The following is a 72,089-nucleotide window of genomic DNA, read 5'->3' as shown; positions in this document are numbered from 1 at the left end:
AGGTGTAGAGAAAGATACAGGAAGTGAAGTAGGAGGGTTGGTGAAATAAGTAGGTAGGGGAGGAAAAGGAGAAATGGAGGGATGATGATAAGGAAAAATATATTCATGAAAGGACACATCTCTCGAAAAGGAAATAGAATGGGAAGATAAATTAAGTCACTTATAGCCTTTTATACTATAGGGGAATCCCAAAAGGACACTAAGAATATTTCTGGACTGGAATTTGTACCTCCTAGGTCTTGGACTAGCAGCATAACAAAGACACCAAAGGACCTTAAGTAATCATAGGAGGGAGCAGAGCCATGTAACTTCTCAAAAGGAGAAAGGTTATTTAGGACAGAAGCAAGGATTCTATTGAGGAGATAAGTGGTTGTGAGAACAAAGTTACCCCAATCCTTAAGGGGAAGTTTAAACTAAAATAAAAGGGCCCTAGAGACCTCCAAAAGGTTTTTGTTTTTCTTTCTACCACTCCATTCTGTTGAGGGGCATGAGGAATAATTGTTTGATGAAGAATGTCATTTGCAGAAAAAAATTATTGTGCCTCAGAACTGCTATCTAGTTCATAGGCATTATCTGATCTGAAACACTGTATATTAGTTTTGAAATGAACTTGAACCATGGCTAAGAAAGCTTTAAGCTCAGAAAGTGCATTGCTCTTATAGGAAACCAAATGATTCCAGGTGACTCTGAAAAAATTATCAACCAAAGTTAAAAGTATCTAAAATCATTATAAGTCTTAGTATTATAGGGACCCAAGACATCAATATGTACTAGTTGAAAAGGAGTGGAAGAATGAATATTACTATTAGAAAAGGAAGCCTTTGTTGCTTTGCCATAGAACAAACATCAAAAAGAAAATATTGCTTAGAAGATATTTTATCAGACAAGAAAGGAATGCACTTCATCCTATTGAAAGGCATATGACCCAATCTTTGGTGCCAAAATAATTTTATTTTGCATTAACAATAGAATTACAAGTTGAACAATGACTTACAACAGATGCAACATTACAAAGAAAATAACTAGAGATATCAGAACAGAATTAGAAACAGGAACATGAAATGAAGGAATAGATTGCGAAGCATCTAAGCGGAAGAAATATAAATCATTGGCAACTCTACTAATTTTCTGTGGCCTCATCAGAGAAGGGATCTGTAAAATACAAACACCAGTAAAAGCTGCAATGCCTTTATATTGACTAAGAAGCTTGTGTATAAAAATTAGATTAAAATAGAAGTAGAAAACTAATAGAACATTATGTAAAGTCATATCTTGCCTGAGATGCAAAGAACCAGTGGATATGACTTTCACTCTATATTCATTAGGTAGAGTAATTAAAAAAGGTATGGTAAGTGGTGTGAGATTGTCGAGAAGGTGTTTATGTGGTGTCATATGATTGATGACCCTAAATCTATGATCCAAGGATTTGTACCTAATTGGGACACGCCTGCAAAATGTGCAAAGCTTGTGTTGTCATTGTGTGCAGCCTCTGAGTTAATAGTTGGTAATAACTGAACTTGTTGAAATAAGGTCATGAGGTGTTAATATTATTCCCTGCTGAAACCATGACCATGTGCTCAAGAGGTTATTTACTAGAGACCCCAGAATCCTGAATGAAACCCTCATATTGAACACAAGTAGCAACCCTTTTATTCTTAGTGAACTTAAAATCTGGAGGAAAACCATGAACTTTGAAACACTTCTCAATGGTGTGGCCAGGCGTTTTATAATACTTGCAGGACAATTGGAAACCTGATGTAGAACCCCTTTTAGATCAAATTGGACTCTTTGGGTGAAATTCTTAGTATTGGTATTAATAGGACCAGAAGAAGTAGTGAATAAAACTGACTCATTTTAAAAACTTAGCATAGGAGCAGAAGTTTCTTTCTATTTTTCGTCATGTTGGAGCATGGAGTATGCTTTGCTCAAAGAAGGCGGAGAAGGTATCATCAGGATGTTACTTTTGCAAGTTGAATAAGACTCATTCAATCCACTAACAATTAGAAAATATTTTGTTCTTCTATGAATTTTGATAAGGCTCCACAAGAGCTCACTAGACCAACATAGGTTGTAGATAGTTCATCCTATAGACTTCTTAGCCTCGTGAAGTAAGCAACAATGTATGATGACCCTTGGGAAGTACTACAAATATCCCTTTGTATCTAGATATTTTTGGATCCATTGGATTGACCAAACCTTTCATTAATGTCTGTCCAGATATCCCTAGTAGTATCATATCCCATCACACGTGTAGCTATCTCTCTAGATATTGAGTTGGTTATCCAGGCAATAGCCATGTCATTACAACGTTGCCAGAAAGTATAATAAGGCGAGCCAAATTGTGGCTTAAGAATTCTACTAGTAATAAGATCCAATTTAATCTTAGCAGAGAGAGCAACTAGCATGTTCCTTCTCCAAATAAAAGATTTAGTCCCGTCAAATTACGGAGAAACTAGGTGAGTTCCTGGGCTATTCGTGGAATGAATAATAAAAAGATGAGACCCATATGATGTTTGTAAGCACGTGATTTTTGCCCTATATGAGAATTACTCCCAAAAAATTCAAAAATAAAATAATTTTTTTTGGTGTGCAATTTTTGTGATATTTTGTGTAACTATTTGTATGTTTGTCTATGCATGTTTATTTGTTAAATTATTAAAAATACAAAAATATGTCACATTTCGCATGTAGGATTTAATTATACAATTGTTAGTAACTAAGTTTGTTTTACAAAAAAGTAAAAATTACAAAAATAGGCATCGTTTGCATTTTTAGCATTTAATGTCCAAATATACAATTTTATGCTTAATTATTACTTAATTGTGCGTTAATTGTTATTGGGAGTTAATTTGCGCTTTTATAACTTAATTTAGTTCTTAATAATAGTTTAAGTATTTTTATAATTTAGTTTTATAAAAAATAAAAGAAGAAAAGAGAACGAAAAAATAAAGAAAGTCGGAATTGGGCCTCTTCTTCGATTTCAAGCCACAGGCCCAAAAAATGGCTCAATCTTCCCAAACGACCCAGTCCATTTCAAACTGGGTCGACCCAGTCCATAACCCAACACCCCTATTATCTTACAAACAACACAAAATAAAAAATAAATAAAAAAAAAACCCTAAAAAATACACTAACTCATCCCCCCCCCCCACTTTGGTTTCTTCTTCTCCAAACCTTCCAAACCTCCCATGGCTGCCCTTTGCAGTTTCTCCAAGCATCATCGATGGCCGCCCTGCCTATCCCCTCGACACACACACACGCACGTCACCCTCACGACCCCGGCTCGATTAAAACGACCCTCCACCGTCCGCTATTGACGAGCAACGTTGTTGCTGTGCTTTGCTCATCGACCAGCTGCTTTTGCTTTCTCCTTCCTCAACCTTACGTCCAAACACACCTTACGCTGCTGCTTAACGTCCAGAAACTCTCCAGCTCGTGAAGTTTTACAGCCCGCCATGGACGAGCACGCACAGCTGCGTCGACCAGCTCCTCCGTTGCCGCAACGTTGCTGCCCGCGCTCCAGTGTTGCTGCTTCTCTTCCTCCTTTCTTCTCCTCCGAGCTGCTGCTTATCCGCCATGGACGAGCACGCACAGCTGCTCACGTTTCAGCCCATGTCGCTGTTGCTTCCCTTCCACCTTCCAGCTGCGTCGACCAGCTGCTGCAGCTTCGTTTCTGCTTTTGATGGCGCGTCATCTTCTTCGTTTTCGTCAAGGATTCGTTTGGTTTTCGCTTGAGTCTGTTGTGTGTTGTTTTGAGTTCAAGAGGAAGGGGAGTTTATCGTTGAAGGCAAGATCTACGATAATCATTTTTTGGACAGATTTGTTTACAATCGAGTTCGTCGTTGATTCATCTCCGGTTAGTTGGTTTTGAGTTTATTTCGTTTTTATATTTTTTTTTCGAAGTAAAAATCGATAAATGTTCGATCCTTGCTTTGTTCATGTCTATCGTTTGAATTAATTTTTAGTTTGTTCCTGTGTTTTGATTGAATTAATTTTCAGATTTCAAATGGATATTTAATTAGTGGTTTTTCATGTTTGTTTTATTGTTTAGGTAAAAGTTTGTTAGTTTAATGTTTGTTAGATTCAAATTGAAGTTTAAATTAATTGTTTCTTCAATATTGTTTCATGTGTTTTATGTATTTTCAGAAATTGTTAACATTGTTTAAATCATGTGAATCCGTCATGTTTTGTTATTTTTATTGAATATTTTCATTCATGTTTGTACTTTGTTTGGTTGATCTTGAATCCGAAATTTGTATAGTTTGATTTCTTGTTTTATTGTTTATCATTTATGATTATTTCTTGAATTTGTCTCATAATCTTGTTTAAGTTTAATATAGGAATTGTTGGTTGTAATGTTGTTAGAGTTGATTTTAAGTTCAATATTATTGAATTTAGAAATCTAAATATACTTGTTTGTTGTTATTATTGTTGAATCTGAAAATAGGTTTGTTTGTTGCTAAAAATATTGTTCAATCAAATTTTAGTTGTTCTTTGTTGTTCATTTTGTGTTCATGTGATTTGTTGTGTGAATTTGTGTAGAAATTGGTCATATTGGCTATATTTTGGTTGAGTGTGATTAGTTGATTTGTTATAGCTGATGGGGGTAGTTTGGTAATTTGCAGTACGTTCAGGAGTAGTTTGGTAATTTCAGTAAGGTCGGAGGGGTAGTTTAGGAATTGTACATTTTTGTAATTTTTTATGTAAAGCATGGGGGACAAAATGTAATGGGGTGAGTTGTGATAATGTTGTTTAATATAAAGGGGGGACAAGACAAATTTTAGTGTGGGGGAATCTTGTATTTGTTTATGTTAGGCATGGGGGACAAAATATAATGGGGTGGGGTGATATATTTATTTAATGTAATGGGGGTAAGTGGGAAGATAATGAGTTTGGTAGGAGAAAGTGATTGATTTTAATTAAAGGGTTTGGGAATGTGTTATAAAGAGGAAGTCTTGAAGAAGATAAGGGAGAAAAATAAGAATAAGAACAGAATAAGAGGGACAGAGAACACAGAAGAACAAGAAAAAAAGGAGAACGAATCTGAAATAAGAGAATAAAAAGAGACAGAACAGAAAAACACAAAGGCAGAGAAAAAAAAGAAGCTGAATATTTAAGAGAGAGAAAAATTCCGAAAAATATTCAAACTTTCAAAAAAAAAACTAAAAAATCTTCTGCTTTCTTTCATTGTTTGAAATCAGCATTAATTGTTGTTGTTTCATAAAAGTTGGAAGCATTTGTTTTGGGATTACTACTCCACCGGTCTGTTACTGGGTTGTTACTGTTGCTGGGTTGTTGTTGCTGTGTTGTACTGTTATTACTGCTGCTGATTCTCATCTTCATTTTCTTTTGCTTCCAATATCAGGTACACATCTGACACGCTGGTTATTGTAATCCGAATATGAAGCATGAATACGAAAAATGAAGAGTTGAAATTCTGAATTAGCTTTAATTATATTCTGAATTTTATTTGTATGTATAATTTATTTAGTTTGCAAAAAATCAGAATCGTGTAGCTATTTAATACATATAGTGGAACATCCGACGATAGCTTAACGATTGAACTATCTATATATTGCCAAAAAATAAATAAATGGTGTAGTAACTCCGTCAAGTAAAAATCAAACGAATAGGCTATCTAGTAGGAACTTGGTAGAAATATTGTTTAGTTAAATAATATTGGTTAATTTCAGCATGTAAATGGTCTAGGATTAAAATTAGATTGCTAAGTTTTTTTTTTTAATTTGACAAACTGAGAACATGCCTAGTATAATGTAACTTGGTAATAACATGTGAATAAGACAGCCCAGGTTTAGTTTTATGTCATACACGTTGGGCCTGGGCCTGCAGTGACAACGGACTGTCATGTTTGCATCATTTTCAGATTTTATGAATCATATTCAAAATTCATCTATAACAACTCAAGCATGTAAATAAATTAAGATATTTTTTCTTTTATTTTGTAGAGACAGATTTCAATAAAAAAAATGTAGGTATTTTAGGACTGTCCTTTTAAAAATAAAATGAGACGAGTCTCGCTTAATAAAATGTATAGATTGCGGGGCCCTCATAAAATGTTTACATTTAATTGCTTAGAATTAAGGAGGAGTCGTTTTAGCAAATTTCACGGCCCTACCCCAAAGTAATAAATCGCTAATTGCTTTAGGCGCGATATAATAATAATACATTCTTAAACACGGGTATGCATTTATGCGACCCAAATCCAAATCCCAAAACATTGAATAAAAATACGTTCCGGATCGTGGATGCATTTTATGTGACCCAATCCAAAGACATGTTTTTAAACGATGTTCACATTCTTTAAAAAATATAATAATGAAAGCGGTAAAAAGATAAAACTTGCACATGAGTCCATATTTGTATAAAATCAGATAATCAAGCCAAATATAACAGTTGAGCGACCGTGCTAGAACCACGGAACTCGGGAATGCCTAACACCTTCTCCCGGGTTAACAGAATTCCTTATCCGGATTTCTGGTGCGCAGACTGTAATACAGAGTCATTCTTTTCCTCGATTCGGGATTAAAATTGGTGACTTGGGACACCCTAAATCTCCCAAGTGGCGACTCTAAAATAAATAAATAAATCTCGTTTCGACTGTCCTTCAATTAGAAAAACTCCCCTGTACCCCCGCGGGGCGGAAAGAGGAAGTGTGACAATGTTGAAGGAGAATTAGCTTTAGGACTACTCATTACTGAAATAGCTAAGTACAACTAGAACATACTGAAAACATATAAAAAGGAGAACTTGCAATACAGTGCTAGTAGAAGCGAAGAGAATCGTTGTTGTCCTCCTTCATTTCCTGAAGAAGATAAGACATTGGAAATAAATGTGAAACCCTAGAATAAAGAGTATTGACAAAATTCTTCAGAACTTAACGTGAAAACCACAAGCTAACAAGAAGACCACAAAAGGGCCTAAACCACTGCCACTTACACACCACAAAATGATAAATTTTTCCATAAAATTGAAATCAGAATCGAAATCAGCATCAAATTCTGGCTTCGTCTATTATCGATATTATTCCAGATCAATTCATTTTCTTCGTTGATTTTTGATATATTAATTGATTAACGAATCGAAATTAATTTATCTTAGTTTAGTGTTTCGTTTTCCGTGTTAAGATGAGATATATTCTATATTCACCTTTAGGAAAAAAGAGCAATGGAACTCATGTGAGAAGTAGTAAATTTTCTCAAGAAAGAAATTGCCAAGGAATAAATAACATGAGGCAAAAAGAAATCCTAATAAAGTTAAATATTTGTAAAATTATTAGTATTTTCCCAATAATGTTAGTTAAAGTATTTATTTACCTCAAAATATTTACATATCTTAGTGTAGTGTTTTTTGGGTTAAGATGATATTTTTAATTTCTATATTCGCCTTTCAAAAATTGAGAGAGATGGAAAATCCTTATGAGAAAAGCAATAAGCTTTCTCATGAGAAAAATTGAGCAGAAATAGATAATTGAGGCAACAAAAGAAAAAGCTTTTACCAACATTGAACGTTTGTAAAATTATTACGTAATTTTTCTGATAATTTTAGTGCAAAACTATATACCTCAAATTATTTACATATCTTGGCCATGATTTGGAACACTGTTTTTGAAATTAGTATGTTTTAGATAAGAAGGAAAATGATGGTGCGGGGTAGGGGGTGCATTATTCGGATTAAATGAAAAAATCAAACTGAACCAAGTCGAATTTTTAATTTTGATTATTTTTTGGTTTTGGTTTCGAATTGAGAAATTAAAATTTTAATTTTTTGGTTTCATTTCATATTTAAGTATTGTGTATGTGTGTGTTTGTCTGTGTACATTCCATTTATGGGAGTTGGTGTTTGAGTCTTTTATTACTTTTAACTTTGCTTACCTACTTGTCTATTTGTACTAGAGCGTGTAATGCCTCGTTATTCATCTTTAGAATATAACTCCTTATTTCTCGTCTTTACTAAGTAGTACTTTGATTGCGAAGATTTCGTCGAAAATTTCATTGTTTCTTCTGGTTTTAATATTTGCGAGCAAGAATTAATCCCATTTAAACTTGGATTATGATTTAAAGTTTATGCTTAGACATGTTACTTTAAATATTGTGTTTTACAAAAAATACTCGTGACTAATATTAGAAAATATATTTGTGAGATTTAATATTATTACTTCTCATTCTATATAATATTTATTTTTTTGCCATAAAATTTTAATATTCGATTATGTTAATTATCTTAAGTGACATAATCGAACAATCGAATAACCAAGCCGCAAAAAATTGACCTAAAAAGGGAAAAGTCGTACCAAACTAAACTTATTTTGGTTCGGATTGGATCGCACTTTTTCAAAACCAAAAATTGAATATTGCAAAACGGAACCTAAAAATTAAATGCACACCCCTAGTGTGAGGCTTGGTTTCCTTACATGATTTATAGTTATTTATAAAAAAAAATTAATAAATTTCATTACTATAAACTTTTTAAATTATAAAATACACACATAAGTTTCCATCAAACATAATTTCGACGGTATATTCCTCTGTGTATGTTGGCTTTATATTTGAGAACCTTATGGAAATGTTCAAAATAATGTCACGCCCTGAACTTGGGCTTGGACGTAACACGGCACTCGGTGCTTGACTATATGTGACCGAGCGAATCAACTGGCTGGTTAAATCAACATGTGGTATCATAACATACTGAATGACACATGCTGATATACTGAAAGTCTGAATGATATAAATCAAAGTGTGGAAACACTAATACAATTCTGAAACATATTTGCAGCCAACATAGCTTAGCATGAAAAGCCTGAGACTCTATCTAACTGTTACTCTAGTCTATGAAGCCTCTAATGAAACACTGAAAAATACTAACTGTCTAAAAATACTGAAGACTGTAAGGTAATGATAATGCCCCAAAAGAACTGGTGATCACCAAATAGCTGGTACGAGAATCCTAGTATTTTGAATCGTCAATCGGTAAATCATTACCTGCATCGTGAGATACAGGCCCCAGGCAAAAGGGACATCAGTACATTTGAATTGCACTGGTATGTAAAGCAACTGAAAGAAAGAATTATAAATGCTGAAATTGAAACTAAGCTGATAACTGAGAATTGATAATTGATAACTGAAATGATAACTATTGAAACTGAAACTGAAACTGAACTGATAACTGATAAATGATAACTGGTAACTGAACTGATAACTGATAACTAAATTGATAACTGATAACTGACAACTGAACTAATAACTAACAACTAAACTGATAACTAATAACTGAACTGATAATTGAAATGAACAAAGGAAGTAAGGATATAAATACTCCCTCTTCTGAATGATGAACAACCTGTTTATCTGAATAAGCTACGGCCTCGGGCCCAATATACATGTGCACAAGGTACGACCTCGGGCCCAAGTATACGTATACATAACTACGACCTCAGGCCCAAAAATGCATAAAGCATAAACTACGGCCTCAGGACCAAACATGCATACAGCATAAACTACGACCTCATGCCCAAACATGCATAAAGCATATAAACTACGGCCTCAGACCCAAATACAAGTGTTCAACATTCAGGAATTAAAATCAGGAACTAAGAATCATATTGTAATACATGATAGTGAAATACTGAATCACACTGAGTTACATGATATTGGAATACTGGAGCACACTGAGTTACATAATACTGGAATACTGAATTGGACTAGCTGAGATATGTATTCTTGAACTTATTATGAACACTGAAACTCCAATTGTTTATGGTATACTAAGTAATCTATACTAAGACTCGGTGGAATCAAAACCAAGTCTATATTGAATACGCACTAAGCTCACAACGTTCAGAATGAAAGTCATGAACAAGTTATGAAGCTAATGAATAGAAGTTCTAAACTATTCAAGGAACTAGGCTAAACTATATTTCTGAGGCAATTAGTAATGTCATAAAAGAAACGTAGTGCAGGGAGAATCATTAACGTTCCCAAAGGGATTCCAAATTAGCAACATTCGCCAACCCTTTCAACTTTAATCTATATCAATACAAGTCAAAGGGATTCCAAATTAGCAAAAATAGTCATGTTTTGGTCACTTAGGCATTTTATCAAACACTTGGTGGCATAAAGCTTCATAGCCCTTATTAATGTCTCCACACCCAATAACTCATTCTCTTGCTCCTAGATAAATTCTAAAGTCTCAAATGGTTATAATCAACATTATTCTTTATCACCCATAAGGTAATCAACACCCATAACCAATAATAACCAATCAACAACCCAAACTTATCACCGTTCATGTTTTTCTATCAAACACATCAACTCATATCTCATGAACTAGAGTCTATAATCATTAATTCAATGATAGAATCAATCAGAGGGTGAAGATATTACCTTTTTGACGTTCAATCTTCTTGAATTCGAGTTCTAGGGTTTCTTCTCTCAATAATGATGCCCAAATCGAATATCTAATAATATGGAGGGTTTACCCATGTTAATAAGGTGTTGGAGAATTAAAATTAACTTATAATCACCATTAGAACTTACCTTGGGTGGTGGAGGGACTCTTAAGGAGTTAGGTTTCTGAGAGCTTTCCTTTCTAGAGCAAGTTTTTATGTTTTGGGGTTGTGGGGGACGAAATAGGGCTAAAAAAATAACTTTCCAAGTTGGACACCGTGTCACAGTAGGCCTTACCGCGGTCCCGACTGCGGTAAATAGCTGGAGCGCTGCCTCATGACCGCGGTCGTGGTCAAACATGGCCGAACGCGGTGGTTACGCACTATTCTGTAAAATGGGCATAACGTTTTGCACAGAGCTCTGTTTGGGCTCCATAATATATCGTTAGAAAGCTATTTCAAGGATATACAACTTTTATGCTTTGAGTTTTCCCAAATTCCTTATATATTTAAACTAAACCTTGCTGGAAAACCGACCTTCTGTAAACTTAGTCGATTTTGTCAAATCTTATGCACCTCACTTTCCATCTTGATTTTGAAACAACTATTTTCACCCATACTTATCCTGATAGGACTTCATATGTCTAAAATATCAAATTAATACCCATTTAACATATCCATATCTAGTCCAAATGTACATGGTGTTACATTATCTCTCTCTTGGGATCATTCGTCCTCGAATGATTATCCTGATTGTAACTTCTGCTAACTCCAGCCTTAAACGGGTCTAGTGAAAATATGAACTTTCATAAACACTTGCATACTAAACTGTATGAATACATTATTACTGAACTGTTGAGATACTGAACTGAATGACTATTGTATTGATGGAATATTGGTTTGCCATGGATACGTGAATACTGAACTAACATGGATATATGAATATTGAACTGACATGAATATTTGAGTAATCTGAGTACTAAACTGGCATGAATGTCTATGTATTGGACTAACATGAGTAGCTGAGTATGAACTGACATGAGTATCTTAGTATTGAAGTGACATGAGTATCTGAATACTGAACTGACTTGAGTATCTGAGTATTGAACTGACATGAGTATCTGAGTACTGGAAACTTGAATGTTATAATATGACACGTGAAATACTGGTTGTACCACCACTAATTATGGTGGCAACTCCAACTTATAAGCTAATTGACCGATCCTTCGTAAGAATCTATATGGACCAACATAGCAGGGACTATATTCCCCCTTCTTCCCAAATCTCATAATGCTTTTCATAAGCGAAACTTTCAGAAATACCCAATCATCAACTTGAAACTCTAGGTATCTATGTCGCACGCTCGAATAGGACTTTTGGCAACTTTGAGTTTTCTTCAAACGCTCTTGAATCAACTTCACTTTCTCTATAGTCTGATAGACCAAATCGGGTCCTACAACTCCATTTCACCAACTTTGAACCGACCAATTGGTGATCTACACCTTCGCCCATACAGAGTCTCGTGCGGTGCCATTTTTATACTAGAATGGTAGGTGTTATTATTAGAAAACTCAATGAGAGGTATGTGATCATCCCAATTGCCTAAAAAAATCAAGGATATCCTCAACTGTTTGAATAATGCGCTCTGACTGGACATCTTTCTGAGGATGAAAAACTTGTGCCTAATCCTTTCTGAAAGGACTTCTAAAAGTTCATTTTAAATTGAGCACCACAGTCCGAAATGACGGACAACGGAGTCCCATGCAATCAGACGATTTTATGAATGTATAACTTGGTATAATCTTCTGTTGAATCTGTAGTCTTTACTGGCAAGAAATGTGCTGACTTGGTAAGTCGATTTACAATCACCCAATCAAATGATGCTTTCATTATGAGCATGATAATCCTGTTATAAATTCCATATTTACCATCTCCACTCAAAAGTATGTGTAAACTATGGTAAAAGACTGGGCTTTCTGTTGATCGACTTTCATTTGTTGATACTTCGGACACTTGGCCATAAGGTCTGCAACGTTCTCTCTCTCTACCTGGAATTATGGGCTTCTAACATCTTCCTCCCTCACTAAGTCCATCTATGGTTGCAACACACAATCTATCGTGGTACCTCAAAGTACCATTATCTCCCCCTTATTCAAAAGCCACTTTCTCATACTTGTGAATATCCTCTTTCAACTACAACACGTAGGGATCATCACATTATTTCTCCTTCTCTTCGGCTACTAAGGGGGAACAAGTCTTGTTCTAGACAACAACTCCATCATCTTCAAAGTCCGAAGTCAAACTCCTATCTTGGCTGGTAAACTCCTTTCACTAGAGTTTTCTTATCTACCTAAATCATAAGTTATACTTCCCACACTTTATCTTCTTAAGCACTCCCTGAAAACACTTATAGAATTGTTTTGAGCTAAGTCTTTGACCAGTACTCCGAAGACTAGAGTCTCGTGCAATGGCACAACCCTCGTGATACATAATTGGGCATGATTTTATAGCTTTTCTATGATCACTTTATCATCAATAACTAAACCCAGTGATCATTATACTCACTTTGTGTTTCTTACACATGCTAGACATATTCCTTGTGGTAATTATTCAATTTTCCCTCATTTCCGAACTGATTTTCCTTTTTATATCCTAGGATAACTATTCGGATTTCAAATCTCTAACTGGACTTACTGAAAATTTTCATATCACCCCTTAGACCAAAGGTCTTATACTTGCGGATCCTTCCATTTTTTTGTGGGGATCCTAACAACTTTCTTTATCTTCTGCAACTCTTTGCACTTTATGTCAATGACCACTCATCTTCCGACTTACTTCTGAGCAACATTCCTTACTAAGAAGAACTAATTTACTTACATAAATGGAAAGCTAATATATTCACAACCATCATACACAAACTTAATGATTTAACTCTACTCACACTGTCAATCTTGGGGAAATCTCTTTTCGATAACTCTTAAAGGCTATTCTTCTGTAGTTTGCTCTCTTACTGCTAGCTGGGTGTTTTTTCACTATCACTGTACTTCAGATTTAACTTAAACTCTTTGGGTTTTAACACATCCTCAGTGTTCGAACGGTTACCCACTCACTGGTGTTAACCTAGCTATGTAAATCAAATCGTACCTCTACTAGATCTGCTGAAATTGCTAATTCACTATATCAACTCAAAACTTACTTACTATTCTTTTTCCAACCACCTTCTAGAATCACGTTTTTTTGTTCTACTTTGGATAACTAAAGTGAAGCATAAGGTTATTCCTAACTTCCATCACCATACAACCTTATTCTACGGTCGCATACTTACCGTTTTTTTTTACCATGTACATGGATCACACTTAGGTAAAGTTCATCTGTCTTAAACAAAATTGGAATATCTAACCCCCAAACTTTCTATACAATACAAAATCATATCATACTATAAACATCTGGAGTTAATACTTAGTCACATAATCTATGGGAGAACTGTCATATCTTTTATCTTACATCAATCATCGCTTCTTATAGTAGCTTATTAACGTGGTACTTCTAGTTCTGATTTGAATAAATATGAACAACTTAAAATCGTTTCCTGAAATTCACTATTGGCTACTCTTGGTTCTCATTGGATACATCTTATCTTCTAGTCATTTGCATGAATTGTACGAAATCACATCTTTGGTAATAACAACCGTTTCTGACCCCTAGGTATTTTACCCCTTAGGCTCGTTTCTGTCCAAAACTATAGTGACCAATATTAGGGTCTGACATCTGAACTATCATCATCCAACTTGTGGCTCCATTTCCAAGAATTAAATGAAGTTGTTCTAGGAGGCAAAACACATACGAATACATTACCATGCACAAACTTATCCTTCAAAGTATACCATCATATGATAAATCACTTCCTGCGTCATCCGGTGAGTCTTGGGACCTAATCCCTAGAACATGCAAAGATTTTGCTATAATCACTGTTACTTACATTTTCTTTGAGCATCCATATGCATCACCATATACTCACAAGTCTCCAGAAATTTTGATACACTGAAAATTGGAGATATGGTAACTGAACAACAAATAACTCGCATACTGAATAACCATAAACCTACTAACTAAAAGACTGTATAACTGGTAACTGAGCTAAACTGATAACCATAAAACATACTGACTACTTTGTATTTTCTGATAAGGTTATGCTCCAATTTGTACTACTATCCATTGCATCCCACTTTTAACATCCTTTTAAGTCTCATATTTACCAACCTGTACTCCATAATTACACCCCAATAGGCAATTATCCTCTCTAGGACCTTAGGTTTCTCCTGCGCGTCTCTTGGGCATCCAATACGTTTGGAATTCGATAGGAAGAGAAGGTTTATTGCTCTAAGCTTAATGACATGATCTAGAGTAGAAAGAAATGAGACAATCCTGAATGTCTTGGTAGTTAACCATTTATATGAGTGGCCGACACACACATATAAAGGAAACTCCACTGGACACAGCTTCATAGGCTCCCTAGGACTCTTGAACCTAGTGCTCTGATACCAAGCTTTGTCACGCCCCAAACTTGGGCCTGGATGTAACACGACACTCGGTGTCTGACTACATGTGACCGAGCGAACCAACTGGCTGGCCGAATCAACATGTGGTATCATAACATACTGAATACGGAAGATAAACTAACATATGCTGATATACTGAAAGTCTGAATGATATAAATCAAAGTGCGGAAATACTAATACAATTCTGAATCATATTTGTAGCCAGCATAGCTTAACATGAAAAGCCTGAGACTTTGTCTAACTGTTACTCTAGTCTATGAAGCCTCTAATGAAGCACTGAAAAAATACAGACTATCTGAAAATACTGAAGATTGTAAGGTAATGATAATGCCCCGAAAGAACTAGGGATTACCAAAGAGCTGGTACGAGAATCCTATTGCTTTGAATCGTCAACCTGTAAATCATTACCTGCATCGTGAGATACATGCCCCAGGCAAAAAGGACATCAGTACATTTGAATTGCACTGGTATGTAAAGCAAATGAAAGAAAGAATTATAAATGCTGAAACTGAAACTAAGCTGATAACTGAGAATTGATAATTGATAACTGAAATGATAACTATTGAAACTGAAACTGAAATGATAACTGATAACTGATAACTGAATTGATAACTGATAACTGATAACTAAATTGATAATTGATAGATGAACTGATAACTGATAACTGATAATTGAACTAATAACTAATAACTGATAACTGATAATTGAACTGCACAAAGGAAGTAAGGATATGAATACTCCCTCTTCTGAATAATGAACAACCTGTTTATTTGAATAAGCTACGGCCTCGGGCCTAATATATATGTGCAAAAGCTACGGCCTCAGGCCCAAGTATACGTATACATAACTACGGCCTCAGACCCAAAAATGCATAAAGCATAAACTACGGCCTCAGGCCCAAACATGCATAAAGCATATAAATTACGGCCTTAGGCCCAAATGCAGGTGTTCAACATTCAGGAATTAAAATAAGGAACTGAGAATCATACTACAATACATGATAGTAAAATACTGAATCACACTGAGTTATATGATATTGGAATACTGGATCACATTGAGTTACATAATACTGGAATATTGAATAGGACTAGACTGAGACATGTATTCTTGAACTGAGTATGAACACTGAAACTCCAACTGTTTATGGTATGCTGAGTAATTTATACTAAGACTCGGGGGAATCAAACCCAAGTCTATATTGAATACGCACTAAGCTCACAACGTTCAGAATGAAAGTCATGAACGAGTTATGAAGCTAAAGAATAGAAGCTCTACAACTATTCAAGGAACTAGGCTAAACTATATTTCTGAGACAATTAGTAACGTCGTAAAAGAAACGTAGTGTAGGGAGAATCATTAACGTTTCCAAACATAGAGAGTTAGCCTCACATACCTTAACTTCCTGCTCTTGACCATAATACAACATTAGCCAACCCTTTCAACTTTAATCTATATCAATAAAAGTCAAAGGGATTCCAAATTAGCAACAATAGTCATGTTTTGGTCACTTAGGCATTTTATCAAACACTTGGTGGCATAAAGTTTCATAGCCCTTATTAATGGTGTCTCTACACCCAATAACCCATTATCTTGCTCCTAGATAAATTCTAAAGACTCAAATGGTTATAATCAACATTATTCTTTATCACCCATAAGGTAATCAACACCCATAACCCATAATAACCAATCAACAACCTAAACCTATCACCGTTCATGTTTTTCTATCAAACCCATCAACTTATATCTCATGAACTATAGTCTATAATCATTAATTCAATAATAGAATCAATTAGAGGGTGAAGATATTACCTTTTTGACGTTCAATCTTCTTGAATTCGAGTTCTATGGTTTCTTCTCTCAACGATGATGTCCCAATCGAATATCTAATGATATGGAGGGTTTAACCATATTAATAAGGTGTTGGGGAATTGAAATTAACTTAGAATCACCATTAGAACTTACCTTAGATGGTGGATGGACCCTTAAGGAGTTAGGTTTCTGAGAGCTTTCCTTTCTAGAGCAAGTTTTTATGTTTTGGGGCTGTGGGGGACGAAATAGGAAAAAACGACTTCTCAAGTCGGCCATCATTTCCCAGTAGGCCTGACTGCGGTCCCAACCACGGTAAATAGCTGTAGCACTGCCTCACGACCGCGGTCGGGGTCAAACGCGGCCGAACGCGGTGGTTACACACTGTTCTATAAAGCGGGCATAACTTTTTGTACAGAGCTCTTTTTGGGCTCCACAATATATCGTTGGAAAGCTATTTCATAGGTCTACAACTTTCATGCTTTGAGTTTTCCCCAATTGTTACACATTTAAACAAAACCCTGCTGGAATACAGACCTTCTGCAAACTTAGCCGATTTTGTCAAATCTTATGCACCTCGCTTTCCATCTTGATTTTGAAACAACTATTTTCACCCATACTCATCTCGATAGGAATTCGTATGTCTAAAATATCAAATTAATATCCATTTAACATATCCACATCTAGTCCGAATGTACAGGGTGTTACAAATAAGCCCAAACTTACTAATCTCTAGCCAAAATTAGCCAAGTGCATACAAAAATTAAAAACGCAAATAAATATAAATTTTTTCTCTCCAAGAATCATACACAAAGATCTCCTTCCATATTTTTAAGCGTGATTAGCAATATTAGACACAAGACGAACAAAAAAATTCATGGATAAGGTAGCAAACAAGTTGATGAAACACAAATAAAAAAAATATACAAAATTTAAAAAATCTAAGAAAAAAGGGACTTTTTTCAATGAATATGGTTGAAATTTATTGACAACATACATATGAGTCAATATACAAAATTTGAGGAATATTGAAAGTGATTTGATATCAAATTTCATAGATAAAATCGAGTTTAAATTTTTTTTTCTATAACACATGTATCAAACATGTATCACACATATATATCACACACATATACACGTGGATATGAATGTGAAACATATCTGATACACATACGATACATATGTGATACACTCATCATTTTTTTCATGTTCATCTTCTACTCCTAATTTTTAATTCAAACCACCTCAAAACTCTACCAAATCATTCCAAAACTGAGTACAAACTTCTTAAGATATACCCAACTTATTCCAACAACATTCACTCAAAAGAAAGCAAAAAATTGATTTTTTTTGCTCCAAATAGCTAAATTGGCTAATATTTGTAGCATTTGGTTAATATTAGTAATATTTTATGAATTAGTTAGTTTTTGTACTAATTTGCTTATGGCCCGACATAACTAGTGTGAGCACGTGATTTTTGTTTACACGACAATTACTCCAAAAGAAATCGAAAAATAAAACAAATTGTCTTGTTGTACAATTTTTAGAATTTGCGTGGCATTTTTTGGTAGTTATTTGTAGTTTTTGTCTGTGATTGTTTAGTTTTATCAATTAAAAAAATACAAAAAATATATGTTACGTGTAAATTTAGGATTTTGTTCTACTATTAAGAATTAATTAAATCGTATTTGGTTTTGAATGAATAAAAAATCACAAAAATATTATCTTTGGTAATTTTGTCATTCTATCGTTTAAAGGTTGATTTTTGTTTAATTAGTATATGATATTGTGTGTTAATTATTACTAAAAATCAATTAATGTCTTGTGATATAATTTTAATTTTTATATTTTTTTTATAATTTATTTTTTTAGGATTTTTTGTAAATTCGGATTTTTAATTAAAAATAGAAAAAAAAGAAGAGTTTGAAAGTGGAATAAATCAGAATTGGGCCGTTCAAATTGGACCCAAATCAGTCCCAAAGCATTGTCTTGCCTGGTCCAGATCAGCTGACCTCAGGGATGTCCAAACGACGTCGTTTTTGATCATGCTTGATCTGGGTCGTTGATCTCAGATTGATCAACGGCCAAGATCACGTCTCTATACCCACGTTTTAACCCGACCCGTCTCACCTAGAGACCCATCGGTCTCATTTAACCCATACAGCGTCGTTTTCACTGAGCTGATCAATCCAGGCCATTGATTTTTGATGATCTAACGACCTAGATCAAGTTTCTCCCTAACTATATAAACCCAATCCCTTACCCCCCACGCCCCCTAAGCCAGACCCCCTCCCCCACCATCGTCTCTTTCCCCAAACACCCTCAAGAACCCTAACGCCGCCCTTCCGTTCCCTCACCATAAACCCGGCGGTAACAATGTCGGTGACCACCAGATTAACACCCCTAGTGCACCTCGACCCCCTGGACACGGATCTGCAAACCGATCGTCTCGAATCTTCCCCCATCATCTCGAATCTTCATTTGAAGATTCGAGCCGAACCCCAACCTATGCCAAACCACCCCAAATCCATACCAGTTACTCCCCTGACCTCCTCGTGACCAAACCAAGCTTGGTTTGGTTCGAATCTAACCAGAAAACTCCAAATCCCAAATCAAACCCAAGAACCCTAGAAATCCAGAATCTGAGGGTTTTGTCCAATTAAACGAAAGGGTTGGGGTTTCAATAGACCTTAATCGAGGTGTTCTTAGTTGAGAACACTTCGATTAAAGTCCGTTCAATCTCAAAAGAGGTCCGATTCAGAGTCCAAGACCGGGTCGTCTAACCTTCAATTTCTTAAGGTAATTTCTTCTCCTTGTCAGTTCCATGTTGTTGTCTGTTGATGTTTGTTTATATGTTTAAATGTCAATTTGAGTTGTTTTCATTCTTGTGTCGACTATTCTGTCCACCTCGCCCAGACCTTTTATTTGGTCGAATTTTCTCTATTCACTGATGAGTGTATGTGTTTAAACTGTATAATCGATTGGAATGAGTTTGATCGATTAATTAGTTTCCAGGGTAATTCTTTGTTTTTGACAGTACAATTTGAATCCCATGTTAATACTGTTCAATTCTGATCATTAGCTATTGATTGTATGTGTTGTAATTCGCGTAGTCGATTCGATATATGTCGTCAATTAGTTTCAGTTTGGAATGGTAGTAATCTGACTCATGCTGTTTAATTTTGTTTACTGAGGCATTGTTTGAATCAGCTGAGAATTGATTATAACTATTTGTAGTTTGTTAGTTGAATCAAAATCATCTAAGGATTGATTATAGCTGCAGTTTTAATATAGGTTCCAGAGTTTAGTTTGATATAAAATTGCTGGCATGTTTACTCATTTTAGATCTTGGACAGCATGTGCATTGTAGTTTTAATGAATTAAAGTAGAATGGACAGCATGTGCTGTCAGGACATACTCATGCTGCCCATACTTGCTTAAATTAATAAAGGATAAACTGTTATAATAAGGAAGAGGGCTGTCAGGGGGAATCTCATGGGGAATGCTTTTCTTTTAAATTGTGAGTGGAAAGACAGAAAAGAGAACATGGGGGGGGGGGGGGTCAGTTTTAATGGGTTTTAACAGGCTGTGGAATGAAATCAGTTTGGGCTATAAAAATGGAAGGGTTCCAGGGGATTAAGGGGGGAGAGCAAGACCTTAAAACCAGAAAAAAGGTCAGAACCCAGAAAAGATAGAAGAAAGAAAGAGCATAGTTAGAACTAAAAGGATTTGGAGAACAAAGGAGTCCGGATTTTAAAAAGGTTCCAAGAGCCTTAAAAGCAAAATATAGGCTATGTAGTTGAGAGAAATTTTCCAGAATGTTGCTACTCTAAGGTTAGGTTTCACAACAAAGAGCTTCAGTTGGTTTTCTGCTCAAATGTTCAAAAATCAGAAATTACTGTTTTATTGCCTCTGCCTGTGATCTTTTTGCACTGCTGGGCTTCATTTAGCAGCCTGTTTTGTCTGCTGATTTTGCGAGTACTGTTCTTCAAGCTACTGCTTTTTCCTCTTGGTTTTAATCTGCTCCTGAAATTCTTGCTACTGTCGTTCCTGGTTGTGCTGGTTTTGCTGTGTTGCCAAACCTATTGTTGTTGTTGTGTATGCTACTACTGTTCCTGCTGACCCCATTTCCTTCTTGTGTCCAACATCCAGGTACACACTGATGTAATAGTAGAGTTGAGCATGAAATAAAAGGCGCGAAGGAGTTTAATCACTTGGTTTTGTACTTGTAGTTTTATAAAATGTTAGTGGATTTATGTAGTTTTTTTTTGGTTTATGACTCAATGAAAAATGCATTAGGTAGTTTGTACTTAATTAAAACTTAGTTTGTTTAATACTGTTATCTATAGTTGTTTAGTTGTATACATGATATAGTTATGTAATTTGTGGAATGCACAAGTAATTAGTATATCGATAATTAGACTTCATCTCTAGTCATATTTTGTACATATAGGGCAGACTGCTTCTAACCTTGCCAAATGCAACATAGCTTTAATCATTTGAGTTTTAACTCTATCGGATTCCATTAGGCAGTTTATAGGACAATGTTTGGACCCCATTAATAACATCCTATAGTAGTTAATTCCATTAATCTCATTAAAAACGAGTTAGTTTAAGTTCAACTTGGAGAACGTTTAGCGTGAATTAACATTTATCAATCTTGTATGCATATTTTTTAAAAGGCACGTTCGCTCATGGAATAAGGTATGAAATAATTCCCCGCCTAACAAATTCGAGTGCAATTTTCCATTAACATCTTTTATAATCTAATAATTAATAAGAGGCCGGAGCTGGCCAAGCATGTAATTTAATTAGCGTATATTTTCTTCTTTCATTTTTAGAGACAAACATAATAGAAAAAATGTAGTCACTGTAGGTTTATCCTTTAAAAAAAAATGAGACGAGCCTCGCCAAATACAAATGCAAATTGCGGGACCCTCAATAATTGGTCGTAATAAATATTTAGATTTCTCGGGACGGACTGTTTAGCGAATTTCACTAACTTCCCCAAAGATAATAACGCGTTAGACTCTTTAGGCGCGATTTAATTAAATTACATTCTTAAATTCGGGTTCGCATTTATGTGACCCAAATCCAAATCTCAACGGAGTCGGAATGTATTAACAACCACGGGCGCATTGATTGTGACGTGGTTCGGAATGCATTTTCACGACGTTGCAATTCCATAAAAAATAATAATAATAAAAGCGGTTCAAACTTAATAAAAGCACACAAGTTATAACATGTATTAAAATCAGATATTTAGCCATTATAACAATTTAAGCGACCGTGCTAGAACCACGGGATCCGTGGGTGCCTAACACCTTCCCTCGGGTCAACAGAATTCCTTACTTAGAATTTCTGGTTCGCAGACTTCATTTGGAAAGTCGAAAATTTCCTCGATTTGGGATTCAAGATAAACCGGTGACTTGGGACACCAAAAGCCAAACCTTTCCCAAGTGGTGACTCTGAATTAAATAAATAATCTCATTTCGAATATTGTCACTTAAAATAAAAAAACTCCCTCGCGCATTTTACCCTTCGGGGCGAGCGCGCAAAAAGGAGGTGTGACAACTAGTAGTTTTTTCTTAAAGTAACAACACATATAATAGGTAACAACCATCCAAACAAGCCGCGAGCGAAGGAAAATTATTGTACTTTTCTTTCAACTTTTGCAATTTTATCATTTGTTCAATGTTTCAATTACAGCATTTATTCTAATTATAATAAATATTCTATACTTTATTTAATTAAATAATTGGGATTTATTCAAAAATCTTATGCTTTTTTTGCTTAAAAAAACCTTATATCGTATATTTCGGAAAAAATATTACAACTTATTGTGAGTTAAAACATAAATTAATTTTCATAATTGCACTAATTCTGAAATACTCCATCCGTTCCTAGGTAAATACTTACCCACACCGGATGTTTACACCAAACTATATTAATTCACTATGGTTAATTAATTTAATTAGATGAGAATGCATGTAATTTATCATGGTTAAGTGATTGAGTTCATATGCAAGACACATAATCATATATCTATTGATTTAGTGTAAACACCCGGTGCGGATAAGTTTTTACCAATTAGGATACAATTTAGAGTACGGGTCAAATGATGCGAAATTAAACATAGAATCTTTATTTTTTTTTTTAAAAATAAAATTTATATATATTTAGAAATCGTAAAAAATATTATAAATTATAATAACTAATAATTTAAAATCAAAAGCATGGTACAAAACTTCTTTTTGACTTTTGAAATTGTAAATGTTCACATAAAATAGGACAAAGGGAGTAAAAGTTTTGCAACATCTACTTTTCTAAAATGAAAAAGGTGCTATTTTTCCAATTTCTATCCAAACACTGTTTAAAATTTAGCCCAACATTTAAAAAGTGTTTTTTCAGGTATTTTAAATTCAGCTAACTCGACACAAGCTCTCCGTACTCATTTTCCCGATCACCGGCGTTGGTCAACTCAGTGAACTCAGCAATGGATTCTCCGCCGCCGGAAAACGCCGGAAAGGGCCTAAAACCTACTACTATCTCCGTCTACACTGACTACCTTTTGAATCGAATTTCCAACTACTTCCCGGCGACTAATTTTGTCAACAGGATTTCCAATTTCTACCGTGGCAGCAGCTCAGGCGCCATTAAACGACGTCGTAGGAAGACTTGTCTCCCTCTTCCTTTCCCTTCCTCCTCTTCTTCCCCTGAATCTTCCACGTAAGTCCTCTCAAATCTCTAAATTTAGCATTTCATATGTGCATTATCCACGGATAGGATATATAAATATAAATATAAATATCCGTATGGGTTTTATATGTGCATTATCTATATATCTATATATAGGTGGGGGGGGGGGTGAAAATTTCTAAAAATATATCTTTATTAGTGAAGGATGAGATAACAATTTGTTCATAAGAAAAGTTTCTAAGCTGGGGATATGCAGGGTTGTATGTGAGGCATCTAAAATTGTTGGTACATTGGAGGACATCATGGAGTGTCTCTTTCTAAATTTGCATTATGTCCAGAAGAACTTAGATTATTGGCAATCTAAAGCAGAGGTTAGCTATTTTGTTTGTTTGAAATTATATGCTTATACAATATTTTTGTCAAACAGAATTCAAGTTGAATTGTTATGTTTGTACAATTTCAGGGATCAAATGCTCTAAAAGCATACTTCATGGTATGTGAGAGAGGACCGTCTGCATTTCTCAATGGCACTGCTCAGCTGATACGCGATTGTGTTGGTGAAGGTTCTGGGGTGCAACATACATATTGTTTAGCATCTTCTTATATATCCGAGAGGATAAATATCTTGAGTAGCTTAAGATATCGTTTGGCTACATTTTTGGCCCAGGTTAGTCGCTTATCAAGTGACGAATAATCATATAACATTAGTTGGTAGTTTATTCCATCAATCTTTTCTTTGATGCTGTAAGAGTGTTCCCGTTATTAAAGAAAAAAGTGTTCCCTTTATTCGTTTTCTCATCCCATACTGGTTTATGTACATTTATTATGGTTGTGTAGAAAGGAAATGAAAATCTGAGCCATTTGTTTTGGATACCTTAAGAGTTGCTGAGCTTCTAACCAAGAGGGTAGGAACTGAAGCTTTTCAAGTTTAGGGTCCAGTTGGATACTGTAATTCGTCCACAAGATGATCCTTCAATTTTGATTTTCCTCTTTAGTCTACTTTACATTTTGCAGTGCCGTTCTCTATCAGTCCATATCCCCGCCTTCATACCAAACACATTGCTCTGCCTTACGCACTATTTTTTTGCTTTTATAGTTGCAATATATCTGTGAGACGATTTCCATAAATTTCTCATAACCTTTTCTCCGTTTATATCTCTTCATTAGGAATTGTCCGTATAAAATATGTCACTTTCTGGAATAAATAATATGTTTTTAATCACTTATCATAAGCGGTGTAAGATGGCTATTATTGAAATGAGTTTTGTCTTTCTAGTTAAAAGCTCTTTGCTATGTGTACCATAGGTTGGGCACTTCATTTAGCTTAGATGGCACTTTAGTGCAGCACCAAATTGCGTAGGCGCACATCTCAGTGCCCAAGGGCTCTATCTTGAGAGGGCAATAACAAATAATATGTAGCGTGTAAAACTAAGTTCTGTATTGATTGCTAAGGAAACATTATGGCACATATATTAGCAATTAAGAATAAGAAACTAGAAATTTGATATAAGAAAAGTAATCACTAATCTGAACCTGAAACTTAAAGGTATGCATCTTTACATATGCATGTTTTTTATCTTATTTCACATGAGTTTTACTGAATAATTTTCACTTAATTTGATTGGTCGATATATAGATTACTAGAGAGAAAAGAGTTTGGTTTTGGCATCATGTCCTATAGCATTCCACAGACTGGTGTTCACTTCTTTTTTTGGGTTATCAAGTTAAGATCTTGCTTCTTAGTTGGATGTTCTTGGAAGAAATAATCTCTCTAAGGAGTCGGTTTAATGTTGCATAGCTTGATGATTTAAGAATATTTCAATGCTGTATGGTAATTCTCAATTTATATCTTTCCTGGCATATGTATAGGTCTATATGAAGGTTGACAAAGCTGGTGAGGAATTGGTTAAGGATCCTGAGAGGTCATTATCAACATTATTGATTGAAATGAATGATCTATTTCTTAAGTTGGAGGCATCAATTGGCCATTTCCATGCAATGCGCCAGGTGAGGGAAATCGTGTAATGATAAGGTTTCCCGGCTAAAATGTTTGAAAATGACATTTGTTTTGCTAGCTACATGTTCGTCAAATATTTGTATTTGACGTTGTCCACTGATTGATTCTGCAGCAAAGCTCTTCTGTTGATGAAAGCTATTCTTTTCCCTTGATATTCGAGAAACTTCCAGAAGTAAATCAAGAAGGCTCTCGATGGACTGATTGTGAGATTAGAGATGCCATCAGTCTGATCTACCAAAATATAGACAGATTGAACACGTATTTAGCTGCCATTGTAAGAGTTCCCTACTGACTTTTATTGAGATAACTTTATCTTTTTATGTTAAAGCTCTGTTCATCTTCTAATGTTTTAGCTTTCAATTTAGTTTCATCGTCATCAAATTATCTGGGATGCTGTATAACGTACATATCATTCCTTGAAATTAGTTGTCAACTAAGATCTGCATAGCTGAAGTACATACATTAGTATGTATGTGGTTGGGATACAACACAAAGTCCTGAAAATTGTAAAATTCCAGATACAGTATTAGTCTGGAATACATCATTTGTTTTGTGTTCTCAAATCTCCATGGCCTTATTTCTAACCAACATTTTGTACAAAAAGCATTCATAAAGTTCAACTATGGAAAGAAAATTCGAATACAGATATTCCTCAAACATGCAGAATTCAAATCAAATTCAAAAACTGTATATTTAGGTCCCTCAATAGGGTTTTTATTTCTAAACTTTTGTTGTTACAAATCACCCCACAACTTTATTTTTCAAAATTTTCTATCTGGTGCCCCCTTGAAGGATTTATGTATCCCGGTAGAGGGATGCGCATGTCACAAAATAAATAATTCAAGAAAGGTAAAATACATAGTTTGTATGAATATAGTAGCGTCTCCCAAGTATTTGATACGAGCACGCTGTGTGCGTCGCCTAAATATCGGTTTTTTAATTCCCATACCAATATCATGCAATTGTTTTATTAAATGGCATGTCTTGGATAGATAGCCTAATGATTTTATACTGTGTAAAGGTACAAAGCAGACCCATAAATCTGTCCGCAGAGTAAAGAATACAAGAACATGAATGGACAATAGTATCTTACTTAGAAATCCAACTGATTTGTCACTCTCAAATTAAAATCTCTTTTTAATTGCCAAGATTTATCTTAATTATGAATTATCAAGTTTTAATGAAGTGGATTGTACTTGGGTTGAATCTGGTGGAGGTTGTTTGTCTTAGAAGTTATTATTTAAGTGGATTATGCTTGGTTTGCATCTAGTGAAACTTGTTTATTTTAGATGTCAGAATTATATGATTAGGTTGTATTAGGTAACATTGTGGAAGAAAATTGGCATAACTGATGTTTGCTGCAGTTATCAGGAGGCTATCTTATTGAAGGGGGAAACAAGGGATTTTGCTTCTATTCAATGCAGCACATTGCTGTCATATGTCTGGAAATTATGATCCCAATATCTTTTTATCTTTAAACGGGTGCTTGGTAGAGTGTGATGTTTAAACTGATATTAGGGCTGTCTTTTGGCTTTCATTAGTAAAGTACTAGGAGGTTTCTGTTCAAAGTTGATAAAAGATGAGGGAAGAAAGTGAAAAACAAGAGGTTGAAAATGAGGGTGATGAAGCAAAGCGAGCAACTTAAGTGGACTAGAACTTGATCAGTTATTACCGAAGCAAAAGAAACAGAAGTGAATAAACACAAATCTGGATTTGCAAAAGAGCTTTGTTATTTTCTTTATCACAGTTTTAAATCTTAATCTATATCTTGCCGGGTTTACTCTCTGATGCTTCTCTTTTCTTTTTGTTTCTTTCTTTTGGCTCTTGGGTTGTAATTACACACATATAGGACTCATATTCTCGTATTTTTTGGATGCTGGGTTTGCTGCTAACTTTAGACAGAAGGAAGTTTAGTGGTTGGCTAGATCAGGACAATTAAGCTGTGGCAATTCATAAATATAATGCTTCCTTAAAGGCTTTTGGTTCCAATAAGTTTAATAAAAGGTTCCCATACACAAATCTGTAGGAAAAGCATGTAGTTTGACTCTTCCTTTGAGGACTTTTTTTAATCAGATTTTTGAGGACTGTTTGTTTACCATTGATATTGAAGGTTACAATTCACCGAAAGCCCAGGAGAGTTACTCGTTACTGGATACCGTATACCTGTGGGATTGTCGGCATCTCTATTTGTTCATTATGGTTTATTCGCCATAGCAGTTTAGTAGGAAGCTCTGACATTGACAATTGGATTCGTGAGGCAAAGGACTCAACACGTAGCTTCTGGAATGACCATGTAGAGCAACCGGTAAGCTGTGTTCTTATATCAATCAAGCAACTATGCTTCAATGCCAAATTTGTTGTGTTGGCTGTGTAAATCCTTTACATCTTTAATGCACATAAGTAGGACTAGAACACATATTTCCTGATCGCATAGATCTAGGACTTTTTCAAGTTTTAATGAGAGCATAAAATTCTTGATTAATGTTTAATATCATATTAATCTGTAACTTTTGGACAATATTGATTGCTTTCTTGCTGATGCCAAGTAAAGATTACTTCGATTTTTTTAATCTTCTTGGATATGTAGATTCTTACATTGTACATGCATATTACACTAGGAGAATATTTACTCCTTGATTTTTCTATTTCTGTTTGTCTGATCATACTTGCTAAGAAACACTTCTTTAACTCGTGTTCGTCTGTTTTGTTTCCATCTTACATCTTAGTTCTCATTTATTCTCGGAGAATGAGATAGCATATCTAGCATATTTTAATGATCTTTGCATTCTGATGGACTTTTGAAATGATGAAACTCTTAATCTCTTCTAATTTTTGTCTTTTTTTGCTGACATGAGTAGGTTCAGCAGGTTAGTTAAGGCGAGATCTTATATTTGGTTTTGTGTTAATTGGTTTTTGTGCTAAATAGCTCTTGTTTTCACCAGCTTCTCTCTATTAGAGACGATCTTTTCTACACTTTCCGGAAGAGGCAGAAGGGAGCAATGGAACCTGAAGAAGTGCAGTTAACTGCTGATTCTCTACATAGGTTAGTTTAGTCAACTATAACTTCGTTTACGCCTTGTGCTCAATATGCAAACTCAGATAGGTCACAAGATACAGTAGTATGCTTTGCGAATGAGTTGCTTTTATTATGCTTGTAAATCCATTTTTTTTATCTGAAAAAAATATTGATAAGTTACTGGACTTCTATACAAGCCATATACTCCTTGGTTTTGAACTGTTTTTGCTGCTCAATACTCTTAGCTTGCTTTTATTATACTTGTACATACATTTTTTTTATCTGAAATAAATATTGATAAGTGCGGTTATCAAAAAAAAAATATTGATAAGTTACTGGACTTCCATACAAGCCATATACTCCTTGGTTTTGAACTGTTTTTGTTGCTCAATACTCTTAGCAATGACACAGAAGTAATCTTACCGGGAGAAGAAGGTTCTAAGTTGGACAAGCTCTTTTATATATTTTTTTAAGAAGCTATATGTTTTTAATTTATTTTTTGGATAAGCTCTTAAGAAGCTCTATGTGGCTGTAACTCCTCTGTAATAGATGTTTCTCCAGTTTGTTTTGGCCGAAAAATGCTATGTATTCTATTAGCATTTTCTTTCAACATTTTTTTGTAGAATATTTTGCGTGATCTTTGTTGAGAAACACCATGCTGCTTTATGGTCAATATGATGCTCTAGCAGCTAAGTTGCTTCGACACGGCAGTTTAGGTGCCGCACCCGTGTCGACACGATACTAGTATAGGTGTGGGTATGGGATCCGTACTGGATCTGGTCAAATAGTTTTGGGTACTTTGACCACGACGGATGGAAAAATTCGAGACGAGATACAATTTCAGAACCAAAACTAGGGTAAATTTAAAGAAAATAGCATACCTTATCTAGGAAATCAATTCTTTACGTATCTATAACTTGAGAATAAAAAAGAAATCCACACTTTACAAGTTATACGCAAGTATTCCACAAAATTTCTTGTAATTTAGAGATTTGTTTTTTTTATAAGGCAAAGTATTATTAATAAAAAGTTTACCAAGAAGGTACACAAAGAAGTACAAAACATGGCAGACAGCACCTACAGAGAGCACTCTATTACATCTTTCCCAACAAATCCAAAAATTCCAGATACTGATCCATACTATCTAATAAACACCTATTACACCAAAAAAATAGATTATGCAGACATAAAGTTTTGAGACTAGCAATATTGTTCTTTTTATTCTCAAAACAGACACTGTTTCTTTCTGCCGAAATGGTCCAGAAAATGCAATAGGGGAATGGTCCTCCGAAGCTGCTTCTGGGACTTTGATATCTTTTGCCCTTGCCAGCCATCAATTAGACTCCAAATGACACCACAATGGCCAATTCATCACATAATACTCAGATTGTTTTTGGAGAAGAGTGTAACCACTCTTGACAGAATACTTCATGTCATTGCTAGTTGTCTAGACCATGGCATCCTCTTTATCTTCTTCAACCACCACTGTCTGCAGTATTTGAAATAATTGTCCAACTTCTTCCAACTCCCAATCATGAAAATCTCTCCTATAATTTAGCTGCCACCCACTAGGAGAATAAAATTCAGATTGTGCTTTATTGGTGGAGCAGTTGTACAAGGTAGGGAATCTAATTTTCAAACTTACATCCCCCATCCACACATCAGTCCAAAATTTGATTCTGACACCATTGCCCAGCAATCTACTGACGTTACTCCAAATACCACCCTTTGAAGAACTTTGACACATAGGGGGACACCAACCATCTCTCTTTACGTATTTGGCGTTTATCAAATCCTTCCAGGTGCTTACTTTTCCATCATTGTACCTCCACAACCATTTATATAGTAGGCTTTTATTGTGTAATCTCAAGTCCCTGACCCCCATGCCTCCTCCCTTCTTATTAGTCATCACCTTATGCCATTTGACAAGATGAATCTTTCTTTTCTCTGCATTTCCTTCCCATAAAAAGTTACTCCTAATGGTGTTCAATTTCTTTTCCACCTTCACAGGCAACTGAAACAGAGACATCAGATAGGTTGGGATCCCATCCAACACACTTCCTATCAAAGTGAGTCTACCTCCAAGAGATAGATATTGCGTTTTCCATGGAGCTAACTTACTAGAACACCTATTCGGTACCCCCTGCCAAATCCTTTGATCATTTCTCCTAGCACACAAAGGGAGTCCCAAATAAGTAGTAGGAATCTGCTCCACGTTACAGCACATTTTTTCAGCTATTTCATCTATGCAGTGATTTGCGTTAATGCTGTATAAGCTGCTCTGGTTACTCGTTACTGTTATTGCATGTCATTCATCTTTTGGTTGTTATGCTTCTGTTACTATTACGGTTTCTACTGGAGTTACTAATGAATTGTCTTTTCTTGTTTTTTTTATTGCTTTCCGTCTTCCTGAGCCGAGGGTCTATCGGAAACAGCCTCTCTGCCCTATCGGGGTAGGGGTAAGGTCTGCGTACGCATTACCCTCCCCAGACCCCACTTGGTGGGATTTTACTGGGTAGTTGTTGTTTTTGTTGCTGTATAAGCTGCTCTTTGCTAGGTTTACTCTCAATCCTGTCACAACTTCAAAAATTAGGAAAACCCCTCTAAGATACAGGAATTGTTCTTTCTTTGCTTCACAGAACAGAAGGGTATCATCTGCATACAAAATATGGGATATATTACAGTTTACTCCATTTCTTCTACCAATATGCAAGCCCCTAATCCAGCCCAGATGCTCTGATTATTTCAGCATTCTACTAAATACTTCCATGACTAGAACAAATAAATACGGGGACAAGGGGTCACCTTGCCTTAACCCCCTTGAAGATCTGAAATAACCTTGGGGATTACCATTTATGGATATTTTTCTATTTTTATTTTTTTGAGTTATTTTTAACCAGATCCCCGCACCCGTATCCTTACTAGAATCTGTATCCCCGAATCTTAGAATTTACATCTCGAAGGATCCGACGTCTAGATCCGCACCCGCGTCCGAGTAACTTAGTCTAGCAGTGCTTGTTCTCTTTCACTCTTTTAATGGTTACTGCCTTGTCTTCTTCTCTTAAGTGCTAAACCGATTTCTCTTACGTACTTAGTGCTATGGGATAAACCTGTTACAATGATATTGGTTTGATATTGATTTGCAGAATGTTGCAAGCTTTCACTGAGCAGACAAAGGGTGAGAAGGCTCCACCTAATGCAACGGATCAGCAAATGCTTGAAATAGTAATGATGAGGTGTGGCTTCCTTCTGGGTTTTTTTGTTGCTTATTTAATATGTAGGGATTGAATAATACTACTCATTGTAGAGGATTGTATTTGCCTTCCGTTTTGCACGATATAGTTGCAACCTAATAGATTCATATTTCACCCTTGTTGTTTTTAGATTTTTAAGAAAATACATGCATGTTTTATTTTGATCCTTTCAGATGCTATGAAACTCTTGATATACAGGTCTTGAATTGCTTGTAATTACATGTATCTTTAGTTTCTATGTATTTATTTTTCTGGGATGAGGATCTACAAGTAAGGAAAGAGATACAGATCAGAATGAGTAACACAATATTTGCGTAGAGATGAGGATTTTAGAGGTTGTGAGCATTTGATTCTTGATACTAGAGCTAGTAGGTTAATATATGGGACAATGAGGATGGTAGACTGTGGATGTGGATGACATGGGGACCTCAAATATTTCTTAGGTATAGCTGTTTATGGGACGGCGTGTGGTGCCAATGGAGGTATTAAGGCCACTCAGAAGACCGACGGAATTATGAAGCCTAATAGTAATCACTGACGCATTGGGGTCAATTCGGTAGCTAATTACTCATTAATAACTATTTACTTTAGAGTATATTGACTTCTTTGTTGTATTCATCTCTCTGTTTCTTATTGTTTTACCAGAATATGTTTACATCTAATCATTGTCCTATCATCCGATCTGAGTTATTCCTTCCGTGTAGTCACTTGTTTATGCATCTCGTGTAATTTGGTTGAGTGTGGAGATATAACAGTTAACCTAATCTGACTTGAGATACTTTTGGTAAATAAAGCATTTTATGTATGTAAAACTGCACCAAGTAGGTGCAAGTATGTACAAGCGGAAATTCAATTCCTATTACAAATGGGGGGAGCTTTGGAATTCTAAAAAACTGTGCCTGTCATAACTTTTCAGTATTTACATAAAAAAGCCAGAAAATACAAGACCTTATATTTAAGATTGTGTATTGGTTCAGCCTTTCCTTCAAAGCACCTGTGATTTTGGTCCAGCCAAATTATCCAGCAAATGCGCAGGAGGATGGTAGAGTCAGTAGAGCTATGGCTCTTGATGTATTTTTCCAATGTCCTTCTAGACCACCACCATATAAGTTCCTTAACTGCTTTTGGCATTATGCAGAACACTCTAAATGGATTAAGAAACATGTCCCGGATCTGTTTGGTCACTTGACAGTGCAGAAGAAGGCGATTTACATCCTCTGCTTCTTTCTCGCGCAGAGAGCACCTATTACGAATGCTGAGCCCCTTTTCTACCTAACTGTTGTCTAGCTGATAATCCGAGAAAGATAATATACTTCCAGTGTGCTGGAGTTCTAAAAACTGGCAACTTTGAATCCTAGGTGCTGGCTTGGTTGGCTGATCAATAATCACCCAAATGGCTTCATGTTGCCTTGCAGTCTTCGGCAATCTAGAGAGGAAGTTCATAAGCCAAGGTTTTAGTGGGAAGTAAAGGCAGATAATCTAGATTCTCGTTGAGATACTTATCTGCATTTCTTTTCCTTGTCAAAAAACGCAAATAAGTTTTTTTTTTCCTATAAACAAATTACTAATGTGCATCTTTTTATAAAAGTTTTTTTTATAAAGTACTTTATGTGCATTTTAAAGGAGATACAGTTAAGGAACCCAGAAATCAAGCATCGGTTCCGGGAAGGAAATAAAGTAGCAGACCTCTTGTCGAAGGAGGGTAACAAGCTTTCCGACCAATTAATCAGGATGTACCCATATCCCCTAGCATTTGTTATTGAAGCTTTAACAGCAGACAAGGAAGGAAAAAAAATTCCTAAGAGTATTTCGAATAGTTTATGTACTAAATTGGCAAGTCTTGGCAATGACTATGTTTCCATAAGTAGCTATATCTCTACTTTCAGTACTAGCAGGGACTCTATGAGTGCTGCTACAACTTCTGTTATGCCCTCTGGGCTAACTTCTGCTTAGTGTTTAAATAGATATCTTTTGCTACCAAAAAAAATATTATATAGTTTATCTAATGGTCCTTGTCCTCTTCCAGAAGCAATTATCCTTGCAACTTTATTACAATGATTAGTGCTTCTTATGTTTCAAGAATTTGTTGTGCTGCTTGCCTGCTCAGCCAATTACAGGTTGTATCATGCAGATGTAAGAAGGGTTTTCAATATTTGGAAACTGCAGGACAAGTTTTTGAATGATTTGAACCTTTTGGTGTTTTGAATGATTTATAGAGCAGTGGTTAGCCGGCTATGTTGTATGGGACTGAGTGTTGGCCGGTTAAGAACTCACACGTCCCGAAGATGAAAGTAGCAGAGATGAGGATGTTGAGGTGGATGTGCGGGCATACAAGGATGGATAAAATTAGGAATGAAGATATTCGACAGAAGGTAGGCGTGGGCCCCATGGAGGACAAGATGCGGGAAGCAAGACTCAGATGGTTCGGGCACATTCAGAGGAGGAGCACTGATGCTCCGGTGAGGAGGTGTGAGCGACTAGCTGTGGTGGGCACGAGGAGAGGTAGAGGGCGACCTAAGAAGTATTGGGGAGAGGTAATCAGACAGGACTTGGCGCGACTTAGGATTACTGAGGACATGACCCTTGACAGGGAATTGTGAAGGTCGAGCATTAAGGTTGTAGGTTAGGGGGAAGTTGTGAATATTTATACACCGCACTAGGGTACTGCAGGCGCATTAGGGTCGACGAGGTCGTGGGGGCTTTGCGTAAGATGAGTAGGGGTAGAGCGACCGGGCCAGATGAAATTCCGGTTGAGTTTTGGAAGTATGTGGGTAGAGCAGGATTGGAATGGCTGACTAGGTTGTTCAATGTAATTTTTAGGACGAAAAGGATGTCGGAGGAATGGAGGTCGAGTACAGTGGTACCGTTGTACAAGAACAAAGGTGATATCCAGTGTTGTAACAATTATAGGGGTATCAAGTTACTTAGCCATACCATGAAAGTCTGGGAGAGGGTGGTAGAGGTGAGGGTGAGGAAGACGACGTCTATATCCGACAATCAGTTTGGGTTCATGCCGGGTCGCTCCACTACGGAAGCTATCCACCTTATTAGGAGGTTGGTGGAACAGTACAAGGATAAGAAGAAGGATCTGCATATGGTGTTTATTGACTTGGAGAAAGCGTATGACAAGGTTCCTAGGGAGGTGCTCTGGAGATGTCTTGAGGCGAAGGGTGTGCCGGTAGCCTACATAAGAGCGATCAAGGATATGTATGATGGAGCTAAGACTAAGGTTAGGACTGTGGGAGGCGACTCGGAGCATTTTCCGGTTGTTATGGGATTACACCAAGGCTCTGCGCTTAGCCCATTCTTATTTGCCTTGGTGATGGATGCTTTGACACATCATATTCAAGGGGAGGTGCCGTGGTGTATGCTATTTGCTGATGACATTGTTTTAATTGACGAAACGAGGGTAGGTGTTAACGAGAGATTGGAGGTTTGGAGACAGACTCTCGAGCCTAAGGGTTTCAAATTGAGCAGGTCTAAGACAGAGTACCTGGAGTGCAAGTTTAGCACGGAGTCGAGGGATGTAGGCGGGGACGTGAGGCTTGGGTCACAGGTCATCCCCAAGAGAGATAGCTTCAAGTACCTTGGGTCGGTGATTCAGGGGGACGGAGAGATCGACGAGGACGTCACTCACCGCATAGGGGGGGGGGCTGGATGAAATGGAGGCTTGCATCTGGAGTCTTGTGTGACTAGAAAGTGTCACCGATACTCAAAGGTAAGTTTTATAGAGCGGTGGTTAGATCAGCAATGTTGTATGGGGCAGAGTTTTGGCCGGTTAAGAACTCCCATATCCAGAGGTTGAAAGTAGCAGAGATGCGGATGCTGAGGTGGATGTGTGGGCACACTAGGATAGACAAGATCAGGAATGAAGATATTCGGAGGAAGGTGGGCGTCGCCCCTGTGGATGACAAGATGCGGGAAGCGAGACTCAAATGGTTCGGGCACGTGCAGAGGAGAAGCATCGATGCTCCGGTGAGGAGGTGTGAGCGGTTGGCCGTGGTGGGCACGAGAAGAGGTAGAGGAAGACCTAAGAAGTATTGGTGAGAGGTGATCAGGTAGGACATGGTTCGTCTGCAGATTTCCGAGGACATGACCCTTGATAGGAAGGCTTGGAGGACTAGCATTAGAGTTGTAGGATAGATGTAGTAGAGCTTTCCTTACTGCATGCCGGGGGTGAGGCGGGGTTGGATTGGGGTTGATCTTAGATGGTTTGCAGTTTATGTTGAACCCACACTATTCTTGTTGTTTATCTTAGATTCCTTAGTCTCTGGTTACTGTTATTCCATGTCATTCATCTTTTGATTTTTATGCTTCTGTTACTATAATGGTTTTTACTGGAATTACTAATGAATTCTCTTTTCTTTTCTTGTTTTCCTTGTTTTTCTTTATTTCCGTCGTTCTGAGCCGAGGGTCTATCGGAAACAGCCTCTCTGTCCTACCGGGGCAGGGGTAAGGTCTGCGTACACATTACCCTCCTCATACCCCACTATGTGGGATTTTACTGGGTAGTTGTTGTTGTTGTTGCACTAGAGTGAGACTAGCCAATTAGGAGTTAGTCTTTGGCTGCTACTGGTCATCTACTGATGCAGGGCTTTATCTGCTGGTTATTATTATGCCATCCATCTATTTCGTATTTCTTATATTGTTGTTATTTTATTATGAGTCTATTGTTGATACTAATATATCTTCTCTTGTTGCTTTCTTGAGCCGAGGGTCTCCTGGAAACAACCTCTCTGCCCCTCGGGGTAGGGGTAAGGTCTGCGTACATATTACCCTCCCCAGACCCCACTTGTGGGATTATACTGGGTCGTTGTTGTTGTTGTTGTTGTTGTGGTGGTGGTGTTATGGCAGAGTGGACCAGCTATTTTCTCATTCTAGTTAACAGACTGGGGTTTCTGATGTAACAGCAGAATCTTTAACTTTCAACCATAATAATCGTAGCTGCACCAGTTACAGTTGCAAAATAATTTTATACACTTTCCTGCTATATGTTGAATGTTTATTAATGCAATAATACAAGTTTGTTGCATAGCTTGGATATATGCTAACAGACTACGTTTGAAGCAGATTAAATTTTTTCTCACATTACTAGCAGTTGGGTCCACAGTACAGCAAGGTGTGTGCTTTTATGTCTATCTGCTAACTGATTCTTTATTTTAGGTATGAAAAGGAACTGATGCATCCAATTCAAAATCTTTTTTCTGGAGAGCTTTCTCGTGCTCTTCTTATCCAGGTAATATACTCCATACTCTTGTAATCAATTCTTTCTGGTTTTGGCATGTTTCTAACGTATCATTTCTGCATTACAGGTTCAGAAGCTGAAGCTTGACATTGAAGAGTAAGTGAGAGCAACTGATATGCTTGTTCTGAACTTCTGAGAGTTCAAGTCTTTTCTTATTTTCTTCTCTGATTTTCATACTTTAAACAGGGCTATGCTGGAACTGGATCAAATTCTTAGGGCCAATGAAATCAACTTTGCTATTTTAGCTGCTTTGCCTGCTTTCTTCCTCTCCCTCGTCGTGATCATGTTGGTGCGCGCTTGGTTTAAACAGGTACACTGGTTTCATTGTGTGTATGATTGTTTTTAGTGCATAGCTAAAGAATTCTCCTAAATGTTTGTGATCCTGGTTTTTTCATTTATATTTGATTTCCATTCAAGAATTGAGTTCACAATACGGTGATGAATTTTTTATCATACTTAGAAGTTCCTTATAGGAATATTCTGAAAATTGATCAGGAATACCCTAAGGCAGATCAGTGCAACATCAAAAGTTTGATGCCATTGTCACTTGAGAACCATACTAGGCAAACTAATTGTTAGAAGTCCAACGGACTACAGAAGTTGAATCTTTGCAACATAATATTAGTCCAATAAAAATAATTGTAAGACGGATTAGGATTTTTGTTGCATGAGAGACAAAGAGGAGGAACTGTAGGGAGAGGGGGAGCAGGGAGAGTATTCCAACTTTGCTTAACTGTGCTACTTTTGTATAAGGCCGTCTTTTCTACCCACACCCCGTTTACACAGTTCTTGAAGCCTCTGCTTTTGATGATATCAAGCTATGTCAGTTGGTTCAGCTACTACTCTTTCTTCTGTTGTCCTGTTTGTTGTAAGATTACTGAAGGAAAGGATGGTCATAAGTTCAGAGATTTCTCTACACGGAGTATTGGAGTATAGGAGAAAAATAAGGAAACCTATTTCCAATCTCATCAAAGAAAAAGATAGAGAAGAGTTTTCCAGAGAAAGAGATGGAGTGAAGCAGTTTTCTGATGAGGGAGGCTTGTTATGCAATTCACCAAAATAGTTTCATATTATATTATACAAAAATGAAATCTTTATAATTGTACGCAATTGTTTGATCCTACTGGATTGGGCACTTCCAATTCCATCTTAAACCTAAGAAGTGGACTCAATTGTAGTTCAGGACAGCTTCAGCGAATATTTTCTTCATTTCTCTTTCCCCCTTCTAAGTTCTAATGCTATTGACATGAGGAAGTGATTATTTTTTGAAACTATGAAGAAAGGAAATGGAAATTACTGGTTGAGATGTTTGATGGTTAATGTAGTTCTCTTTTTTTAAGAGTCTTGACATGCTGTGCAAAATCATATAATGCCATTAATTTTTGAATGAGATCAGGATAAGAGAGCAGAAGGCAGGGGAAGGGTTGCTCGAATTCAACGACGACTGCTAATTGTGGAAATAGAGAGAAAGATTATGCAATTAGAAAGCTGCAAAGATCAAGGACAAGTAAGGCCCTTTGAACTTTATCAACATCTTTATTTGATCCTTGTACACTAGTATTTGTGCCTTTGAGAATCTCATATTTCTTTCACTATCATACAACCCATTTTCATCTAGTAATTTAGAACCCTTCACTCAATTCCGTTCTCCCTAACAGTTATGTAGTAAATATCTTTTGGTCTCCAACAAGTTAACTAGGTGCTTGCATGTAATGCTGCCATAGCTTGGAGCTGAGTTCTTGTTTTTGTTTTTTTCTCTTCCCTATTTTCTTATTTTCCCCGAACCCTTCAGGAAAAAGATGCTCAATGCATGTTGGGGTTGGCATTATATTATCTGGATCGCTTATACTGTGCTGTGGAAGGACATGCAAGAGCAACTGGTGAATGGATAAGGTTTGTTTCTCTTTGTCCTTTATCTTAACCCTTGCTTTGTTCAAGGCATGGGACGTTTCGCCGATTTTGAAAAGTATATTTTCTGAAATGTTATAACTCTAACATGACGTTTGCATGTTTTATAGTTTGAGGCAGGATATCATCGATTTGGCAAAGCCAGATATTCAAACTGTGCATAAACTCAGGATTACATCACGGATGGAACGGGTATATGATTGCTTGCTTCCTTTACCAAAACGACAGTAGTTGTGCAGTCTTCACATTTACTGTTTTCATTCAAACAACTTTTTCCTTTTGTATAAAATGGGGGATGATGCCCCCTTACACTCTCCACCCTTTCCTTTTTGTTTTCTGGGGTGAGATTTTGTCCACGAGCATTATTTGCTGCTCGTTACAGTGTCCTCCACGAGATCTGAAATTGTAGAACTCAAGAGAGAACAAGCTCCTAATATATTCCCCAGCAAAGAAACGGGGAATACATCCGTTAAGGACTTATTGTGTTTCTGCAGCGACTTTTCATTTGACATGAGTTGTAAAAAAGATGCTCCCTATACGGTTTCCTTTGATTGACAATTGCTAACGCTCATATAAAATAGTCAAAGATTTTGGATTGCTTCATGTATGAACCTTCTTCACTTCATCTTACTCCTTTGGAGTCATTTTGTCCTTGTTGCACTGGCAACTTTCTCAAACAATGCATTATTTGAGGTAAGGTAAATAACTCTAAGAATACTTTGATCCTTTTTAGGTGATTTTGCTTCGCTTTTTTCAAGTCAGGGGCTGATGGCGGCCCCAGCTTCTTAAGTTAGGGAATTGTGCTAGACCAATGCTACGAACTTTTGGAATCCAGTAGTCTTTGTAAAGTCGATCATTATGAGTGCTACGATTTATTTGGTTGGAAGTCCAGTCGATCATTATTAGTGTTACGATTCATTCGATTGGAGGTTAATTCGATTTATAGCGTGATCAAATACTAGAGATGGCAATAGTTGCATTGAACCCAAACTCAAAAGCATTATTCTGCCTATGAACTAATTACACATGAATAGACCCAACAACCCTACTTATAAGAGGATTAATGCACGTTAGATATCTTTAAAATTAACATATTAAAAATTAATCAAAATCAAGTGTTGGCCGGTTAAGAATTCACACATCCAGAAGATGAAAGTTGCAGAGAGGTGGATTTGCGAGCATACAAGGAGGGATAAGATTAGGAATGAAGATATTCGAGAGAAGGTGGGTGTGGCCCCCATGGAGGACAAGATGCGGGAAGCAAGACTCAGATGGTTCGGGCATATTCAGAGGAGGAACACTGATGCACCGGTGAGGAGGTGTGAGCGACTGGCTGTGGTGGGTACGAGGAGAGGTAAAAGGAGACCTAAGAAGTATTGGGGAGAGGTGATCAGGCAGGACATGGTGCGACTTAGGGTTACTGAGGACATGACCCTTAACAGGGAATTGTGGAGGTCGAGTATTAAGGTTGTAGTTTAGGGGGAAATTGTGAATATTTCTACAACGCACTAGAGTGAGACTAGCCAGTTAGGAGTTAGTCTTAGGATGCTACTGACCAGCTACTGATGATGGGCTTTATCTGTTGGTTATTAGTATACTTTACATCTTTCTCGTATTTCCTATATTTCTTATATTGCTGTTATTTTGTTATTTTATGGTATTTTATGTTATGTTATGGATTTTATGTTATTTTATTTTATTATGAGTCTATTGATAGTACTAATATAGCGTCTCTTGTTGCTTTCTTGAGCCGAGGGTCTCCTGGAAATAGCCTCTCTGCCCCTCGGGGTACAGAGGCGAATTCAGGATTTAAATTTTATGGGTGCAACTTTTAAGATTTTTAGCATTGAACCTGTTATATTTCTTAAGTTATGGTTTGTCTACTATTTATTACAATTTAAGTGAAATTTTACGCATAAACTTATGATCCGCACCGAAAGTTGTGGGGTCAGTTGAACCCGTACCCACTATGGTACATCCGCCTCTGTCGGGTAGAGGTAAGGTTTGCGTACATATTACCCTCCCCAGACCCCACTTGTGGGATTATACTGGATTGTTGTTGTTGTTGTTGTAATCAAAATCAAAGACTATTCAAACCGTCTAATTTAGATACACGCAATAAATTAACCAAAAGCTTGAAATTTTGTTTTAAATTAAAATTAAAAAAACAAACAAACAAATAACCAATGAGATAACAATTTTTCAATATTCGATTTCAAAAAATAAAGTGAATATGTGTTGCTCTACTTTACAGAGCATTTAGTGGCTATGGTATCAGATGAAAAAGAAATCCAAATGATTTGTCTTTTCATGGTAGCATTATAGCAACAAGATCTGTTACTTCTCAAAGAGGCAAGTACTTCTTTCAAACTGTAATAAGGAAGCACAAAATTACTTCCTCTCATTGGCGAAGCCACATGGTTTCATCATCCTTCGTTGAAAAATTACACTGTAAAATAAAATTTACATATATAGAACTGCATAAAAGTATCATAAGTCACAATAATTAATAATTTATAATATTTATATAGTCAAAGAAAATCTTTTTTGATTCCCCAAATAGTAAAAGGCTACGGATGGAGTTAAGCCAATCATCGAAATGAAAATAATTGTGTATAATATAAGCAAACGAGAGGGGATGTAGCTCAAATGGTAGAGCGCTCGCTTTGCATGCGAGAGGCACGGGGTTCGATCCCCCGCATCTCCATTTTCATTCTTTTGATTACTTTCTTTTAATTGATTAAATCTGAATTATTTGTATATTAACAATTAAAATATAAAAAATTATCTTGTTATATACAGTTGATAACATTTTGGGAAAAGAGAAGCATCTTCTTCACTTAAATTAAGACATAATTGATTAAATATATTGTAAACGAAAGCAAGATTTGGAGATGGTATAGAGATGTTTAACATTAACCTAAGCCTAATATAGGACAGCTAAAATATTACTTTTACAAGAATTATAAGCAGGGGCGGATCTATAGAATTATGTATGATTCACGTACCCAGTAACTTTTGCATATATACTATATTGGTATTAAAAATTTCACTAAATTTATTCTAATATTTACCTCGGAACACTAATTCGTTGGCCAGTTATTCTTGTATATTAACTTGAGATTGCAATAGAAGTCCAAAAACTTCAAATTGTAGATATGCCTCATATTATTGGGTACATCATACATTAAGGGTGTCAATAGATATTAAAAACCGACTAAACCGATTTTTAGATTTATTTTAACAAAATCATAGGGTTTTATATAAATATATAATTGTACCGATAATTAGGGTAGATTTTTTATTTTACGAAAATAAACCGAAAAATACCAAACCGTACCGAATAAATTTATATGTGAAAAATATATTTATATATTAAGTTTAAAAATAATAAAGCATTAAATTTTTCCTATGGCCTTGGAATTATGAAAGAGGTTACAAATCAACAAGTAACTAAACTCAAAATCTCAATTCTCAAACCTATTATGCTACTTCTACTGACAGTAAATTATTTCCAGCATATTCACTAGCAAGACATGAAGTATTATGGCGATTATGAGTAGCAAACTACAATGTATTGAATATGCTTCCTTCCGTATGATTTAGATTTATCTTTATGAATATTTAATCTTCTATAGATTTTATTTTTGAGTCCCAACTTGGTTAATATCTTTCTACTCGTGTGATTTATATATTTTTTTTTTTGTCTTTGCTTAGTTTCCTTTACGCTGCTGTAGAATAGTTAATGGATCTATACTCTAGCCATTTTTCATGTTTTCACAATTCATCACTATTTAAACAGTAAAAATATCTACATAGTTTTATTAAGTCCTATAAAAGTATATATGTTATTGCATTCTACTTCTACTAGTAACTTTTTCATGATATTTAAAAAAATACCGAAAATTAACCGAACTGTACTGATACCAAAGAGAAACTGACATGGTTGGGACGGTTTCAAAAAGTCTAATTTTGGTTAAACATTATTAATTAACCGAAAAGTTAGTATGATATAAATTTTATAAAATAACTAGCCGAACCGAACTATTGACACCCCTATCATACGCTGGGCTAAGCCTCAATTTAAACTAACTAGATTAGACATTTTTTTACCTACACATTAAATACTAGTCTATATATTCGAATTCCCAAGTATATTTCTTATTTTTCCCTTAAATGTAGCTCAATAAACAATTTGACAGGTTCTTTAAGGATTTAACTTGTATATGAGAGACAGAATAAAGATTCTTTTAACAATATTGGGTTATCTAATAATCAATTACTTGTATTTTTTTTATTTTTATAATAAGCAATGAATTGATAACTTAAAATAAAATAACTTGTTATAACCGAGTAAATGATTCTGATACTATGAAAAATCTGTATAGAGCACGTATATGAATTGGTAGGGCTAAAGGCTCATGATATGTAAAAGAGCTTATGTATAAAAGATTATTTTGTTAATTTAATTGGTTTTTTTTTTGAGCCGAGGGTCTCCTGGAAACAGCCTCCCTACCCTTCGGGGTAGGGGTAAGGTCTGCGTACATATTACCTTCCCCAGACCCCACTTGTGAGATTATACTGGGTCGTTGTTGTTGTTGTTGTTGTTGTTGTTGTAGTAAAAGGCGACACCGTGAAATAAAAAGAGTATACAATTGCAAGAAATAAAACGAATCACTTACATTATACTGTGACTGTACACTTTTTTTTATTTTTCTTTTGATAGAATAACTATTTATTTCAACTGTATATTTTTACTTTTTCAGGTAAAATCTGTGAAATAAAATATTTTTAGAGCACCGTAATTTAGAGCTATATAAAAATATTATAGCCAAAATAATTAATTTCAAATTATATATGTTTTATAACTTTTTAGATGCCTTGACTATTTATTTCAATTGTATAAATCTTTATTTTTAAGTCAAATTCAAAAAAAGATTAACTAAAATTTTATTATTTTTAGCCAAATAAAAATATTTAGCCTAAATAATGTAGTTATATCCAAGTTTTATTATAAATTGTATTCGAAAAAAATTATCTAAAAGGTAATATTCTTAAAAAGGTAAAAATATATTTTACTTTTCAAAAAAATGCCACATATACAGAAAAATTCACATGGCAGGAGAGTGCACCCACACTTTTTGTCACATCAACGTCTAGGGGGGTAATGGCTCTCAAAAGGCTATGTTGAGGGGGTAATTAAGACCACGAATAGCTTAAGGCTGGAACTAATAATCCGTATCAAGTTTAAGGGGGTTTTAAGATATTTTGTCATTAAACAATTTTGATACTATAAAAAATCTTTATAGAGCACGTATATGAACGGGTATGGCTAAAAACTCATTGACATGTAAAAGAGCTTATGTATAAAAGATTATTTTGTTAATTAAATTGGTATTTTATTAAATCTTTATAATTTTAAAATCAAATATCTAATCTAATAATAATTTAATAAGAGTAGTAAATTTAATTAAATTATTACTCACTTATAGTCAACATAAATATTTTTTTCAAGGTTTCTTTTTTGTAAAAATAAAAAGCTAGGAGAATAAGAGAACCGTTTCCAAATAATTACCTACTTTTCCAAAAGGAAATTTATAAATGGCTGAATTTTATTTACCAAACGGTAACATCCAATATCTTCTCCCATAAGCTCACTACCGTCTAACGGCTAGTAAAAAAAAGCCTTTAAACAGATCTCAACCGTCCGATCATATCCAATCTAACGCTCCTGATTCAAAAACGCAAAAAAATATGACCGTTAAAGTCAAAAGCGCTCCTTTTCGCCCAATATAAAAACCCTAATAGTATCACCAAAATTCTCTCTTTCACTCACAAATATCTGAAGAGAAACTCAAAAAGAAAGAAATTTTGAAGAAGAAGAGAAATAGTGGCGACTCAAGATAGTGAAAGAGGAGGAGAGACGGGTAACGGTCGTCTCCAATCGTTTATTTCATCGATATTTGCGAGTATAGGTGGTGTTTTTAGTCAGTATAATAATCAAGAACAAGAGGAAGATCTTCAAATGGATAACAAAACTGTTGTTGTTCCTCACAATTTACCCAAAGGTTAGAATCAAATTCCTTGTTTTATTATTTTCTCTGCTTTTTTTACTGAATTTTAATTAAATTTCATCTGGGTTATTTCCTTTTTTTTGGTATTTTTAGTTTCAGCTGAATCTCGTTTGGGGTTTTTTTCCATATCAGTCAGAAAAAATGATTTTTTTTGTTTGTGTGCTTATTATAGTGGGTTTCTTGTAATATTTAGTATTTTTACATTGTTTTCCTATTTTTTACTGAATTTTCATTGAAGCTCATTTGGGGTTTTTCTTTTCCACAAAGAAAAACGATCTTTCAGTTGAAATATTAGTTTTGATGCTGAAATTTTTCTTGTTTTCAGACACACGTGATTCTTTTTTTATTTTGTGCTTATAGTGGTTTTTTTTTTTTTTGAATTATTTAGTATTGTTACATTCTTTTTTTCTTCTTCCAATTTTTGACTGAATTCCAATTGAATCTCATTTGGATATTTCCTTTTTTAGACCAAAAAAAACTACTAATTGTTTTGTGTGTTTTTGCTTATGGTGGATTTCTTGAAGTACTGTGTATTGTTATATTATTTGTTTTAATTAAGTTTAAACTGGATCTCTATGTTTTTTTGGGTTCTGATCTAAGTTTTGCTGCTGATTCATTCTTGTTGTCAGACATTCAAGATTCTTTTGTTGTGTGTGCTTATAGTGGAGCTTTTTTTTTCTGTACTGGAATAGATATAGAGAGTGGATTGAACTAGTTTAGGATTGAACTGTTCATTGATTGATTAAGTTGGTTTCTTGGGTATTAGTTAGTATCATATGATTATGGAACTTTCTGCTAATTGGTTGATTAATTTAAACCTTGAAATTCCTGATTCATTATCCTTTGTCTCATGAGAATTCTGTTATATCTGTAGGAGAAATGGGAGGAAAACAGAAAAATGGACAAGCCGATGGAAGAAATAGGCGTGCTCTCGGTGACATTGGCAACCTTGTGCCTGCTCCTGCTGTAGAAGGAAAGCCTAAAGCAGCTCAGATTTCTCGCCCTGTGACTCGGTAATACTAAACTCACAATTTTATTTATTTTGGAATTCAATCATCTTTAGGACTGAGGCCTAGTAGTAGTAGTTGTTGTTGTATTATCTTTGGTTATATATATCTGTCTGTTTTTAACTCCAATTGAATTCTTTTTCAGGAGCTTTTGTGCACAGTTGCTAGCTAATGCACAAGCAGAGAAGAACAAGGTGGAAATTTGCCTAAACAATTATAATTGTAAATGGTGTTTATGAAACTTTTCAAGGTCCTTGAAAATGGTGGATATAAGTTGTTTTCTGTTTTCTTTTTTCTGTAGAAAGCACTAGCAGAAATTGTCAATAAAGATGCACCAGCCAAGAAGAAGGCATCAGATAAGGAAATAAAGACTGTTGAGGGAAGTTCATTGAGCAAAAGAAAAGCAAAGAAGAGCGGAAAGACTCTCACTTCTACTCTCACTGCTAGAAGCAAGGTTATACACAACATTTTCTCTGTTTAGATCAATAGTACTTGGTAGTAATATCAAAATTTTGATAAAACTGTGTTCTTTCTCAGGCTGCTTGTGGACTTTCCAATAGACCAAAGTATGAGATTGATGACATCGATGTCGTGGATGCTGATAATCATTTGGCTGCTGTAGAGTATGTTGAGGATATCTACAACTTCTACAAGCTCACTGAGGTATATTTGTGAATCTCATTCTCTTGTTCTATTTCTGTTTAGAATCTCATTTCTCTGTGATTGTCTGATCCAGGGTGAAAGTCGAGTGGATGATTACATGAACTTTCAGCCAGACCTGAATCACAAGATGAGAGCCATTTTAGTGGACTGGTTGATAGAAGTTCACAGGAAATTTGAGCTTATGCCTGAGAGCCTTTACCTTGCAATTAACATACTGGACCGGTTCCTCTCGCTGAAGACGGTTCCAAGGAAGGAACTTCAGTTAGTTGGCATTAGCTCAATGCTAATTGCTTGCAAATATGAAGAGATTTGGGCACCAGAGGTAGTATATTATGCACATTTCAGTATACTATAGTAATTTGTTGTGTGTAGATTGAAACTTAGATATGTTCTTGATCTCTGCAGGTGAATGATTTCATTCATATATCAGACAATGCATATGCCAGAGAGCAAATACTTCAGATGGAGAAAGCTATTCTTGGGAAATTGGAATGGTATTTGACTGTTCCAACACCATATGTTTTTCTGGTTAGATACATTAAAGCTGCAACACCATCTGATAATCAGGAGGTACTATACTAATCTTTTTGGTTCCATCTTCTGACATAAATTCTTGTTTGGGATAATAGCCAGCGAATCTATATGTTTCGTATATTAAGTATAAATATACATATAATACATAAAAATATACATATACATACTGTTTTGACACGAATTCTTGTTTTTATCTCAACTTGGCTAATAATATTTCTGTTGCTTGTTTTAGATGGAGAACATGACATTCTTTTTTGCTGAACTTGGTCTTATGAACTACAAGACCACAATATCATACTGCCCATCAATGCTAGCAGCATCGTCCGTTTATGCTGCTCGTAGCACTCTCAACAAAACTCCATTATGGACTCAAACTCTGCAGCACCATACTGGCTACTCAGAAGATCAGTTGATGTAATTTTCCTCAAGAACTCATTTCAGTTTTAGTATCTTAATTAGGTTGATATTAAGTTTCTATAGTCTCATGAGTTTAACTAACTTTCTGTAACAGGGAATGTGCAAAGCAATTGGTTAGTTATCACTTGGGTGCTGCAGAAAGTAAGCTGAAAGCAATTTACAGGAAGTTTTCGAGTCCGGATAGAGGTGCTGTTGCCTTCTTCCCGCCAGCAAGAAATCTCCTACCTACTACTACTGATGCTGCTTCCTGTTCTTGATGAATTTTATTTTTAAGTTTGGTGGAAAGGTTTTGGGATCATGTTACTGTTGTGATCTCACTAGCTTTTAGACTAAGTGGTGTGTGATACTACTATTTGACTTTTGGAGTGTGGATTTTTTTGGAGAAAAGCTATGGTTGATTATGATTTTACCTACTAGTGAAGTCATGTAAATCCAGAATATATTTTTTTTGTGAATATAACTAGTTCATTCATTTTTTAAAAATGTGTCATTACTATTTCGTTTGTAGTTATTTTTTTAATTCTTTTTTTCGTTGAATGACACGTGAATACAACATGTGAGCAAATTACATGAATGTCAGCTTCTTTTAGGTTTCTTAGTACTAAACTCTTTTTATTCTCAATTTAGTACTAACTCTTTACAACATGAATCTCTCAAAAGTAAGTTTAGCTGTCAGAAGTTTCAAAGTCTCGAGATGATTGTAGTAAAACAATTTCCACCTTCATCTTTTGATTCTCTGCTCATGCAAGGAAAGATAATTTCTTTCTTCTTTTTAGGCCTTGACTTTTAACTTCTATATCCCCCAAAATCTAAGAGCATTTTTAACAAAATACACATGGTGTTGCTTGTCTGAGCTCACTCAAACCGTCTCAGCATCTCATCAAATCCATCAACTTGAGAGTCAAGTTGTCATCATCACAGCCAAGAACAGAAATTCAAATTTTATCTACACCATCTGATGGTTTACCTCGCGGCACGTTCTGCTTTGGGGCAGCCTGGTCTAAATACTGGTTGGTCACTTGGGTTGCTAACTAGAGAGGTCTAAATGGTAAAAGACAGGTCTATTTTGTTACAATCAAATAGAGAAACGAATAGAGAGCATAATTCAGGTGAAAAACAATGCCGTCATAACAGACATCTTTTGACAATGTGTGTCTTATTTCCCACATGGAAGGATCATATCTCAAATAAAAACTCAATTCAGTAAATGTTAAATAGATATTATCGGCAGTTCAAACAAAGAGATAGATCACAAGAAGGAATAGATCGTTAGCATTTGAATCTATTAATTGGAGTCTTTGGTATATATTCCTGAACTGAGAAGTAAACTTTGCCAAGTATTACAAAATACTTCAGTAACCTATAACAACATAACTCATCGGAAAATTCACAGGAATATTTCGTTAAGTCACATTTTAGTGGGAACATGAACAACCATGTTCTTCGACACCACTGGAAGCCAATTTGTAACTGCGTTCCCAAGTATCTGTTGGAGCAGCTTGCGCATGAGGAACATGACGAGGATGTTTCTCTCTTTTGTCACCCCTTACCTGTTTCAGCGCATGCTTAAGGGCGGGGAGCAAAGCTTCCATGCACTCGGCAACCGCATTTGGATTGCCTGGCATATTGATGATCTGAAAACATTGTGAAACATAACGAAGGTAAGATTCTTCAGGTTCAGAATTTGACATAAATTATAAGAGGGTCAAATAACATGGCACAGTAGCCAGAAGAGCACAAGATCTCTAACAAAATGATGAAATTGAAGGAAGAATTAACCCAAATAGCCGTCCACCAAATCGCCTAAACTAATTCATGTATATAACACTGTATAATCAATGTATACTGGCTAGAAAAAAGTAAACAGTGAATTTGACCGACAATTTGTGTAAAAATCCCAAATTGAATAGGGTCGATCACTTCAATTTTGTTACATTTTGATCCTTTCAACTTAATGCAGGCTGCACCTGGCTATAAATAAGAAAGAAAAGAGTGGCTGTACTTCACAGATTAAACAGCTTCCCTATTTCTAATAGAGAAAAAGAGAGTTTCCCAATGCCTAACTAAATCTGAATCCTCTACTTGGCTATTCAGTAGCTAGGTCTACTTATGACTGCCACTGGTTCGGATAAGTCGAGTGATTAAGAAAAGGAGACACAATTGGGAAAGAAGAAGCAGGATACGATGTCGATTACTAGAAAGAAAACAACAGCAACTATGGATCACATATAAAGAAATCCATCAAAACTCAACACTCACTTTAAGTATTCCCTTTCTTGTAAAGTTTGAAACATGTGCAAATCATAGGAGATTAACGATTGCAGCAGAAGTAGCTATTTTCGGGAAATTTTGTTAATTCCCTGAGCAATCAATTGTCAACTGCCAGATAATTAGCTACCTTCTGCAGTTAACTATGTGATTCGGAGGAATTTTAGAAGACAAAACAAACAAGTCACTAGGGGCAAGGATGGATATAAAATTACATCGAAGATCTTCATGATTCTTTTTCCCATTAATTTCAACTATGGTAGTGTAATAGAAGTGTGATGCCTGTTGCCGGAGGCAAAACATCGTATACCTAAAACACAAATGTAGAGGAAAACCAATGGACAAACAAACAATAGAAATAATCATTGGATTAGGGAGAGAAAATGCATAATTGATGGCAATACCAACCATAGTTCTAAAACTCAATTCTCTGACTTGCTGAAAGAGTTTATTATTCAATAAAATGAAAGACCAACCATAGTTTTAAAACTCAACATTCAGATTCGACTTGCTAAGGAAAGGAGTTCAGTAGAATGGAAGACTAAGAATGCAAATACAGAACCACAAATGCCTTATCTTTGGTGTTACTCAAGGAAATAACTTTTTTTTTTGAAAAGGTAATATATTTGTATTAAGTATAAAATTGGTTACACACTAAATCAGTGTAACCATCCAGTAATTACAATGAAAGTACCAGAAGGGAGAACTACATCAGCAAGACTCACAATTGGTCTAAAACATCAAAAATACATTCACTCTTCTAGATACTCCTATTTACACCAAAAATAAAAAAGCATTAAACAGCTCATCTTCAACTTTTGTATTGAACTATGGTTGTCCTCGAAACATCTTTGATTCCTTTCTTTCCATATTGTCCACCATATGCAAGCCGGGACAATCTTCCATCTCTCCTTCTGACTGAAATGATCCCCATCTCTTTTCCAACTAGTTAGAACTTCTTTGATTCTCCCTGGCATAACCCACCGGATCCGCCTCAGGTTGATGAATATCTTCCATAATTGATATGTAACTCTGCAGTGTAAAAAGATATGGTTGATTGTCTCCCCCTGAGCTTCGCATAAGTGACACCTGGACCTCAGTTGATATCCTCTCTTGAGTAGATAATCTTATGTCAGGACTGCTTCTCTAGCTAATAGCCAAGTGAAACATGCCACTTTGTATGGAATTTTTACTTTCCAGATCATCTTCCATGGCCAACATCCAATTTGATTATTAGATTGGTTAAACTCTTTATACACAGATTTGACAGAAAACTTGTCTTCTTTCCCCCCTAGCCAGAACACCTTATCCTCAGAGCTGGAAGTCCCTTTGAATAGTTCTAAGATGCTATAAAAATCTGTCAGCCTTTGTATTTCCCAGCCATTTAGGAGTCGTCATTTAGGAGTCTTCTGAACGTAAGATTCCACCCTTGAACTGTCCACAGTTCTCCAACAAATGAGCCTTGTTGGTTCAGATTGTAAATGTCTGGAAATAGCTGCTTCAAGGTTCTCTGCCCAAGCCATTTGTCTTCCCAAAAAGAAGTTTTCATACCATTGCCCACTTTGAAGCTGGACCTATTGCTGAATTTTGGCCATAGATTCCTGATGGACCTCCACAGGCTAACCCCATAAGGGCTATTCACAGATTTGGTTGTACAGCTGCCTTCCTTCCCATACCTTACCTCAATTACATTTTTCCACAAGGAATGTTCTGTTGTGGCAAGCCTCCATAGCCACTTCATCATCAGACCTTGGTTTTGTAATTTTCAGATTCCTAACCCCCATCCCTCCTTCCTTCTTGCTTATTGTAAGGACATCCCATCTGACCAGATGGATTTTGCTCTTCTCACTCGCACCTTGCCATAAGAAGTTTCTTCTCATGGCATCAAGTCTTTTTGCTACACTTGCAGGCATAGGAAATAGTGGCATCATATAAGTTGGCATAGCATCCAATACACTATTAACTAGTGTAAGTCTTCCTCCCATGGATAAATATTGACTCTTCCAGCTAATTAATTTCTTTTCACACTTCTCAACTACATCATTCCAGATCCCTTTAGATTTGCTTTTTGCTCCAAGAGACATTCCAAGATAGACTGTTGGCAAGGTTCCTACTCTTCCTCCCAGAATATTCACCAAGCTATGAATCTCCATTACTTCATTAACTGGATAGATGAAGCTCTTATTCCAGTTAATGTGTAATCCAGAAATAGCTTCAAAAAAGATGAATATCACTCTCAAAAGAAGCACCTGGTCTCTATCAGCATCACAAAACACCAAAGTATCATCTGCATATTGCAGATGAGTAACCTCTACTGACACTGGATCTCTATAATTTACCCTGAAACCCCTGATCCTGTTGTTCGCCTTGGCAGATTTAAACAGGTTGTTTAAACCTTCCATTGCCAGAATAAATAAAAAGAGGGATATAGAATCCCCCTGCCTCAGACCTCTCTGTGAAGAGAAAAAACTAGCCGGAGAACCATTTATCAGAATTGAGAATTTAACAGTGTTGATGCAAAACTTGATCCACAAACAAAATTTGATCCACCTGATCCATCTCTCATCAAAGCCCATCTTTATTAATACTCCCAGCAAGAATTCCCAATTCAGATGGTCATAAGCTTTTTCTATGTCTAGCTTACATAGAATGCCAGGTTTCTTGCTCTTCATTCTAACATCAACACACTCGTTTGCAGTTAGGATAGGATACATGATTTGCCTACCTTTGATAAAGGCCATCTGTTGAGTGTCCACCAATTTGCCAATGACTTTTTTGATTCTTTCTGCCATGATCTTTGAAATTATTTTGTAGAAACTTCCTATCAGGCTAATGGGCCTGAAGTCTTTCAGTTCTTTAGCTCCCACCTTCTTTGGAATCAAAGCCACCAAGGTGGCATTGAAGCTCTTTTCAAAGGTCCCATTTGCATGGAAGTTTTGGACAGCAGCAATCACATATGAGCCTATCACTTCCCCGCATTGAGTATAGAATGCCATGGTGTACACTCTCCCAAATTTCCTGTGGGTCAAAAAGACTCAATAGCATCTGGTTATCTTCTGTATTGATGGTGGGACAGTCCCTTAGGTTGCAGTGTGGACGCCAATCCTCAGTCTCTGTGTATAGATTTTGATAATAAGCAACTATCTCCCTCTTGATATCTTCAGGATTCTCCACAATTTCTCCGTTCACTTGTAAGTTATCAATGTTGTTGTATCTTTTGTGTGCATTAGCAGTTTTGTGAAAGAACTTGGTACTTCTGTCCCCTTATTTCAACCATACAGCTCTGTACATTTACCTTCAAGCTATCTCCTCCTTCCTAGCATTTTCCTCAAACTCTATCAATAAGGTGTATTTTTTGTGTTTCTCTTCATCATTCAGCATCCTCCATTCTTGGGTTTCCTCCAGTTCAACTAATTGGCAAGTATATTCAGTTTCTGCATCTTCAAACTGCCTTGTATTGATTTGCTCCACTCTTTGAGTTTCTCCTCTAGGGCTTTCAATTTGAAAGCTAGAACATAATCGGTCTACCTTCACAGAAGAAAGATTCCCACCAACATTTGACTCTCTCTTTAAAGCCTTCAGTCAATAACCACCAGTTTTCAAATTTGAAATAGGATTTAACTGGTTCCCAGTTCCCACTTTGAAGCAACAGAGGAGAGTGATCTGATGTGACCCTGTGAAGTATAGACTGTTTGATTTTCCTAAACCTTACATCTCATTCCTCAGATACTAGAAACCTATCCAATCTAGCAGCAATATTGTGTTCAACCCCTTTCTTCCAAGTGAAACTACCTCCCAACAATTGCAAGTCTACTGGCCCTATATCATTGATAAATTCAGAGAAATCTGCCATTGATCTGGTGAATCTGTTGCAATTCTTCTTCTCTGACGGGTATCTAATAGTATTGAAATCCCCACACACTACCCAAGGCCCAGGGAATAAACCCGTCGCAGCACCCACCTCCCACCATACTTCTTCTCTTTCCCTTCTATCGTTGGGAGCATAAATGCTGGATAAATGCCATAAAAACTCTTGTGTTTTACCACTGAACTTGATTGTAATGGATTACATCCCCACACTACTGATTTCCCCTTCCCATACCCTACTATCCCACATAACTAAAATACCCCCTCTCGTACCACTTGCTTCTAGTTGAGCAAATTTCACCCACCTATACGCACCCAAGTCTCTGACAATGTCTCTAATTTCCCCTTCTACTTTGGTCTCTTGAAAACAGTAGATTTCTGCCTTCCAACTGCTCATCATATTTTTTATCAACTCCCTCTTCCTATATCTATTTAGACCCCTAACATTCCAAGAAACAACTTTAATCATCATTTATTATCTAAGGCCATATACCCCCTTGCTCCTGGTGCCATTACTTTTGAATTTGCTCCCGATGTCTAAGTTTCTTACTTCTTTACTTTCTTTCTTTTTTGGAGTGGCTGCTTCCATTGTTGATGATGAAAACTCCATTGCATTGCGCCTCTTGCCATCTATTTTCATAAATAACTGGAAAGCTTCTTTCTCACACCCTTCAAATTCCATCCCAAATTCTTTGCTCAATCTGATAATATTCTGATGCACCCAAATTGGAGCGTTAAACTCTGGGTCCTCCTCTTCTTCATTGATTAGAGAGTTTAAAGGAAGAACATCTTCTATGCCCCAATCCCCCAAGAAATTCCCCTCCCCAGTCTGCATGTCGGTATTGTCTTGATCCTCTGTCACTGGTTGTTCCATTTCGTTGATGAGAACCATGGCATTGTCACTGGCTGCCTTGGTCGAAGGTTTTGCCTCTGCAATTCCTTCGTGATTGTCGACAGTGTCTTTCTCTATTTCCACGTCTGTTTTCTTTTCTTTAGTTGAGATGGCTTGGATCTCTATAAGAAATGGGTCTTTAATTATTTCATAATGGGCTAACTGGTTTGGGCCTTTGCAACATAACTCAAGGAAACAACTTTAGGCTAAGCTTATCAACCATATGAGGGAACTTTGGGCTAACTTGTGTTGGAGTGTTTTGTGGTTCATGCAAATAAAGATACGATTGGACTTGTGGTCTTACCAGTGTTGATCCTCTTATTCCAGCTGCTGCACGTGAGAGCATTGCAGAAGGTGTTACCTGTGTGAAGTCAGATGCATCATGAAATTAGAAGAAATTCAAATATTTTTCTAGGTCAGGGAAAAAATTTATAGCTGCCTTGCGTAAGCGTGCGAAATGTTCAACCATCAGAGAAGGGCTAACAGAGATATATAGTAATCCTGAGGAAGATTAAATATTTGATGTTATCTAAGGAAGGTCACGTCATTAGTTGTTTGATAATACACATCCCTCGTTGCTTTTATACAAGAAGGCCACCAGAAAGGCAGACAGAAAATTCACTTGCTTAACTTGAATTCTCGACGTTCATTTTTATACTTAAGGAAAAGAGTCAACTTCAAAGCTTGAGATACTTTTCGTGGTGGGTGGGGTGCAGCTTGGGATACAGCTCTTTTGGTCTAGAACAGAGTCAGCTTCAAAGCTTGCTCCTTCTCCCTTTTATTTCATTTATATACTTTTTTGGATAACAGCTGTGTCTGGACCAGCTTACAGACACCTCGACACCTCGACTATCCACTGGATAACTCTGTCTATTAAAGTTAGGCAGACGGGAAAAATTCAACTAAGTACTTGGTCTGTTGTTGTCTCCCTACAACGTCATAGAATGTCTTCTTATCCTAATCTTTTACCTGTAAAGTACATTATCTTCTTTTCAGAAGTGGTAACAAACGACAAAGACCTTGTGACATGAGCATGTGGTTGTGCACCTAGTTCTATCTTTTCATTGTTTTTCAACGCCCCCATAGTTTCGGCAATGAACTAGGTGAAGGTTATACAGACAAGGGTGTATAAACTATCTGCCAAATTTTACCAAATTTAATACATATGCAATTGAATAAAATGCCAATGGAATAACAGTGATATGAGAACTTTGATACCTTCAGACTTTCTCGCATCATAACATAGAGAAGACCGGGTGTTTCTTTCTGTATCATACTTTTGGTAGCTTCAGGGGTAACATCCCTTGGCGTACAGCCGGTCCCACCTGACTCATCCAGTAAGAGTAATTAATAAAAATATTATCAGCTCGGCAAAGAAATGGGACCATGACCATAATAACTTAGGAACATACCAAGGGTAAGAATAAGATCCACTTTGTCAACATCACTCCACATCTGCAACATGTTTTTTATCTTTTGCTCATCATCTGGCACAACAGCTGTTGCAACTACACTTGTCCCTCCAAGCCTTTCTGACGATGAATTGACGACAGAAACTGCCCTTGGACCACTGCGAGATCATATAGCATCAAATCAGTTGATAATCAGGGAAGGGGAGCCTTTCTAATGGGTTCTAACATATTATGGAAGCAAGAAAATATCAAGCAGCCATGTATATTTATCCAAGGTGAAAACTGTGAAGAGTCCCACATCGGTGCTTTAAGGGATGAGTGGTCTCCTTAGGCTTGGACAATCCTCGCCTCTTGAGCTAGCTTTTGGGGTTAAGGTAGGCCCAAGATTTATTTCTTTAACATGGTACCAGAGCTGCACTCATCTCAATTCTCATTTCCCGATGTTGGGCCCTCATTAAATTCCCACGCTCCATATGTCCATCCCTGGGCATGAGGGGCGTCGGGTGTGAAGAGTCCTACATCGGTGCTTTAAGGGATGAGTGATTTCCTTAGTATGGCTTGAGCAATCCTTACCTCTTGAGCTAGCTTTTGGGATTGATTTAGGGCCAAGATCCATTTCTTTAACAAAAAATAATGTTATTGCAGAGAAAGGAATCAGCCTATGGAAGGGGACCTTGGCGTAATGATAAGAGCTGCCTCTGTGTTACCAGGAAGAGGTCAGGGGTTCAAGTTGCGGAAACAACCTCTTGTAGAAATGTAAGGTAAGGCTGCGTAAAAAATACTCAATACGCTCTGGCCCTTCCTCGGACCCCGTGCATAACCGGAGCTTAGTGCACCGAGTAGCCCTTTTTTTTAAGTAATCAGCTTATGATGAACCCAAAATAGAATATCTACGCATTTGACAAAATGTTCACTTGCAAATGAGACATTTTAAGTGGAAAGAAAAGAAATACCATCAGATCAAATCAATTGTACAGCAGTAGTTCTTTTATCTCAGCAAAAACCAAGGAAAAAATAGAAGCAGAGCTAATTCTTTTGGGGAGAAAGGCTTGTCAAAGTGCATATGCCTGCCGCGAAGTTTCAACTTCTCAAACATGACTACCACAAGGAATCCTCCCAGTTGTTTTATCATTTAGGATGGTAAACCTTGCCTCTTCTGGAAGCTAAAGTGATGGGTTCCTAATTAACGATACACGAGCCATTCAAACACCAAGTAATAGGAAGTAGCTTAATATTTGTAGCAAAGAGTCTGAGTACTCACATGTTTCACTTTTACATGGAGCAATATCAGATTTGCTATTTTCCTTTTGCATCACTAAAGTGACCCTTTTGGAATCACGAACCAAAATGGTGTATCTTAATGCAACTTCACTTTTTATATAAAAGAGGTGGGGGAAGGGAGACATTCAAACACCAAGTAACAAAGTAGCTTAATATTTGTAGCAAAGAGTCCAAGTATTCACATGTTTCACTTTTACATGGAGCAATATCAGATTTGCCACTTTTCCCTTTGCATCACTAAAGTGACACTTTTGGAATCATGAACCAAAAAGGTGTATCCTGATGCAACTTCTCTCTTTATGTAAAAGAGGTGGGGGAAGGGAGCACTTCAAACACCGAACACTAGGAAGTAGTTAATATTTGTAGCAAAGAGTCGGAGTACTCACACATTTCACTTTTACATGGAGCAATATCAGATTTGCCGCTTTTCCTTTTGCATCACTAAAGTGACCCCTTTGGAATCACGAACCAAAAAGGTGTATCCTGATGCAAGTTCTCTCTTTATAAGATAGAGGTGGGGGAAAGAAGTCATTCAAACACCAAGTAATAGGAAGTAGCTTAATATTCGTAGAAGAGCCTGAGTACCCACATGCTTCACTTTTACATGGAGCAATATCAGATTTGCCACTTTTCCTTTTGCATCACTAGAGTGACCCTTTTGGAATCACGAACCAAAAAGGTGTATCCTGATGCATCTCTTTCAATTTTAAACTGAGAAGTGGTGTGCCAGTTGCGCCAATATGTCTCCGGACAAAGAGTGGTAAACTCAAGATAGAGAGTAGTTAGAGTCAATGTTGTCAAAGGCTCATTTAAGGCGCACTTAAGCCCTAAAGCTCAAAAAAGCTCAGGGAGGGCGCTTCGCCTCACTTAAGTTGAGGCAGAGCACCAAGACATGCCCCTTATTGCCCATGAGTTCTATCTTGAATGGAGCAATGCTAGACTATAAATATAATCGGCAAATAAATGTATTAGTTGTTAAGGAAAACAATATAAATGAATTTGTTACTTTTCTATTGAATTACATATATATTTTTATTTTTTCTAGCATTGCGCCTTTTTTAACTAAAGCCCCCACTTAAATTGCGCTTTGCGCTTAAAGCCCCAATTGACCTAGAGCGCTTTTTAGAGCTTTTCGCCTTTGACAACACTGGTTAGAGTAGTCATTTGTGGACAAAGAGTGGTTCACTCAAGAGATAGAGTAGTTAGAGTAGTCATTTATAGTGGCCTTGGAAGTAATCAAGTAAATGAAGTAATTTTTACCGAGAGATAGATGTAGGTCATTTATAGTGGCTATGGAGGCAAATGAAAATAAGAGTTTCTTTCTTAACAATGATTTCCCATGACTACAAAGTTTGAAGGTCGTCCTCTTTAGGAGTAGAAAAATAAGCAGAAGGAAGAAAGGAGAAAAGATAAGAGTGCATGTAATAAGATATTATGAAATATTGAAATATATGGAACATAAGGTCAAAACAAAGGAGCAACTTGATACAATGGCAAATATAGAAGAGAAGTGGCTCCCTGCTATAAATTACCTGCGATCAGGTCCCAATCCTGCGGCAACAGTATCACTTACTGTAAGAATAGCTACCCTAAATTCAGAATCTTCACAACTGCCAGTATTTGCAGCTGCTGGCTTATGTTCTTGTTGGACGCTACTCAAGTCTGGCAATTGCAAACTCCTGCTCCCTGGCGAATTGCTTATATCAGAAATCAAAATTGCAGACACTAAAGCACCAGCAGGTAATGAAGTGTCTGAAGCCGGAAGCTCTAATAAAGCATTGGCTGACTTCATGCTGAGAAGTCGACTGCTAATTTGATGACCTGTACTCTCAGCCATGAACCTGTAAATCATAAAGGGGAAAAAGAAGCATTTGATGCCATCCACTGCAACAGTCTGCTAATAAAGTATGAACGAAGTATTGGACATCTTAATCTTGACCCCTCTTCTCTCCTTCCCCGAAACAAAATATCAACCAATGAATGAATCGCCTGCTCTACTTGGGTTCAAATGAATCTTTTAGGATTTGAACCAAACAACCCCTTAGGATTTTACAGGAGAAACAATGAAGAAGCAAAAATGTACAATCTTATGATCTATGTACCGGTTAAAAGCACGAATGTGTTACAAATAGGTCAAATTTGGACTTCATGAAATATTGTACATCCAAGACTACAAAGCAAAGTAAAATGAATAGCATTCACATCAAATGATTTTTTATCACTGAAAAAGATCGTATATTAAGCACTTCATAATTTGCAATATGCAATACATTGGACAAAGAATAAACAAGGGAGCTACAATAGGCTAAAAATCCAGGAAAACCAGCATCTATGACACCAGTAAGTGCATTTGGAAAATGATACTTTAAGGGCTGCCCGGTGCACCAAGCTCCCGCTATGCGCGGGGTCTGGAGAAGGGCCGGATCACTAGGGTCTGTTGTACGCAGTCTTACCCTGCATTTCTGCAAGAGGTTGTTTCCACGGCTCGAACCCGTGACCTCCTGGTCACATGGCAGCAACTTACCAGTTACGCCAAGGCTCCCCTTCTTGGAAAATGATATTTTGATGAATACATTTGGAAAATGATATGAAACTAACTCTCAAAATTTACTGTTCAAGGATTATAGTTGGATGGAACTGCATGTTCTGAAAGAAAGAGAAACAAAAACAGAAAATAAGACTGCTTACCCTTGGGAACCCGACCCATCGTTCAACTGCCAGGAGATAATAGCTCGATGGTATTCTGGACGGAAAGGATCTGTCTTAATTGAATGCTTTACACGAGCTTGCACTCTACAATTATTAGAAACAGATACTGCTTTAGTGAAATTGAACGACTATTAATCAACCAAATGTTGAATAGAAAAAGGATTGAGGGGCACTCTTGGCAACCTTGGAAGATGAGGGTTTGCCCACCCAGAGATGTGTCGAATGGCTGGAACCACAAAGAGATGGAAACAGACTAAACAGCTCACGGGATTTCCAGGTAGCCCAAATGCAAGAATCTTCCCGGAAGTCCCGTTGGATGATCTGGGAACGATCTCAGCAAATGTGATAGGCTTTCCTGGTTTCATGAGAACCTGGATTTGCAAAGAATGCAAATAAAGTAATTATTTCCCTGATTTCATATATACAAGACGTGTGTATATACAAAGAAGAAACACTGATGTATATCTGTGTATATACATACAATATACATAAATATACATACAATATACATAATCACGGTATATGTTTTGTATATTTGAGCTACAGCCCGTAATTATATTGGGCCACCAGACAAAAGTGAAAAAGCCCTAAAGTAATTATTTCTCTGATTCCATAGATACAAGACGTGTGTAGATACAAGAAAGAAACATTAATGTATAGCACACGCTCCCAGCTCAATCCCATAAGCATACGCAGTGAGCATTACCCTTTGAAAATACAAGTTCCCAAAATCTGTAAACAGAAATTGCCAGCATTACCTTCTGAAACAATATTCTCCCTTTCTTTTGAAGTAAAGGCTTCACAAAATCCCGGTCTCCCATGGAAACACCTCCAGAGCAGACAAGGATGTCAATTCCAGAAGCAAATGCATTGTCTAGCGTCGTCTCAATCTCCTGCTCATCGTCACGAGCTATACCGAGATCGAGAACTTTGCATTGCTGCTGTGTTGCAGCAGTTAGGATCATTGCACGATTGGAGTCCCTAATCTGCTTGTGACAAATAGAAATTAAGTAAAATACGCCAGAGGCGAATATCTTTGCAAATAATGTAGTCAATTACAAGTACTATAGTAACCATACAATGAACAGGAGGGAATTATGTATAAGATACCTGAGCATAACAAGAAAGAAAGGAAGGAAGACAGATTCCTCATATTTAGTTGACGAAATCTCATCAATATACGAATAATAGAAAAAGGAAATTTATTGAAGAATTTCCATGAAAGAAAAGCTGCAAGCTAGCGAAAGAATAACACCCAATCTGACAAGTACGATTAGGTTATGGGTGCACAAGTGAATGTTCTATAATTGATATTTCTCAATATTTAGTTGACGAAGTTTCACCATGGTTTTGAAATTGTAAGAGAACAGGTCCAAAAGATAAAGGTTTTCTAAGAATAATATAAAATTCAAATTGGTTGAAATATTTGTTGATATATCAACAAATGTAATATAATGTAAGAAGAGGTCCTATAGTGCATGCTACTTGTTGACGATATTGTGCTTGTGAAGAAATGGATCTTTGGTCTAACTCTTCAGGAGAGGATTGCCCAAGACATATTAGGAGACCACAATCCACTCTCAATCAATGTGGGACTTTAATCCCTCGCACACCCAAGACTGGACAATTGGAGCATCGATAACATAACACGGAGCCTAACATTGAGAAACCCAACAACAGGGATAGCTTGAGTCTGGCTACGATACTATGTGAAGAAATAGACATTGGGCCTAACTGAATCTCAAAACCTAGCTCTTGAGGGGAGGATTGTCCAATACCATGTAACGAGATCAAAACACATTGCTTCAATTAATATCGAGCTTAACAGTGCTAATTAACGAAACCAGCGAGGGAATCAACCAAAAGCTTGTATTTTGGAGAAGGATTCTAGAGATTAAGGGTTTTAGGATAAGTAGAAGTAAAGCTAAATATATGCACTGCAAGTTTAGTCAGCATAAGAAGAGCGGCGTTGAGGTGAAACTAAATGGGATTTCGAAGCGTGAATGCAAACAATTTAGATATCTATGCTCAACATTCCAGAATAATGATATTATAGATGAGATGTTTTAGATATTCAGATTAAGGTGCTTCTTTTTGAAGTCACAAACTAATGCAGACAGAAGTGTTATTATCATGGCAACTGCATCGCCACTGTGAGCATCAGGTAATTTTTCTTTAAAAGGAACGTCATAGTAGCTTCCACAACCTGACCACGGTCTAATCTCCCAACTGTTGGTTCTACAAGCTCATCCCCTGTTGATAAGACGGCAACTTTTGGACTAGGGTAAACCTGTATATCAGCAATCCGAAATGCAACATAAGAAATAGGCAGCCATTATGAGTTATATAGCATTGAAACTGCAAGGAAATAAAACAAATACCTTCACTGTGACAACACCTACTGTGGCAAGTAGACCAATTTCCGCAGCACCTAATCGCTCCCCAGATTGCATTACGATAGTACCCTGTGCAATGTCAGATCCCTGGAAAAGAAAATTTTAAAGCAGTTAGAAAGGACCAACTGAGCACTCTCAGTGGTTGTCAAAATGAGTTAAGTAATTAAAAGCAATTGTTCCATTTTCAAGTCCTATAGCCTCCTTTCCAAAAAGAACAGCTCAACAATAAAGTTCAAGCAGCTATAAGGAGAACATTTTCTCAAATATGCTTTTACCCAAAAAAAGTCGTAAATATGCAGTATTCCAAAAGAAATACTCCCTGCATCCCAATTTATGTGGCACCGTTTGATTTGGCAGGAAGCTTAAGAAAGAACGGAAAACTTTTGAAATTTGTGGTCTAGAATAAGTCTTCTACATCTGTGTGGCCATAAATCATCTCATTAAGGGTAAAATGAAAATTTTGAAGTTAAATTGTTTCTAAATATAGAAAGGTGACATTCTTATTGGGACAGACTAAAAAGGAAAGAGTGTCACATAAATTGGGACGGAGGGAATATATACTTTATGGCTCTCAGGGGGCAAAAGAATTTTATGAAGATGCATTAAAACTGACTTGACTCAAAATTAGTGGGTTGTCATATTCGAGCAAAAGATAACAAGTTAACATGCACTACTATGCTGTAAGCTATCAATAGTTCTGACTCGCAAAAAGACCAAACTATGCTGTAAGCTATCAATAGTTCTGACTCGCAAAAAGACCAAACTGACCATTAAGCTCACTTCTCCGTCATATAGACCAACCCTAGGGTTGCACAAATTGCCAATAGCCGCACCAATCAGCAGTAGTGCAGAAACAAACTTCAGTCAGCTTAATGTATCATTAGGTCTGAGTTGCAGCTCATTGCCAAACATTTTATGTACTAGAGGCTCTAGTTAATACAAACTAATCACTTCAAAATATGAAAACACTTATCAAAATCCATGGATCAATATTCCGAAATATTCATGCCAATATCCAGATTTCTATTGCTCAACCATGGCAGAAATCGGAATGCAATCTGCCTCTTCACTCATTCTCTCTAGAATGAGGTCAAACACAGACATGTATATATGTAAAATCGTTTTTAGATAACATGGTAAATACATTGTTTGTTTAATCTCCACTAATTGGTATGTTTGTTCTAAGAAATAAAGCAGTTGTCTTCTACATGTTTTCCGGAAAACAAATATTTTGCTTTTCAGAAAATGAAACACAATTAGAAAGTCGTTTCCAAAAGCAATTCTTCCAGCCTACAAGCAACCATTTTTTTCAAAACCATAAATGCAGAAGACATACCTAAGATACAGCATCAAGTTCTTACCACTGCACGAATATCAACCCCAGGGCTAGTTTGCTTCAATATTCGCACTCGCTTCAGTTCAGATGAAGCAGCTGAAATTGATTCAGTGTCCTCGACTTGCACAACCGCATCAGCACCATCAGGCACTGGACCTGGATAAGTGGACAACATGGAGAAATCAATTGACACACAAAACAGTACTAGTTGGATGACCATTTGTCGAAAAGTAATAGAGCTACCTAGCTTCTAAACCCATTAAAGTAGCAATTACATCCACTGAACTGGACCAGATTGCTCATTATCTTTAAAGAAAAGATTGTAATACGTGGATTAATAATTCATTTATTATGTAGTGCACATGCATTTCTTGGTGGATGTTTGGTTTATACTATCACAAATGGTATACATGGTGCATAATCTAAAACATGCGTTTGCTTTTAAATTGGATAAAGTCTTGTTTTCAATTATAACGTTGGAAATGCCTGAATGTATAAAGAAATGGCTTTGGAAGAAAGGCAATTTTGTCATTTGAATAAATTATCCATGTTGGAGGTTTGGAAACAAACCTTGGAGTCTAAAGGGTTCAAGTTGAACAGGACTAAAACGTAATAAGTTCAGTTATGTGACTCGTGAAGCGGACGGGGAAGTGAGCTTGATACACAAGTCATTCCCAAGAGGGGTTAGGAACACTATGCCGGGAGATTTAGAGCACTCCCAGAGTCGTCGAAATTTTGGGTATTGCAGGCGCATAAAGGTTGAAGAGGTTGTGGGGCTATGCGTAAGATGAGTAGGAAAAAGCAATCGGGCTAGACGAGATCCCTGTGAAATTTTGGAAGAACGCTGAGTGGCTTATTAGGTTATTTAATGTCATTTTCAAGACGACGAAGATGCCAGCAAAATGGAGGTGGAGTACGATGATTCCATTGTACAAGAATAAGGGTGATATCCAAAATTGCAACAACTATAGGAGTATCAAGCTGCTAAGCACACCATGAAAGTTTGGGAGAGGGTAGTGGAAGTAAGAGTGAGGAGAAGTGTATCCATTTCCGAGAACCAGTTCGGATTCATGCCGAGGCGATCAACTACTGAAGCCATTCACCTTGTAATGAGGTTGGTGGAGCAGTATAGAGAGAGAAAGAGGGACTTGCATATGGTGTTCGTTGACTTAGAAAAAGCTTATAACAAAGTCCCGAAGGATGTTCTATGTCTGGAGACTAGTGGTATGCTTGTAACATACACTAGGGCGATTAAGGATATGTATCATGGCGCTAAACCTGGGTTAGGACTGTGGGAGGAGATTCGAAGCACTTCTCGGTCGTGAGGGGGTTGCACTAAGGATCAACTCTTAGTCATTTTTTATTTGCCTTGTCGATGGATGTACTAAGACGCCACATTCAAGCAGTGTTGTTGATACGATCCTAGATAGCCCGGGGAAGAGTGGAGACTATTGAAGATGACACCGAATTATCTAGTGGATCATTGACTCGCTCCAAGTCCAAGAACGCCCGAGGGATGCACGCTGAGAAGTTGCATGATCTTCAACAATTGACTAGAAGATGTTTAAAGAGTCACTTGGAGGATTCAAGTAGAGAATATCATAATTGGAGTCTTGAGAATTGAAGAATCAAGACCCCAAGTCAAACCATGTGGCACGGTTTCACCAACCGTTGGCTACGGTTCAAGAGGGGCCCGACTTTCACTGAGGATATCATGTCATAGGACTTCAAATTTTCATGACCAGTAAGAGTAGAGATTTTCTAGAAAACCCTAAGGACAATTTGACATACCTTAACTTGATCCTTATAGATTCAATAAAATTGAAGTTTAGTTTAAGACATCTAACAAGTGGTCGCACATAGATGTCACACATCAATTTTTTCCTATAAAACGATATCTTATTTTCTTATTTTTGGATATAATTCAAAATATCTACCAAGATTAACAAGAGAAAATATATCGTCTAGGCATAAATATTTTAACAATATTGATGGAACCACAATATCTGAACAAACAGACCTCCAGTAGTTACATATGCAACAGTTCCAGGGGTAATCGTCACACCAACTCCATCATTTCCTGCTCTTGATTCAGCAATTACAGAATATTCACCAGGTCCATCAGCGGCAACAACGGCATACCCGTCCTGAAACAGGTCCACCCGAAAAGAAAAGTTAACCATACCCTTCAAAGAGACAACAATAGATATGAAATCTTTATCAATAAGCACTAAGAGTCTTTTATTTATCCTTTCACCATCTCCCATTTTGATTTCATCTTCCGAATTGCTATAGTTTCTACCTCGTATCCTGTCTTATCTAAAAAAAATCATGTCCATTTGGACAGCGGTAGCCGAAAATCCCCCAGATTGCAACTCGTGATACCGTCATTCAAACAGTGGCCTATTAACCATCAGGTTGTCCTTACAGGGACCACTTTTCTTCCTTCACTGCCTACCCCTTCCAACCCCCCCCCCCCACACACACACACACAGAGTCTAGGCACCGCAACCTGGGAATAGGGGGCTGCAAAGAAGGCATTGACTCGAGAAAGACAACAACTTTCAGAGAGATCCCATTGCAGAACTATATATATATATATATATATTACTTATGAGAAATCCATTCGGGGCCAACCCTTATGACTAACTGCATCCATGGAAACTAGGGGATAATGGGCATGGCCCTCTAACCTACAACATACATACAAAAATGGACAATACCCAATTGCTAAAACAGTACATATATGTGGAGAAAAAAATACCTTAATAGAAGCAGGCTATGGAGGAAGAGGATCAGGGGCAGTGATATACTCAGCCAAGAAAGATAACAACTTTCACACGGAACCCATAGCATAATTAGAAGTTTCAGCTTTTCAGCACCAAAAATAGCCAATCAACATTAACATGTACAACACACACACACACATGTATATATATATATATAGCATAATTCCAAGATTAAATTTTTAAGCACCAAAAATAGTCAATCAACATTAACATGTACAACCCACAGACACACACACATACTAACACTACATATATATGTATGTATATATACGTACACACACACATACATACATATGTGTGTGTGTATATATATATATATACACACACATACATTCAATTTTTAGGCACCAAAAATAGTCAATCAACATTGTCATGTACTAACTATACACACACCCCTTAACATGTTTACACCAAAAAGAGGCAATACCCAATTGATAAAACAGTACATAAATGCGAGAAATATAAATACTTTAATTGAGTTTTTAAGCATAATTCCAAGATTTAAGTTTTTAAGCACCAAAATAGTCAATCAATATTAACATGGTACTACACACACACACACACTTAACAAGTACAGAGAATATACCAAAAAGTAGCAATACCCAATTGATAAAACAGTACATAAATGCGAAAAAAATACCTTAATAGAAGCAGGATATGGAGGAAGAGGGTCAGGGGCAGTAATATCCTCAGCCAAGATTTTGCCTAAAGCTTCGTGAATAGGCAAAGTTACAGGTGGCAGCCGCTGAGCTACACTTAGAACCATGTCAAGTGCTTCTTCAACAGGTATCATCTTGTTTGAGATTTGGGTTCCTCCATTTTCGCCCATTCTTTTGGCTCTTCAGTACTACCAATGAGTCAATTCAACTGGTAGTAGAATGGAGGGGTATATAAATATTTCCAATAGTTGGACCAATGAAGAAATAATTAAATCAATAGATAAATGTGAAAGTGACATAAAGTTAGCAAATAATACTAATAAACTTTTAACTAGTTAAAATAAAGTTTTCATGAAAGAGGAAAAATAGAGTTCTCATTATTGTTAATGTTTGGACATGATTTGGTTGATATTTGAAAAATAAAATATGTAAAGTTGAAGTTGAAAAGAGCATTTGAAAAAAAAAATTTGTATATTGGACATGAAAATAAGCTAGAATTTATGGGAGTGAAAATTAAAAAAATAAAAATAAAAATTCCTCAAACTTTTTCTTCAAATTTCAAATTCTATATTTCAAGTTTGAAGTTGAAATAATTAGCTATTTGATAAACCATTTGTTATTTGAAGTAATCTTCAAATATTATTTCAGATTTCAGTTCCAAAAAAACGTGGATATATTTATTTTCAAAAGCTAAAATAAATCCTAAAATTAACTTTAAAATATACATAATACATAGATGTCTCATGAACTTGTCCCATAATTTTATTTAGACAACTAAGCTAAATATACGTGAATATGCCTATTTTCAAAAGCTAAATAAAACCTAAAACTAACTAGGATATGCATAATATATAAATGCCCATTGAACTTGTCACATAATTTTATTTAAATAACTAATCTAGGAGACCGACTTATTAAATACATTTTATTTGTCGAAATTGTACGTATTGAGTATATATTTTATAGTTTTAAATAAAGTGTGTAAATATCATTTAACGTTATTGTTGCAAATAAGGATAATAAGAATATGTCTACATTTTTTTCTCTGATATCATTTAAATTCATTTATCTGTATTTTACTATATATTAGAAAAGTTGCAGTTTTGGCATGTATGCTTAAAGTCTTTTTTTATAAAGTTTGAGGTTATTTAAGATATTTCATATTAGCTCTTACAAATAAATCAAATACGTGGCTTTTTTCCCTACACAAATAATATGTGTAACTTTTAAATAAATACAGGTGTAGGTTTTTATCCAATTTGTTTACATAATAAACTTACAAAGTTTGGATTGCTTCTCAGATTCTCTTCGTCTTGCTCAAATTCCTTCTAAATGCAGGTGCATTTCTATCAATTTTGGCCATATTTTTTGCTCTGCATCTGCTATAGAAACAATCAATTCCTCTTTAATTTTAATTTTGTTGTTTTATATTTATTTCTCCTTCTTTTGTTGTTTCAGCCCACATGCAAAAAAAATTAAGATCAACGGTAAAAGCACTATACAATGGAGTTTTACCTCAAATTCATGAAAATAAGTTGAATTAAAGATAGATTTTTCATATTCAAGAAGATCCGGATAAAAAAAATCGAGTTAGGATTTTGATAGACGAAATTGGGAAAACTTTTTTTTCCCGGGAGATCAATTGAATTCAAGAGCTCGGGGAGAAACTATGTGTAAGCACGAGATTTTTGCCCTATGCGAGAATTACTCCCAAAAATTCAAAATAAAACAATTTTTCTTTATGTGCAATTTTGAGAATTTTCGTGGCATTTTTGGATAATTATTTATATTTGTCTGTGCATGTATTTGTTAAATTAATAAAAAATACAAAAATATGTCGCATTTGCATTTAGGATTTAATTCTACAATTAGGAGCAATTAAGTTTGTTTTACAAGAACAAAAAATCATAAAAATAATGTACGTTGCATTTTTAGCATTTAATGTCCAAATTGTGTTATTTTATCGTAATTGCTATTTAATTGTGTGTTAATTGTTATTGAGAGTTAATTTGCACTTTTATAAATTAATTTAGTTCTATGGGATAATTTAGGATTTTTAGAATTTAGTTTTAGTTTAAGAGAAGAAGAAGAAGAAGAAGAAGAAGAAGAAGAAGAAGCATTAGAAATAAGAAGAAAATCGGATTGTGCCACCTTTTAATTTAAATCAACCAGGCCCAAACCAAATAACCCCCACCGGGTCGACCCGACCCAGTCCGCCCCATAACCCAAACGAATCCCAACCCCCCATTTTCATATTTTCATTTTCCCAACCCCAAAACCCCTAAAACCACCCGCCCCCCTTTCCCTTCATCTTCTCCAAACCACCCCCCCCCCCTTTGCCCTCTCACCTCCATGGCAGCTCTTCCCCCTTCTCCTTCTTCTTCGAACTACCCTCCCATGGCTACCTTCATCTCCTTCTCCATCGTCCTCCAGCTGACCACCAACAACCTCCTCACGTCCACCATGTCCATGGCTGCCCTCCCCGTCGTCCCCTTCACCCTTCGTCTCAAACGACCATGGCTGCCTTCTCCTTCGTCTGCATCGACGACCAACACCCCAGCCAGCCCCAACTCGCTTCTGAGCAACCACCAAGTCGGCGACAAAACGTTGTTGCTTCTTCTTCTTCTTCTTCTTCATCTCCGCTGCCTCGTCGACCTCTAGCAAACCTCACAGTCCGTCGAGCTCCAGCCAGCCACCATGGCTGCTGCTTCGTCTTCAACTGCCTTCCCCCTCGCCACCAGCAGCTCGTCCAAACAACCAACTTCATCTCCTTCGCCGGAAAAACCAGCAACGACCACTCCACATGAGCGACCACCATCGTTTCTGCTATGTCCAGCCATGAACTCGATCGTCACTACGTCAAAAACGAAAATGGGTTGAAAACAGTGATGTTTGTTCAGGCGCGTTGAGTTTCCGTTCGAACCCGGACTTCAAACTAGTAGGTTTCCGTTCTCTTTTCTTTTAGTTTTTGTTTAGTAAATTCATCTTCCGCTCCTTTTCTTCTTTCTATGATTATGTTCGTGTTCCGATAGGTTGGTTTGAATTCGAACCCATGTCTTTGTTTGTGTTAGAGATAATTCGTGTTCATTTTTGTTTGAAGTTCGTTAGTTTTTCATCAAGTGATTTAATGTCGAATGTCGAGTGATTTAGTTTGAATCATTCATCTTTGTTGTAATGTTGTTGAATTTAATTCGTGTTCATTTTTTGTTTGAAGTTCGTTAGTTTTTCATCAAGTGATTTAATGTGAGTGTTTATGTGTTGGTCTTTAGTTTTTGATTTAGTATTAATCATTCATCTTGGTTATGATGTTGTTTGATTTAGTTTGAGTTCAACTGATGTTGAGTTTAGTGGTTTAAATCTACTTGTTTGTCCTGATAAGTTTGTTGATATGAATCTGACTTTGTTGTTAATTCATGAATGTTGTCGATTAGGAGTTTGTTTGGCGAGTTTGTTTATTCAGAGTTTGTTTGTTAATTGGATCGTTGATTAAGTGAATTGGTTATAGTTGATATGTTTTTGGTACAGATTGAAAGGGATGGGGTAGAATGGTAAATTGCAGTAGTTTCAGGGGCATTTTCGGGATTTTAAGTTTTTAAAAATGATTAATTTGAGTGTTCTGTCCACTAAGTACTAATAATATTAAATTAATACATTGTTTAATACATAGTGGGGGACGAGACATGTGGTAGTGGGAATTAATACATTGTTTAATATAGTGGGAGACAAAGCATGCGGTAGTGGGGCAATAAGGGAATTAAATAAAGAAAAGATATGTGTTAGTGAGAACTAATATATTTGTTTAATATAGTGGGGAACAAAATATTAAGTAGTGGGATTCAAAAGGGGGATGAGGAGAAGATGGTGAGATTTAATTTAAGTGCTTCAAGTTTGGCTATAAATAAAGAAGAGCTTGACATAAGTTAAAGGAGGGGATTTTCTGAACATTAAGAAAGAATTAAGGATTTTTCGGAACAGAAAAAAACATTCTGGAAATCTAAAGAGAGAATTTTGAGAGAGAGGAAGACATTCTGGAAATCTAAAGAGAGAATTTTGAGAGAGAGGAAGACATTCTGGAAATCTGGAGAGGGGTTGAACATTTTTCTGAAAATCTTAAGAGAGTGCTGGAGAGTTTAAAAAGAGAAAATAAAAACAAAGTAGTCTACGAGTTCAGTTTTGGGTTTAATACACGCGTGGTTGAGTCTATTTGCGGTGATGTTGTTTGTTGTTGTTTAGTCTTTTACAAACCTTTGGGGTTGTTCTATTGAGTTTGTTTGGTTTTCTTCAAATTTTTCTGGGCCTCGAATCTGGTTTGAATTGCTGTTGTTGGGTTGCTGTTGTTTTGCTGTGTTACTACTGTTGCTGACTGCTCCTTCATCTTCTTGTATTTCCATTATCCGGGTACATGTTCTACAGCTCTCAAATTTAAAGGAAATGAAGTAAAGAGTTGTTGGAATGGATTTCTGAAAATAACTATTTCTTTGTGTTTAATTTGATGTATAAGCAGTAGTTCATTTGTTGTTCCATAGTATGTATTGGAATGATTTTGAAATGCATAAACCGGACTGATTGAATCTATTTCTACAAACATGGAATATCAATTGTAATTAATCTTAGTTGATGATTACTAGTTATGGAATATACTGTATTTAATTCTTTTGTTCAGTAGTCACAAAACAGGTTCAAATAGTTTATGAAAATAGCATGTTGGTTTAATAGGGTTAGTTCTGAAATTGTGAGTTCACTTGAGTAAACAACATCATTTTAAATAACAATATGAATAATGTTAGTAACTAATATTCTCAAATGTTAGTGATTGATGTTAGCCTGAAGTCAGTTTTTTAAAGCATTGACGCATTTCTTCGACAAGTCGTAAAAAGAA

At 36.3% G+C, this 72,089-nt stretch overlaps 4 protein-coding genes and 1 non-coding gene across 5 annotated transcripts in view; 3 read left to right on the top strand and 2 right to left on the bottom strand.

The window, feature by feature from the left end:
• LOC104221838 (uncharacterized) overlaps window positions 1-3,457 on the bottom strand; it is a 6,140-nt gene extending 2,683 nt beyond the window's left edge. Inside the window, exons 1-3 of the mRNA XM_070156784.1 lie at window positions 3,398-3,457; window positions 995-1,152; window positions 542-686 (exon numbers count right to left, since the gene is read on the bottom strand). Of these exons, the coding sequence (XP_070012885.1) occupies window positions 542-686; window positions 995-1,152; window positions 3,398-3,457 (363 nt within the window). The remainder of the gene's footprint in view (window positions 1-541; window positions 687-994; window positions 1,153-3,397) is intronic.
• A 19,726-nt stretch (window positions 3,458-23,183) lies between these two features.
• LOC104217264 (protein DGS1, mitochondrial) lies at window positions 23,184-39,513 on the top strand. The gene is made up of 14 exons (XM_009767458.2): window positions 23,184-23,496; window positions 23,723-23,837; window positions 23,930-24,133; window positions 25,336-25,473; window positions 25,596-25,757; window positions 27,594-27,788; window positions 28,426-28,526; window positions 31,646-31,735; window positions 36,917-36,989; window positions 37,066-37,094; window positions 37,185-37,308; window positions 38,395-38,505; window positions 38,791-38,891; window positions 39,017-39,513. Exons 1-14 carry the CDS (start codon window positions 23,264-23,266, stop codon window positions 39,135-39,137), a joined length of 1,797 nt encoding a protein of 598 aa, XP_009765760.1. The 5' UTR covers window positions 23,184-23,263; the 3' UTR covers window positions 39,138-39,513.
• A 2,027-nt stretch (window positions 39,514-41,540) lies between these two features.
• TRNAA-UGC (transfer RNA alanine (anticodon UGC)) lies at window positions 41,541-41,613 on the top strand. The gene has a single exon. It is a non-coding gene; the product is annotated as a tRNA-Ala (tRNA).
• Window positions 41,614-44,731: 3,118 nt separating this feature from the next.
• LOC104217265 (G2/mitotic-specific cyclin S13-7-like) lies at window positions 44,732-48,084 on the top strand. The gene is made up of 9 exons (XM_070156132.1): window positions 44,732-44,974; window positions 45,855-45,993; window positions 46,133-46,181; window positions 46,289-46,441; window positions 46,525-46,650; window positions 46,724-46,972; window positions 47,056-47,220; window positions 47,417-47,598; window positions 47,696-48,084. The coding sequence occupies exons 1-9, from the start codon at window positions 44,932-44,934 to the stop codon at window positions 47,856-47,858; spliced, it is 1,269 nt and encodes a 422-aa protein (XP_070012233.1). The 5' UTR covers window positions 44,732-44,931; the 3' UTR covers window positions 47,859-48,084.
• Window positions 48,085-48,848: 764 nt separating this feature from the next.
• On the bottom strand, window positions 48,849-67,412 carry LOC104217267 (molybdopterin biosynthesis protein CNX1). The gene is made up of 13 exons (XM_009767460.2): window positions 67,192-67,412; window positions 65,783-65,909; window positions 63,788-63,918; window positions 62,412-62,513; window positions 62,237-62,320; window positions 60,789-61,016; window positions 60,214-60,401; window positions 60,010-60,114; window positions 58,854-59,162; window positions 56,041-56,198; window positions 55,847-55,953; window positions 54,933-54,989; window positions 48,849-49,235 (listed from the first exon to the last, which is right to left on the bottom strand). The coding sequence occupies exons 1-13, from the start codon at window positions 67,378-67,380 to the stop codon at window positions 49,017-49,019; spliced, it is 2,004 nt and encodes a 667-aa protein (XP_009765762.1). The 5' UTR covers window positions 67,381-67,412; the 3' UTR covers window positions 48,849-49,016.
• Between the last annotated feature and the right edge of the window lie 4,677 nt (window positions 67,413-72,089).

This window comes from Nicotiana sylvestris, chromosome 9 (genome assembly GCF_000393655.2).
Source record: "Nicotiana sylvestris chromosome 9, ASM39365v2, whole genome shotgun sequence".
Classification (NCBI taxonomy): Eukaryota; Viridiplantae; Streptophyta; class Magnoliopsida; order Solanales; family Solanaceae; genus Nicotiana; species Nicotiana sylvestris.
This window is presented reverse-complemented; position numbering and strand designations above follow the sequence as displayed.

What these genes read in the sequence shown, in the direction of transcription:
- LOC104217264 (XM_009767458.2), top strand. Translation starts at nt 23,264, where the DNA reads ATGGATTCTCCGCCGCCGGAAAACGCCGGAAAGGGCCTAAAACCTACT. An exon ending in ACACGTATTTAGCTGCCATT is followed by an intron (nt 25,758 to 27,593) that starts GTAAGAGTTCCC and finishes TTGATATTGAAG; the next exon opens with GTTACAATTCACCGAAAGCC. An exon ending in ATGACCATGTAGAGCAACCG is followed by an intron (nt 27,789 to 28,425) that starts GTAAGCTGTGTT and finishes TGTTTTCACCAG; the next exon opens with CTTCTCTCTATTAGAGACGA.
- LOC104217267 (XM_009767460.2), bottom strand. Translation starts at nt 67,380, where the DNA reads ATGGGCGAAAATGGAGGAACCCAAATCTCAAACAAGATGATACCTGTT. An exon ending in GCAAACCCTCATCTTCCAAG is followed by an intron (nt 60,115 to 60,213) that starts GTTGCCAAGAGT and finishes TAATAATTGTAG; the next exon opens with AGTGCAAGCTCGTGTAAAGC. An exon ending in TGATGCGAGAAAGTCTGAAG is followed by an intron (nt 54,990 to 55,846) that starts GTATCAAAGTTC and finishes GACTTCACACAG; the next exon opens with GTAACACCTTCTGCAATGCT.
- LOC104217265 (XM_070156132.1), top strand. Translation starts at nt 44,932, where the DNA reads ATGGATAACAAAACTGTTGTTGTTCCTCACAATTTACCCAAAG. An exon ending in AAGAGATTTGGGCACCAGAG is followed by an intron (nt 46,973 to 47,055) that starts GTAGTATATTAT and finishes TGATCTCTGCAG; the next exon opens with GTGAATGATTTCATTCATAT. An exon ending in TACTCAGAAGATCAGTTGAT is followed by an intron (nt 47,599 to 47,695) that starts GTAATTTTCCTC and finishes TTTCTGTAACAG; the next exon opens with GGAATGTGCAAAGCAATTGG.